This window comes from Oncorhynchus gorbuscha, linkage group LG13 (genome assembly GCF_021184085.1).
Source record: "Oncorhynchus gorbuscha isolate QuinsamMale2020 ecotype Even-year linkage group LG13, OgorEven_v1.0, whole genome shotgun sequence".
Classification (NCBI taxonomy): Eukaryota; Metazoa; Chordata; class Actinopteri; order Salmoniformes; family Salmonidae; genus Oncorhynchus; species Oncorhynchus gorbuscha.
In genome coordinates this window covers 100,167,054-100,239,142 of record NC_060185.1, presented here as the reverse complement: position 1 = coordinate 100,239,142, position 72,089 = coordinate 100,167,054, and the positions used below count along the sequence as shown (strand labels likewise).

The window sequence follows — 72,089 nt, the reverse complement described above, 5'->3', positions numbered from 1 at the left end:
CCTAACATAATCATATATTGTGCTTTCGTCGTAAAGCCTTTTTGAAATCGGACACTGGGTTAGGACTAACAAGTTTATCTTTAAAATGCAATTTCACTGGCTGTTGTCATATCGATCCCGTTAATAACCTCTAGGGTATGTGGGGCGTTAGCGTCCCACCTGGCCAACATCCAGTGAGATTGCAGAGCGCCAAATTCAAATACAGAAATACTCATTACAAAATTTCAGAAAACAAAACATATTTTACATAGGTTTAAAGATTAACTTCTTGTGACTCCAACCACAGTGTCAGATTTACGCAAAAGCATACCGTACGATTATTTGAGAACACAGCCCAGCATACAAATCATTACAAACAGTAACCAGCCAAGTAGAAGAGTTACACAAGTCAGAAATAGAGATCAAATTAATCACTTACCTTTGATGATCTTCATATGGTGGCACTCAGAAGACATTCATTTACTCAATAAATGTTCCTTTTGTTCAATTAAGCCCCTCTTTATATCCAAAAACCTATGTTTTGTTTGCACGTTTTCTTCTGTAACCCACAGGCTCAAATGCAGTCAAAACAGGCAGATAAAATCCAAATTGTATCCGTAGAAGTTCATAAAAACATGTCAAACTATGTTTATATTCAATCCTCAGGTTGTTTTAGCCTAAATGATCTATAATATTTCAACCTGATAATAGCGTTGTCAATATAAAACAGTCACGCGCATGAAAAAGCTCTGACACGTAAGGGTCCACTCATCCAGACTGGTCTTACTCCCTCATTTATCAGAATACAAACCTGAAACAATTTCTAAAGACTGTTGACATCTAGTGGAAGGCATTGGAACTGCAATTTGAGTCCTAAATCAATGGATACTGTAATGGCATTGAATAGAAAACTACAAAACCAAAAAAAACCTACTTCCGGAATGGATTTTTCAGGTTTTCACCTGCCAAATCAGTTCTGTTATTCAGACACAATTGTAACAGTTTAGGAAAATTGAGTGTTTTCTATCCAAATCGACCAGTTATATGAATATCATATCTTCTGGGCCTGAGTAGCAGGCAGTTTAATTTGGGCATGCTTCTCATGCAAAATTCCAAATGATGCCCCCTACCCTAGTGAAGTTAACGGGCTCCCAGCCAAAAGATTTAAGAAGCACTAAAACCCGTGCTGGCCCCAGGTCTAGTGGTAGACCTTACCATCTGAGGCGCCATCGTCCTGTCCACTCTCGTCCGAGGTGTCTGACTCATTCCCTCCAACTTGCTTGGCTGCAACAGAAGGCTTCCTCTTGGTGTGAGAAGAGGAGGGTCTCTCAGTCTCTGTTGAGCTCCCAGCCTGAGGAATAAACAGTCATGACAGTCTATTAAAAAACATCCAAGAGGAAGAAGCATGAGAATAGCCCCGGAGTGATCGTAGTGTCCTGTTGTCTGCCACAGGAGCTACAGTCTGGCTGTTCACCAAATGGCACCCAATTCCCCATCTAGTGCACTACTGTTGTTGGTAAAACAATGTTTGTGCTCACAAACTCTACTGTAACATTTGAAAAAGTAAGCAGGGGACATAAAGACCATCTGAAGTTGACCTACCTCCTCCTCCTCCTCCATCTGGTCTGTAATCGGAAGCTGACCTACTTCCTCCTCCATCACTTGGTCTGTAGATTCAGCTGAGGCCTTACTCATTTTACCTGCCAACAACAAGCAATTATTAGGTCTGAAATTATACATATTAGCTCCCAGTCAAATCACCAACCTGAGGACAATTCAATTTCATTAATGGCAGTAGTTGTGATCACCAGGCCTTAGGAACACCCTTTCTGGTCAAAACCTTGGGGGCTTCTCAGACTATCCCCTGGTTGGTAGCAGTGTGGTATAGTGAGGAGCCTAACCTGTCTTTCTCCGTGAGAGGTCCACTCGGAGCTTCATGGCTCCTCTGCTCTTGTCCTCCTTGTTGTCAGTCTCAGCAGGAGGCCGCACAACCAACGTCCCTGAAGGAGAGGACAGGAAATTAGGGTGTCAGCATGCTTTAGTTCGGCTGGAGAACAGTAATCTGGTCTTGGGGAACCTAACGAGGGAGCTTCATACCCCCAGAAAAAAACCTTCCTTGGAAAAACAGGAAAATCTGCAAAGGTACTGTTTGTCCATTTTGTGATGCCGTAGCCAGTATACACTTCCTCAAAATAGTCCGAATGAATCGAAGACCACAAGAAATCTGTAACTGACGTTTTTGCCAAAGAGATCTTGACCACACACTTTTCCATCCGAGATATGGTGCAGTATTTTGTACCCTTCCCCAGATCTGTACCTGGACAAAATCCTGTCTCAGAGCTCCACGGACAATTCCTTTGACCTCATGGCTTGGTTTTTGCTCCGTCAACTGCGGGATCTTATATAGACAGGTGTGTGCCTTTCCAAATCAAATTAATTTACTACAGGTGGACTCCAATCAAGTTGTAGAAACATCTCAAGGATGATCAATGGAAACAGGATGCACCTGAGCTCAATTTAGAGTCTCATAGCAGAGAGTCTGAATACAGAGATATGAGATGTTTTTTATTTAAGACATTTGAAAACAGATCTAAAAACCTGTTTTTGCTTTGACATCATGGAGTAGTGGGTGTAGATTATGGGGTAGTGTGTGTAGATTATGGGGTAGTGTTTGTAGATTGATGAGGGGGTGAGACAACTTCATCCATTTTTTTTAAAAGGGTGTAAGGTAACAAAATGTGGAAAAAGTCAAGGGGTCTGAATACTTTCCGAATGCACTGTACAGAGAGGGTTAAGACATTTGATATGAGATATGATATGTTTTAGATAAGATGTTTTATATGATAAGATGTTTTTTATTTAAGACATTTGAAAACAGATCTAAATAAATGTTTTTGCTTTGTCATTGCGGGGTAGTGTGATGTCATTGCGGGGTAGTGTGATGTCATTGCGGGGTAGTGTGATGTCATTGCGGGGTAGTGTGATGTCATTGCGGGGTAGTGTGATGTCATTGCGGGGTAGTGTGATGTCATTGCGGGGTAGTGTGATGTCATTGCGGGGGGGTAGTGTGATGTCATTGCGGGGTAGTGTGATGTCATTGCGGGGTAGTGTGATGTCATTGCGGGGTAGTGTGATGTCATTGCGGGGTAGTGTGATGTCATTGCGGGGTAGTGTGATGTCATTGCGGGGTAGTGTGATGTCATTGCGGGGTAGTGTGATGTCATTGCGGGGTAGTGTGATGTCATTCGGGGTAGTGTGATGTCATTGCGGGGTAGTGTGATGTCATTGCGGGGGTAGTGTGATGTCATTGCGGGGTAGTGTGATGTCATTGCGGGGTAGTGTGATGTCATTGCGGGGTAGTGTGTGTAGATTGATGAGGGGGGGGCTATTTAATCCATTTTAGAATAAGGCTGTAACGTAACAAAATGTGGAAAAAGTCACGGGGTCTGAATACTTTCTGAATGCACCGTACAGAGACAAAGGGTGAAGTAGAAAGTGTGCAGGGTTACCCCCTAGTGGTAAAAGCAGGTACTGCAACAGAGAACGGTGGAAGGTTACCCCCTAGTGGTAAATGCAGATAATGACAGGGTCAGATTAGATAAATAGTTATGAGTGAGGTAGATTTGTTTTCATAAGAAAAAAACAATAATATTCAACCTTTATTTGACATGTTCTGTATGCACAAACTCTACTGAACTGTTTTGGCTTGGCAGTATATGGAAGATTTTACAGTGTCCCAAGTGACACCATATGTAGTGCACTACTTTAGACCAGAGCCCAATTGAACCCTACTCCCTATATAGTGCACTACTTTAAACCAGAGCCCTATATAGTGCACTACTTTAGACCAGAGCCCAGAACCCCCAACAACTGCTTCATCACCACCACATAAACCTTGATTATCAACTCAGAACAGACCAACAAACACATAATTATCCACAAAGTGTGGAAATGCACCTTTTGGCTCCACAATTGTATTAACTTATGGCTGGGGGCAGTATTGAGTAGCTTAGATGAATAAGGTGCCCAGAGTAAACTGCCTGCTACTCATGCCCAGTTGCTAATATATGCATATATTAGTAGATTTGGATAGAAAACACCCTGAAGATTCTAAAACTGTTTGACTGATGTCTGAGTATTACAGAACTCTATGGCAGGCAAAAACCTGAGAAAAAAAATCCAACCAGGAAGTGGGAAATCTGAGGTTTGTAGTTTTTCAACTCATTGCCATTCCAATATACAGTGAAAATAGAGTCATACTGCACTTCCTAAGGCTTCCACTAGATGTCAACAGTCTTTAGAACCTTGTTTGATGCTTCTACTGTGTAGGAGGGGGGAATTGAGCCAGGTATCTGGCAGAGTGCCACGAGCTCGTGACACGTGGTCATGTGAGAGTTAGTTTGCGTTCCATTGCTTTTCTACAGACAAAGGAATTCTCCGGTTGGAACATTATTGAAGATTTATGATAAAAACATCCTAAAGATTGATTCTATACTTCGTTTGACATGCTTCTACGAACTGTAATATGACTGTCTGAACTTTCGCATGGACTTGCCCACGGGGTCGTGAGTTTGGATTGTGTGCTAAACGCGCAAACAAAAAGGAGGTATTTGGACATAAATGATGGACTTCATTGAACAAATCAAACATTTATTGTGGAACTGGGATTCCTGGGAGTGCATTGTGATGAAGATCATCAAAGGTAAGGGAATATTTATAATGTTATGTCTGACTTCTGTTGACTGCACAATATGGCGGATATCTTTATGGCTTGTTTGGGCTCTGAGCGCTGTACTCAGATTATTGCATGGTTTGCTTGCACTGTAAAGTTTTTTTGAAATCGGACACAGCGGTTGCATTAAGGGGAGGTGTATCTAAAGTTTCATGTATAATACTTTTATATCTTATCAATGTTTATTATGAGTATTTCTGTAAATTGATGTGGCTCTCGAAAAATCACCAGATGTTTTGGAGGCTAAACATAATGCGCCAATGTAAACAGATTTTTGGATATAAATATCAACTTCATCGTACAAAACATACATGTATTGTGTAACATGAAGTCCTATGAGTGCCATCTGATGAAGACTAATGTTTAGTGATTAATTTGATCTCTATTTCTGCTTTTTGTGACTCCTCTCTTTGGCTGGAAAATGGCAGTCTTTTTCTGTGAATAGGTGCTGACCTAACATAATCATATGTTGTGCTTTCGTCGTAAAGCCTTTTTGAAATCGGACACTGGGGTGGGACTAACAAGTTTATCTTTAAAATGCAATTTCACTGGCTGTTGTCATATCGATCCTGTTAACCTCTAGGGTATGTTTGGGCGTTAGCGTCCCACCTGGCCAACATCCAGTGAGATTGCAGAGCGCCAAATTCAAATACAGAAATACTCATTACAAAAATTCAGAAAACAAAACATATTTTACATAGGTTTAAAGATCAACTTCTTGTGACTCCAACCACGGTGTCAGATTTACGGCAAAAGGCATACCGTACGATTATTTGAGAACATCGCCCAGCATACAAATCATTACAAACAGTAACCAGCCAAGTAGAAGAGTTACACAAGTCAGAAATAGAGATCAGATTAATCACTTACCTTTGATGATCTTCATATGGTGGCACTCACAAGACATTCATTTACTCAATAAATGATCCTTTTGTTCGATAAAGTCTCTCTTTATATCTATATATTGTTTGCACGTTTTCTTCAGTAATCCACAGGCTCAAACAAAGTCAAAACAGGCAGACAAAAAATCCAAATTGTAGCCGTTAAGTTCATAAAACATGTGAAACGATGTTTATATTCAATCCTCAGTTTATTTTTAGCCCAAATAATCAATAATATTTAAACCTGACAATAACGTCGTCAATATAAAAGGTAAAGAAGAAAGGCCCTCTCTCGGTCGCGCGCATGAAAAAGCTCTGTGACATGGTAGGGTCCACTCATCCAGACGGGTCTTACTCACTCATTTATCAGAATACAAACCTGAAACAATTTCTAAAGACTGTTGACATCTAGTGGAAGGCATTGGAACTGCAATTTGAGTCCTAAATCAATGGATACTGTAATGGCATTGAATAGAAAACTACAAAACAAAAACTACTTCCTGGATGGATTTTTCTCAGGTTTTCACCTGCCAAATCAGTTCTGTTATTCACAGACACAATTGTAACAGTTTAGGAAAATTGAGTGTTTTCTATCCAAATCGACCAGTTATATGAATATCATATCTTCTGGGCCTGAGTAGCAGGCCGTTTAATTTGGGCATGCTTTTCACCCAAAATTCCAAATGATGCCCCCTAACCTAGAGAAGTTAACGGGATCCCAGGAAAAGATTTAAGAAGCACTAAAACCCATGCTGGCCCCAGGTCTAGTGGTAGACCTTACCATCTGAGGCGCCATCATCCTGTCCACTCTCGTCCGAGGTGTCTGACTCATTCCCTCCAACTTGCTTGGCTGCAACAGAAGGCTTCCTCTTGGTGTGAGAAGAGGAGGGTCTCTCAGTCTCTGTTGAGCTCCCAGCCTGAGGAATAAACAGTCATGACAGTCTATTAAAAAACATCCAAGAGGAAGAAGCATGAGAATAGCCCCGGAGTGATCGTAGTGTCCTGTTGTCTGCCACAGGAGCTACAGTCTGGCTGTTCACCAAATGGCACCCAATTCCCCATCTAGTGCACTACTGTTTTTGGTAAAACAATGTTTGTGCTCACAAACTCTACTGTAACATTTGAAAAAGTAAGCAGGGGACATAAAGACCATCTGATGTTGACATACCTCCTCCTCCTCCATCTGGTCTGTAATCGGGAGCTGACCTACCTCCTCCTCCTCCTCCTCCTCCTGGTCTGTAATCGGAAGCTGACCTAATTCCTCCTCCATCACTTGGTCTGTAGATTCAGCTGAGGCCTTACTCATTTTACCTGCCAACAACAAGCAAATATTAGGTCTGAAATTATACATATTAGCTCCCAGTCAAATCACCAACCGGAGGACAATTCAATTTCATTAATGGCAGTAGTTGTGATCACCAGGCCTTAGGAACACCCTTTCTGGTCAAAACCTTGGGGGCTTCTCAGACTATCCCCTGGTTGGTAGCAGTGTGGTATAGTGAGGAGGACAATCCAGACACGTTTTTCCCAGCTCACGCTGGATTACTATGGCTGTCAATGGGAATATAAAAGGAATTACCTCCCAGATAGCAGTTCCTAGGGCTTCCACTAGATGTCAACAGTCATTAGAAAGAGTTTCAGACTTGTTTCTGAAAAATGAGCTAGAATTTGTAGCTTTAGCAAGTGATTTCGGCTGTAGTTTTTGTTGCGCGTTCTGGTGAGTGTGCGTACTTTGTTATTTCTCTCTGGTATTCTCAGTCTTAAATGTTATCGTTTATTTACATAATAGGGTACCTGAGGATTGATTAGGAACGTTTGATATATTTGGAAGGAGTTTATTGGTAATTTACGGGATTCATTTGTATGCATATTGAACGAGTAAAAACAGTGGATTAATGAGTCAAGCACGCTAATGAACAGAGTATAGCATTGTTGTAGGTGATGCGTGCGCCTGCAGTTTTGGTAGCAGTGTGGTATATAGTGAGGAGACTCACCTGTCTTTCTCCGTGAGAGGTCCACTCGGAGCTTCATGGCTCCTCTGCTCTTGTCCTCCTTGTTGTCAGTCCCAGCAGGAGGCCGCACAACCAACGTCCCTGAAGGAGAGGACAGGAAATTAGGGTGTCAGCATGCTTTAGTTAGGCTGGAGAACAGTAATCTGGTCTTGGGGAACCTAACGGGGGAGCTTCATACCCCCAGAAAAAAACCTTCCTTGGAAAAACAGGAAAATCTGCAAAGGTACTGTTTGTCCATCTTGTGATGCCGTAGCCAGTATACACTTCCTCAAAATAGTCAGAATGAATCTAAGACAACAAGAAATCTGTAACTGGCGTTTTTGCCAAAGAGATCTTGACCACACACTTTTCCATCTGAGACTTTACTGAAGAATTCCTACGGTTGACAGATCAATGGGCATAGACTTAGACCTTACTAAATGTCCTCATAATATACATTCAGAAAGTATTCAGACCCCTTGACTTTTTCCACATTTTGTTACATTACAGCCTTATTCGAACCTTATGCAAACATATTAAAGATTAAAACCTGAAATTTCACATTTACATAAGTACTCAGACCCTTTACGCAGTACTTTGTTGAAGCACCTTTGGCAGTGATTACAGCCTCCAGTCTTCTTGGGTATGACGCTAAAAGCTTGGCACACCTGTATTTGGGGAGTTTCTCCCATTCTTCTCTGCAGATCCTCTCAAGCTCTGTCAGGTTGGATGGGGAGTGTTGCTGCAGAGCTATTTTCAGGTCTCTCCAGAGATGTTCGATCGGGTTCAAGTCCGGGCTCTGGCTGGGCTACTCAAGGACTTGTACCAAAGCCACTCCTGCGTTTTTGGCAAACTCCAAGTGGGCTGTCATGTGCCTTTTACTGAGGAGTGGCTTCTGTCTGGCCACTCAACCATAAAGGCCTGATTGGTGGAGTGCTGCAGAGATGGTTGTCCTTCTGGAAGGTTCTCCCGTCTCCACAGAGGCACTCTGGAACTCTGAGCTCTATGGACAATTTATTTGACCTCATGGCTTGGTTTTTGCTCTGACATGCACTGTCAAATGTGTGACCTTATATAGACAGGTGTGTGCCTTTCCAAATCAAATTAATTTACTACAGGTGGACTCCAATCAAGTTGTAGAAACATCTCAAGGATGATCAATGGAAACAGGATGCACCTGAGCTCAATTTAGAGTCTCATGGCAGAAAGTCTGAATACAGAGATATGAGATGTTTTAGATAAGATGTTTTATATGATATATAAGATATGAGATGTTTTTTATTTAAGACATTTGAAAACAGATCTAAATAAACGTTTTTGCTTTGTCATCGCGGGGTAGTGCGATGTCATCGCGGGGTAGTGCGATGTCATCGCGGGGTAGTGCGATGTCATCGCGGGGTAGTGCGATGTCATCGCGGGGTAGTGCGATGTCATCGCGGGGTAGTGCGATGTCATCGCGGGGTAGTGCGATGTCATCGCGGGGTAGTGCGCTGTCATCGCGGGGTAGTGCGATGTCATCGCGGGGTAGTGCGCTGTCATCGCGGGGTAGTGCGATGTCATCGCGGGGTAGTGCGATGACATCGCGGGGGTAGTGCTATGACATCGCGGGGTAGTGCTATGACATCGCGGGGTAGTGCGATGACATCGCGGGGGTAGTGCGAGGTCATTGCGGGGGTAGTGTGATGTCATTGTGTAGATTGAGGGGGAAAACAATTTAATCCATTTTAGAATAAGGCTGTAATGTAAAAATTTGGAAAAAGGGAAGGGCTCTGAATGACGGTCAGATGAGATAAATGGTGGAAGTAGACATGATGCTCCTCCCACAACCAGAGAAACACCCCCTTTTCTATTGGAAGACAGAAATTAAAGTCTAACAAACAGAAACAACAGGTGGCTGGGTGGTACAGACCTATATAATGTACTACTTTAGACCAGATCCCTATGGAACCCTATTCCCTATATAGTACACTACTTTAGACCAGATCCCTATATAGTGCACTACTTTAGACCAGATCCCTATGGAACCCTATTCCCTATATAGTGCACTACTTTAGACCAGAGCCCTATTCCCTATATAGTGCACTACTTTAGACCAGAGCCCTATAGAACCCTATTCCCTATCTAGTACACTACTTTAGACCAGGGCCCTATTCCCTATACAGTGCACTACTTTAGACCACGGCCCTATAGCACCCTATTCCCTATATAGTGCACTACTTTAGACCAGAGCCCTATTCCCTATATAGTGCACTACTTTAGACCAGAGCCCTATTACCTATATAGTGCACTACTTTAGACCAGGGCCCTATAGAACCCTATTCCCTATATAGTACACTACTTTAGACCAGGACCCTATAGAACCCTATTCATTGTGTAGATTGAGGGGAAAACCCTATTTATCTAGTCCACTTTAGAATAAGGCCCTATTGTAAAAATTTGCACTAAAGAAGGACCCTCTGAACCCTATTCAGATGAGATAAACTTTGGAAGGGCATTATGAACCCTATTCCCTATATAACTACAGAGAAACACACCCTATATAGTACACTACTTTGGAAGACAGCAATTCCCTATATAAGTGCACTACTTTAGACCAAGCCCAGAAACAACAGGTACTTTAGACCAGGGCCCTACAGCACCCTATTCCCTAATGTGCACTACTTTAGACCAGGGCCCTATGGAGCACCCTATTCCCTATATAGTACACTACTTTAGAGGGCCCAGCACCCTATTCCCTATATAGTACACTACTTTAGACCAGATCCCTATGGCACCCTATTCCCTATATAGTGCACTACTTTAGACCAGGGCCCTATAGCCCTATTCCCTATATAGTACACTACTTTAGACCAGGGCCCTAGCACCCTATTACCTATATAGTGCACTACTTTAGACCAGGGCCCTATAGAACCCTATTCCCTATATAGTACACTACTTTAGACCAGGGCCCTATAGAACCCTATTCCCTATATAGTACACTACTTTAGACCAGGGCCCTATAGAACCCTATTCCCTATCTAGTACACTACTTTAGACCAGGGCCCTATTCCCTATATAGTGCACTACTTTAGACCAGGGCCCTATAGCACCCTATTCCCTATATAGTACACTACTTTAGACCAGGGCCCTATAGCACCCTATTCCCTATATAGTACACTACTTTAGACCAGGGCCCTATAGCACCCTATTCCCTATATAGTACACTACTTTAGACCAGGGCCCTATAGCACCCTATTCCCTATATAGTACACTACTTTAGACCAGGGCCCTATAGCACCCTATTCCCTATATAGTACACTACTTAAACATCAACTCAGAACAGACCAACAAAAACATAATTATCCACAAAGTGTGGAAATGCACCTTTTGGCTCCACAATGATATTAAGAAGCACTAAAACCTGTGCTGGCCCCAGGTCTAGTGGTAGACCTTACCATCTGAGGCGCCATCGTCCTGTCCACTCTCGTCCGAGGTGTCTGACTCATTCCCTCCAACTTGCTTGGCTGCAACAGAAGGCTTCCTCTTGGTGTGAGAAGAGGAGGGTCTCTCAGTCTCTGTTGAGCTCCCAGCCTGAGGAATAAACAGTCATGACAGTCTATTAAAAAACATCCAAGAGGAAGAAGCATGAGAATAGCCCCGGAGTGATCGTAGTGTCCTGTTGTCTGCCACAGGAGCTACAGTCTGGCTGTTCACCAAATGGCACCCAATTCCCCATCTAGTGCACTACTGTTTTTGATAAAACAATGTTTGTGCTCACAAACTCTACTGTAACATTTGAAAAAGTAAGCAGGGGACATAAAGACCATCTGATGTTGACCTACCTCCTCGTCCTCCTCCTCCATCTGGTCTGTAATCGGAAGCTGACCTACCTCCTCCTCCTCCTCCTCCTCCTGGTCTGTAATCGGAAACTGACCTACTTCCTCCTCCATCACTTGGTCTGTAGATTCAGCTGAGGCCTTACTCATTTTACCTGCCAACAACAAGCAAATATTAGGTCTGAAATTATACATATTAGCTCCCAGTCAAATCACCGTTTCGGCATCACTGTGCCTTCTTCAGGGTGATAACCTGGTTCAACTATTCATGACATGTCGACAAACAGTCCAATTAGCGCAACCAATGACAATAGTGAGGGGTGTGTCATAATGATTAAGTTACTTAGAATGAATTGAAAAATAAGTTTATGGCATATTAAATATATCAGACTATTGTCGTCATATGGAAACACCATTGAGTAATTGTACATAATATTAGCGTCAACATAGTTTCATTACATCCTTTGGTTAAAACCATAAGAAGCATCATCAACAGGTTGCAAGATTGGATCCCCTGAGCTGACAAACATATTTGCTGTACGCTGATAAACTGTAGAACGAATATCCATTGATATGTATTTATTTACTTGTTCATAATAAGGGCCTGAGATCAAAGTCAATATTCAGACCACTGGGGGTCAATGTTTTCTTTAGACAGGATATCCAGTAAGAATCCCTTTGTAGTTTGCAGGATCTCGATGTCACCTCCTCTACTTGGTGGAGCAACATGCTCCATGGCGGTGTGTTTGAGGGAGGTGATAGGATGGTCAGCTTCAACGAAGTGAGCTGCTATTGGATAGTCAATGTTCTGACACCTGATTGAGCTGCGGTGTTCAGCTATGCGTTGTTTCAGTTGTCTTTTCATTTGTCCTACGTTGGCTTTTCCACACGAACAGGTGATGAGACAGATTGCTACCTTGGTCTTCGTGATAACTTTTTTTTTTTATGTATTTGTAATAATGACAATTACAACAATACTGAATGAACAATTATTTTAACTTCATATAATACATCAATAAAATCAATTTAGCCTCAAATAAATAATGAAACATGTTCAATTTGGTTTAAATAATGCAAAAACAGTGTTGGAGAAGAAAGTAAATGTGCTGCATTCGCATAACAGGCAGTCTCTTTGTGGAGACTAGTTAGTTAACTGTAAGGTTGCAAGATTGGATCCCCCTGAGCTGACACGGTGAAAATGTGTCACTCTGCCCCTGAACTAGCCCTCACCCTCAAATCCAACAGGTCCCAGACGTGCTCAATGGGATATCACTGGCCATGGCAGAACACAAAAGAGCACTTTTTGCCAGTCCGGTCTTGTCCAGCGACGGTGAGTTTGTGCCCATAGGCGATGTTGTTGCCGGTGATGTCTGGTGAGGACCTGCCTTACAACAGGCCTACAAGCCCTTAGTCCAGCCTCTCTCGGCATATTGAGGACAGTCTGAGCACTGATGGAGGGATTGTGCATTCCTGGTGTAACTCGGGCAGTTGCTGTTGCCATCCTATACCTGTCCCACAGGTGTGATGTTCGGATGTACCGGTCCTGTGCAGGTGTTGTTACACGTGGTCTGCCACTGTGAGGACGATCAACTGTCCGTCCTGTCTCCCTGTAGCGCTGTCTTACAGTCTCACAGTACGGACATTGCAATTTATTGCCCTGGCCACACCTGCAGTCCTAATGCCTCCTTGCAGCATGCCTAATGCACGTTCACTCAGATGAGCAGGGACCCTGGGCATCTTTCTTTTGGTGTTTTTCAGAGTCAGTAGAAAGGCCTCTTCAGTGTCCTAAGTTTTCATAACTGTGACCTTAATTGCCTACCGTCTGTAAGCTGTTAGTGTCTTAACAACCGTTCCACATGTGCACGGTCATTAATTGTTTATGGTTCATTGAACAAGCATGCCCCCCCCATCTACACAGAATAACCCCATAATGACAAAGCAAAAACAGGTTCAGACGTTAAAAAAACTGAAATACCTTTACTTAATTATTCAGTCCCTTTGCTATGAGACTTGAAATTGAGATCAGGTGCATCCTGTTTCCATTGATAATCCTTGAGATGTTTCTACAACTTGGAGTCCACCTGTGATAAATTCCATTGATTGGACATGATTTGGAAAAGGCACACACCTGTCTAAAACCAAGCCAAAAGTTCAAAGGAATTATCCCTCAAGCTCAGAGACAGGATTGCGTCGAGGTACAAATCTGGGGAAGGGTACCAAAACATTTCTGTAGCATTGAAGGTTCCAAGAACAAAGTGGCCTCTGTCATTAAATGGAATCACCAAGACTCTTCCTAGAGCTGGACACCCGGCCAAACTTATCAATCGGAGGAGATGTGCCTTGGTCAGGGAGGCGACCAAGAACGCAAATGTAACTGACAGAGCTCCAGAGATTCTCTGTGGAGATGGGAGAATCTTCCCGAAGGACAACCATCTCTGCAGCACCACCACCAATCAGGCCTTTATGGTAGAACCAACTCCTCAGACAAAGGCACATGACAGCCCTCTTCCGAGTTTGCCAAAAAGGCACCTAAAAGACTCTCAGACCATGAGAAATATGACGCTGATGAAACCAAGATTGAACCCTTTGGCCTGAATGCCAAGTGTCACTTCTGGAGGAAACCTGGCACCATCACCACGGTGTAGCATGGGTGGCAGCATCATGTCGTGGGAATGTTTTTCAGCAGCAGGGACTGGGAGACTAGTCAGGACAGAGGAAATGATGAACAGAACAAAGTAAAGAGAGATCCTTGATGAAAACCTGCTCCAGAGCACTCGGGACCTCAGACTGGGGCGAAGGTTCACCTTCCAATAGGACAATGACCCTAAACACACAGCCAAGACAACGCAGGAGTGGCTTTGGGACAAGTCTCTGAATGTCCTTGAGTTGCCCAGTCAGAGCCCGGGCTTGAACCTGATCTCTGGAGACCTGAAAATAGCTGTGCAGCGACGCTCCCCATCCATCCTGACAAGAGCTTGAGAGGAACTACAGAGAAGAATGGGAGAAACTCCGCAAATACAGATGAGCCAAGCTTATAGCATCATACCCAGGAAGACTTGATGCTGTAATCGCTGACAAAGGTGCTTCAACAAAGTACTGAGTAAAGGGTCTGAATAATTATGTAAATGTATTTTTTTAATACATTTGCTAACATTTCTAAAAACCTGTTTCCTTTATCATTATGGGGTATTGTGTTGTCATTATGGGTTATTGTGATGTCATTATAGGGTATTGTGATGTCATTATAGGGTATTGTGATGTCATTATAGGGTATTGTGATGTCATTATAGGGTATTGTGTGTAGATTGATGAAGAAAAAAAACAATTGAATCCATTTTAGAATAAGGCTGTAATGTAACAATGTGGAAACAGTGGAGGGGTCTGAATGCTTTCTGAAAGCGCTGCATGTACAAATAACTAGGAATAAAGTGACAGACACAGTAAAAGCAGCGCCTGTGATGAGTAAAAAATGAGTACAAAAAGGGTCAATGCAGATCGTCTGGGTTAGCCATTTGTTTAACTATTTTAGCAGTCTTATGGCTTTTGGGGGTTGAAGCTGTTCAGGTTCCAGACTTGGTGCATCGGTAACGGTTTGCCGTGCGGTAGCAGAGAGGACAGTCTATTACAAGGGTGGCTGGAGTCTGGCCCTTTTTTAGGGCCTTCCTCTGACACTGCCTGGTATACAGGTCTTAGATGGCAGGGAGCACAGCCCCAGTGAAGTACTGGGCTTTAAGCACGACACTCTGTAGCGTCTTCCCAAACAGTTTCCATACCAAGCAGTGATGCGGCCAGTGAAGATGGTACAGCTGTATAACTTTGAGGATCTGAGGGCCCATGCCAAATCTTTTCAGCCTCCCGCGTAGGGAAGAGGTTAATTACATTTATACCAAACATTACGGTCCGTTTTTTTACTATTCATATAATAAATAACCTAATAAACGTTAGCTTGCTAGATCGCCACTTAACTTTGTAAAGATGCATTTAGAACAGCTCGTTTGTAAAGAGTAGAAAGACCAGAGCGCTAGTTAGCATTTAGCTAACTCGGATAATTGATTGCCATTTAGCGTCGTTATAGTCGTGAAGCTGCTGCTCATCTCTCTAATGTCTCCTGTCTGCGCTTCCAGGGAGGATATCTGCCATGTACAGAGCACATGAAGGCCAACTGGGAGAGAAACGGGTCTACAAAAACCCGGGCCTCATCCCATCAAAGGCTACCTAACTAGAAAACGGGTTAGTACAACATACAAAGATGGCTAAATTAGCCAAGTCAACCAGACAAAGTTATGAGATCAAACAAAAACAGACATCACTGCAACATGTCATGATTTCCGACAATATGTTCCCCGGGCGACCCTGCAATCCCAGTGCAGGCATGGTCCAGTGCATTGAGGCATGCACCGAAATGCATGCATCCTTTTTTTATCTCCCCCTCCCCCCCTCCTAGAATGAAATGTAACATCTCACATCAGTTAGCATGCTAGTTAGCAAGTAAACTGCGACTGGCTGATGTATTTCAAGACACAACACAGGTGGAATTGTACGCGCACAATTGTTTTGTGATGCAACATTTACCATTTCGAAATATAAAAGAAAAAATACCTCACTAATAGTGGATAGTTAGATATATAGATAGATAGCTTAAAGAGTTTTTCATACTGTAAGCTAACTGCGTTGGAGAAAACGTACCGGCTCCGCTGCGTAACACCGTTACAGAGCTAACTAGCCTAGCACAGTGTCTCAACATTACAAACGGCCTTTTTAGGGGGAAAAACCCGAATATTACGCATACCTTCTGTACTCTGTAGTCATTTCTTGAACGACTGAGACACGTGTAGTTCTTGGCACGTCGTCCCGGAGATAAAAACACTGTTAATTTTAGAGAGAAGAAAAATATATATCGACTATTTGATGCAACCCTGTTCACTGGAGACAAAGCAAAGTCGCCATCATACCGGATGGCTGGAAACGCGCTAAAATGGCGCATCTAGCGCAAATCGTATCTGCTATCCTATTGGTTGATGAGTCAGGACATTCTGGCTTTCCGATTGGCCAAAACCTTTTGAGCGTTCCCATAGGCTTAGAATATAGTGCGTACAGAAATCTCTTAATATCTACTGGCGATTTTTTTTGTGTGTGTGTGTCCCACCTCTTTGATCTGGTTTTATTTGTTATTCATTCATGAATAATACACACAAGAGGCAGGCACCACACTGTACACATTCTACAATGGAAATGCCACATGCATACAGGTACACACGATTTTTCTCTGATATTCTGAGCCTCCCATAGATACAGGCTGCATTCTGGTCTCAGTCTTGAATTCTACACTATATTGTACTAGATTCTAAACTATATGTACTAGATTCTAAACTATATGTACTAGATTCTAAACTATATGTACTAGATTCTAAACTCTATTGTACTAGATTCTAAACTCTATGTACTAGATTCTAAACTATATGTACTAGATTCTAAACTATATGTACTAGATTCTAAACTCTATTGTACTAGATTCTAAACTCTATTGTACTAGATCTAAACTCTATTGTACTAGATTCTAAACTCCATTGCTTTCTAAACTATATTGTGCTAGATTCTAAACTATTGTACTAGATTCTAAACTCTATTGCTTTCTAAACTATATTGTACTAGATTCTAAACTATTGTATTAGATTCTAAACTCTATTGCTTTCTAAACTATATTGTGCTAGATTCTAAACTCTATTGTGCTAGATTCTAAACTCCATTGCTTTCTAAACTATATTGTGCTAGATTCTAAACTCTATTGTACTAGATTCTAAACTCCATTGCTTTCTAAACTATATTGTGCTAGATTCTAAACTCTATTGCTTTCTACACTATATTGTACTAGATTCTAAACTCCATTGCTTTCTAAACTCTATTGTACTAGATTCTAAACTCCATTGCTTTCTACACTATATTGTACTAGATTCTAAACTCTATTGTACTAGATTCTAAACTCTATGTACTAGATTCTAAACTATATGTACTAGATTCTAAACTATATGTACTAGATTCTAAACTCTATTGTACTAGATTCTAAACTCTATTGTACTAGATTCTAAACTCTATTGTACTAGATTCTAAACTCCATTGCTTTCTAAACTATATTGTGCTAGATTCTAAACTATTGTACTAGATTCTAAACTCTATTGCTGTCTAAACTATATTGTACTAGATTCTAAACTATTGTACTAGATTCTAAACTCCATTGCTTTCTAAACTATATTGTGCTAGATTCTAAACTCCATTGCTTTCTAAACTCTATTGTACTAGATTCTAAACTCCATTGCTTTCTACACTATATTGTACTAGATTCTAAACTCTATTGTACTAGATTCTAAACTCCATTGCTTTCTACACTATATTGTACTAGATTCTAAACTCCATTGCTTTCTACACTATATTGTACTAGATTCTAAACTCTATTGTACTAGATTCTAAACTCCATTGCTTTCTACACTATATTGTACTAGATTCTAAACTCTATTGTACTAGATTCTAAACTCCATTGCTTTCTACACTATATTGTACTAGATTCTAAACTCTATTGTACTAGATTCTAAACTCCATTGCTTTCTAAACTATATTGTGCTAGATTCTAAACTCCATTGCTTTCTAAACTATATTGTGCTAGATTCTAAACTCCATTGCTTTCTAAACTATATTGTGCTAGATTCTAAACTCCATTGCTTTCTAAACTATATTGTGCTAGATTCTAAACTCTATTGCTTTCTAAAGTTGACTCTAGTCTATTGTGCTGCCAAACTTATTCCACACTCAGAGCCTGGCCTGTCCCCTCCGGTAGGCCTACATATTCCGCACTCAGAGCCTATCCCGACAGGTAGGCCAACGTCTTTGTCACGCCCTGGCCATAGAGAAGCTTTTATTCTCTATTTTGGTTAGGCCAGGGTGTGACTAGGGTGGGCATTCTATGTCCTGGCCATAGAGAGGCTTTTATTCTCTATTTTGGTTAGGCCAGGGTGTGACTAGGGTGGGCATTCTATGTCCTGGCCATAGAGAGGCTTTTATTCTCTATTTTGGTTAGGCCAGGGTGTGACTAGGGTGGGCATTCTATGTCCTGGCCATAGAGAGGATTTTATTCTCTGTTTTGGTTAGGCCAGGGTGTGACTAGGGTGTGACTAGGGTGGGCATTCTATGTCCTGGCCATAGAGAGGCTTTTATTCTCTATTTTGGTTAGGCCAGGGTATGACTAGGGTGGGCATTCTATGTCCTGGCCATAGAGATGCTTTTATTCTCTGTTTTGGTTAGGCCAGGGTGTGACTAGGGTGTGACTAGGGTGGGCATTCTATGTCCTGGCCATAGAGAGGCTTTTATTCTCTGTTTTGGTTAGGCCAGGGTATGACTAGGGTGGGCATTCTATGTTCATTTTCTATGTTTTGTATATCTTTGTTGTTTTGCCGGGTGTGGTTCTCAATCAGAGGCAGCGTAGCCTAGTGGTTAGAGCGTCGGACTAGTAACTGGAAGGTTGCAAGTTCAAACCCCTGAGCTGACAAGGTACAAATCTGTTGTTCTGCCCCTGAACAGGCAGTTAACCCACTGTTCCTAGACCAGTTAACCCACTGTTCCTAGACCAGTTAACCCACTGTTCCTAGACCAGTTAATCCACTGTTCCCAGGCCGTCGTTGAAAATAAGAATATGTTCTTGACTGACTTGCCTGGTTAAATAAAGGTAAAAATAAAATCAGAGGCAGCTGTCTATTGTTGTCTCTGATTAAGAACCATTGATTTCTGTTTAGTGTTTTTCACCTTTCAGGACTGTTTTGGTTATTACCGGTGTTATTTTCATCTTTAGTGTTCAGTGTCAGTAAACAAACATGACCACGTACCACACTGTGCTTTGGTCCTCACCTTCTTAATGCAACGATGACAGTTAGTCTTCCCCACTCTGAGCCTGGCCTGTCCCCTCAGGTAGGCCTACGTCTTCCACACTCTGAGCCTGGCCTGTCCCCTCAGGTAGGCCTACGTCTTCCCCACTCTGAGCCTGGCCTGTCCCCTCAGGTAGGCCTACGTCTTCCCCACTCTGAGCCTGGCCTGTCCCCTCAGGTAGGCCTACGTCTTCCCCACTCCGAGCCTGTCCCGTCAGGTAGGCCTACGTCTTCCCCACTCAGAGCCTGTCCCGTCAGGTCTTCCACACTCAGCCTTGCCTGTCCCCTCAGGTAGGCCTACGTCTTCCCCACTCCGAGCCTGTCCCCTCGGGTAGGCCTACGTCATCCCCACTCAGAGCCTGTCCCCTCGGGTAGGCCTACAAAAAGTATGTTATAAACCAGGACACACTATTCTGAGGGATGCCTGGAAGAGCCTGAAAACCCTCTCTGGACTCAGTCACCACTAGCCTGCCTCATCCCAGGACCCTGCTACCAGCCAGCTACCATCCGGTACTCAACCCTGCACCTCAGACTCAGGATGCTTTACCCTATGTATATAATCCAATTGTATTAGTCACATGTGTTGAATACAACAGGTGTAGTAGACCTCACAGTGAAATGCTGAATACAACAGGTGTAGTAGACCTTACAGTGAAATGCTGAATACAACAGGTGTAGTAGACCTTACAGTGAAATGCTGAATACAATAGGTGTAGTAGACCTTACAGTGAAATGCTGAATACAACAGGTGTAGTAGACCTTACAGTGAAATGCTGAATACAACAGGTGTAGTAGACCTTACAGTGAAATGCTGAATACAATAGGTGTAGTAGACCTTACAGTGAAATGCTGAATACAACAGGTGTAGTAGACCTCACAGTGAAATGCTGAATACAACAGGTGTAGTAGACCTCACAGTGAAATGCTGAATACAACAGGTGTAGTAGACCGTACAGTGAAATGCTGAATACAACAGGTGTAGTAGACCTTACAGTGAAATGCTGAATACAACAGGTGTAGTAGACCTCACAGTGAAATGCTGAATACAACAGGTGTAGTAGACCTTACAGTGAAATGCTGAATACAACAGGTGTAGTAGACCTTACAGTGAAATGCTGAATACAACAGGTGTAGTAGACCTCACAGTGAAATGCTGAATACAACAGGTGTAGTAGACCTTACAGTGAAATGCTGAATACAACAGGTGTAGTAGACCTCACAGTGAAATGCTGAATACAACAGGTGTAGTAGACCTCACAGTGAAATGCTGAATACAACAGGTGTAGTAGACCTCACAGTGAAATGCTGAATACAACAGGTGTAGTAGACCTCGCAGTGAAATGCTGAATACAACAGGTGTAGTAGACCTCACAGTGAAATGCTGAATACAACAGGTGTAGTAGACCTCACAGTGAAATGCTGAATACAACAGGTGTAGTAGACCTCGCAGTGAAATGCTGAATACAACAGGTGTAGTAGACCTCACAGTGAAATGCTTACTCAAGAGCCCCTAACCAACAATGCAGGTTAAAAAAAATATGCATAACAATCAGAAATAAAAGTAACAAGTAATTAAAGAGCAGCAGTAAAATAACAATAGCGAGACTATATACAGGGGGTACCGGTACAGAGTCAATGTGCGGGGGCACCTGTTGAGGTAATATGTACATGTAGGTAGAGTTATTAAAGTGACTGTGCACAGATGATAACAACAGAGAGTAGCAGCGGTGTAAAAGAGAGGGAGATGGAGCTGCAATGCAAATAGTCTAGGCGCTCCGGTACCGCTTGCCGTGCGGTAGCAGAGAGAACAGTCTATGACTGGCGTGGCTGGAGTCCGACAATTTTAAGGGTTTTTCATGACACCGCCTGGTATAGAGGTCCTGGATGGCAGGAAGATTGGCCCCAATGATGTACTGGGCTGTACACACCACCGCCTGGTATAGAGGTCCTGGATGGCAGGAAGATTGGCCCCAGTGATGTACTGGCGCATTTGCAATACCCTCTGTAGTGCCTTGCGGTCGGAGGCCGAGCAGACGCCATACCAGGCAGTGATGCAACCGGTCAGGATACTCTCGATGGGGCTTATACTTATACTTATTTTCCACCATAATTTGCAAATAAATTCATTAAAAACCCTACAATGTGATTTTCTGGATTTTTTCCCCTAATTTTGTCTGTCATAGTTGAAGTGTACCTATGATGAAAATGACAGGCCTCTCTCATCGTTTTAAGTGGGAGAACTTGCACAATTGGTGGCTGACTAAATACTTTTTTGCCCCACTGTATATATTTTTAAACCTGCATATTTAGCTAAAAGAAATCCAGGTTAGCAGGCAATATTAACCAGGTGAAATTGTGTCACTTCTGTTGCGTTCATTGCACGCAGAGTCAGGGTATATGCAACAGTTTGGGCCGCCTAATTTGCCAGAATTTTATGTAATTATGACATAACATTGAAGGTTGTGCAATGTAACAGCAATATTTAGACTGATGGATGCCACCCCTTAGATAAAATACGGAACGGTTCCGTATTTCACTGAAAGAATAAACGTCTTGTTTTCGAGATGATAGTTTCAGGATTCGACCAAATTAATGACCTAAGGCTCGTATTTCTGTGTGTTATTATGTTATAATTAAGTCTATGATTTGATAGAGCAGTCTGACTGAGCGATGGTAGGCACCAGCAGGCTCGTAAGCATTCATTCAAACAGCACTTTGCTTCAAAAATTGCGCTGTTTATGACTTCAAGCCTATCAACTCCCGAGATTAGGCTGGTGTAACCGATGTGAAATGGCTGGCTAGTTAGCGGGGTGCACGCTAATAGCGTTTCAAACGTTACTCACTCTGAGACTTGGAGTGGTTGTTCCCCTTGCTCTGCATGGGTTACGCTGCTTCGATGGTGGCTGTTGTCGTTATGTTGCTGGTTCAAGCCCAGATAGGAGCGAGGAGAGGGACGGAAGCTATACTGTTACACTGGCAATACTAAAGTGCCTATAAGAACATACCATAGTCAAAGGTTAATGAAATACAAATGGTATAGAGAGAAATAGTCCTATAATAACTACAACCTAAAACATCTTACCTGGGAATATTGATGTTCATGTTAAAAGGAACCACCAGCTTTTATATGTTCTCATGTTATGAGCAAGGAACTTAAACGTTAGCTTTCTTACATGGCACATATTGCACTTTTACTTTCTTCTCCAACTTTTTTTTGCATTATTTAAACCAAATTGAACATGACGAATAAACTTTGATTTGATTATGAAAGTGGAATCACAGCCGGGCTCTGACATTATCAACGGACGATCCAGTGAGATCACAGCCGGGCTCTGACATTATCAACGGCCGATCCAGTGAGATCACAGCCGGGCTCTGACATTATCAACGGCCGATCCAGTGCGATCACAGCCGGGCTCTGACATTATCAACGGCGATCCAGTGAGATCACAGCCGGGCTCTGACATTATCAACGGCGATCATGGAGCAATTAGGTGCCTTGCTCACGGGCACGTCGGACGACATTTCACCTTGTTGGCTTGGGGATTCAAACTAGTGACTTTTCTATTACTGGCCCAACGCTCTAACCGCTAGGCTATATGGCTTGGATCAGGTTGATCCTACCTGGCCTACTAAAAATTAATAGTTGGTCACCCATGTTGAGTACGGTCAGGACTATGCAGGGTTATAATATTTATAGCATATAGAAGAGGGAGGTGAAGTATTTTGGGGTGATCAGATAGATAATTCTGCTCCCTGCATGAAAATAGTGCATAATCAATACACATCACATTAGTTGCAGGAGAGACCATTGTCCAGCAGATGTCGCTAAAGTCCTGTAGATACCAGAGCCATACCTGTTTCTTTAACTTTAGCGTTTGCCTTTATAGGATCAGTTCACACTCTCCACAACGCCAAACATTAACCATTGGTAGTAGGAAAAATGGCAAACTGATCACAGATCAGCCTCAGTCTCGGGGCTGGTGGCAGCATCCGGCAAACAACATGTGGGCGGAGTCAGAAAGGGGAACCACAACGTGAACCAATCAGATACTCCGAAGGCGTGGTCCTCAGTACTCCGACCTTTTGTGTCACTACGAGAGACGCGTGCAGTTTGCACTGACCGGAGATTGTAGTATCGTTGTTACTATGTTGGCATGAGGATCAAGTCTCGTGAGTAGCGGTGGAACCAACGTGCTGATTATGCCTAGATAAAGCAACGCAACTCCCTGACACTTTGTGTGATAATGGCATGCGATGATTCGATTGACGATTTTCCGGACAAAGTGTTGTTGACCGGATCACCGTCTTCATGCACGTGCATCAATACGTGCAAAACCCACAACAGAAGAAGTAGCAGCGTGAGCAACATCAGTGTGGTTTTCCTCGGCTTCTTTATTTTGTCTCTGTCTCTGCACGTTATCACGCTGCTGTGCTACCTGGATCTCCGGTCCGAAGTGAAGCGGGAGATTTCTCAGCGGAGAGGAGTGGACGAAAAGTTGACCCTCGGTGGAACGGATGTGACCGACCCGTTGATCCCCTCCGGTGCCCGGGCACAGGGTCACGAGGTAATCAAAACATAAGAGTGGTACAGAATCCATAGCAACCACACATGCACTCTTTCTCTCCCCAAACATGTGATATATCAGAACTGCTTATATTTACAATACTTAGTCATGAGCCTATTTCGTTTCCATTTTAGCATTTGAATCATTTTGGCCTAGCTCTGGATCAGACCAGGCATCTGAAGTCTACAGATCTGAAACGTAGTTTGGTTAAGTACGCAGCGATGCACTTGTGTTGTTTATTAACCTGTTCTCCGGTCACTGAGGTGTGTGAATGAGCCGGAATGCAGAGGGGAGGAGAGGTAGAACAGGAGAGGAGAGGAGGGGGATGGAGAGGGGAGGAGAGGTAGAACAGAGGGGAGGAGAGGTAGAACAGGAGAGGAGAGGAGGGGGATGGAGAGGGGAGGAGAGGTAGAACAGGAGAAGAGGGGGATGCAGAGGGGAGGAGAGGTAGAACAGGAGAGGAGGGGGATGGAGAGGAGAGAGGAGCAGGGGGATGCAGAGGGGAGGAGAGGTAGAACAGGAGAGGAGGGGGATGGAGAGGAGAGAGGAGCAGGGGGATGCAGAGGGGAGGAGAGGTAGAACAGAGGGGAGGAGGTAGGTAGAACAGGAGAGGAGAGGTAGAACAGGAGAGGAGAGGTAGAACAGGAGAGGAGAGGTAGAACAGGAGAGGAGAGGTAGAACAGGAGAGGAGAGGTAGAACAGGAGAGGAGAGGTAGAACAGGAGAGGAGAGGTAGAACAGGAGAGGAGAGGTAGAACAGGAGAGGGGAGGAGAGGTAGAACAGGAGAGGGAGGAGAGGTAGAACAGGAGAGGGGAGGAGAGGTAGAACAGGAGAGGGGAGGGGAGGAGAGGTAGAACAGGAGAGGAGAGGGGAGGAGAGGTAGAACAGGAGAGGAGAGGGGAGGAGAGTTAGAACAGGAGAGGAGAGGTAGAACAGGAGAGGAGAGGAGAGGTAGAACAGGAGAGGTAGAACAGGAGAGGAGAGGAGAGTTAGAACAGGAGAGGAGAGGGGAGGAGAGGCAGAGTTGGGTGGAAAGATGATGTGGTCATCGTGTAGCCAGCAGGTGCAGAGCCTCCGGCTGAATGTGTAGTCCTGCATTTATTGTCACATCTGATCTGTGTTAATTTTGTTCTGATGTTGCTCACCATTCCACAATACAACCCCTCCCCCCAGATCAGCACTCATAGACACGTTGAGGTCCAGGCTCGTGATCTGTGTTCATCCTGTTCCTACAGAGGGTGATGAATGCTGTGATCAGTCAGTCAGAGACTGTGGCTGTATGTTGCCCTGAGTGGAACAGGCTATGGGGCTTTCCCCCCATGAGGGCCCTGAGTGGAACAGGCTATGGGGCTTTCCCCCCATGAGGGCCCCGAGTGGAACAGGCTATGGGGCTTTCCCCCCATGAGGGCCCTGAGTGGAACAGGCTATGGGGCTTTCCCCCAATGAGGGCCCCGAGTGGAACAGGCTATGGGGCTTTCCCCCCATGAGCGCCCCGAGTGGAACAGGCTATGGGGCTTTACCTCCTGATGGCCCTGAGTGGAACAGGCTATGGGGCTTTCCCCCCATGAGCGCCCCGAGTGGAACAGGCTATGGGGCTTTACCTCCTGATGGCCCTGAGTGGAACAGGCTATGGGGCTTTCCCCCCATGAGGGCCCTGAGTGGAACAGGCCTTTTATGTCACCCAGCTGGTGATGCTGTCTCTGTGAGGACAGCGAGGTGCAGGCCATGATGAGACAGAGCACTGCAGCTGTACATATTCACGAGGCTGTACTGTTCCTCCAGATGTCTGTACGAAACACGACTGATTACTGAGGCCACAGTTTACATAGTGGTAGAAACAGGAGCATGTGTTGGAGGGATGGAGCGCAGCACACCACCAGTGTGTGTGTGTGTGTGCGTGTGTGTGTGTGCCATACCGCAGTACTTGTTAGCTTTCAGACACTTGCTCCAGCTTTGAAGATATATTTTCTCCCCTCCTGCTCAGATGAAAGGTTGTCCCTCTAGCACATACATTCCAAAACATTGTAATGCTGCATGCCTTAGGAGTTTACCACAGCATGCCTTAGGAGTTTACCACAGCATGCCTTAGGAGTTTACCACAGCATGCCTTAGGAGTTTACCACAGCATGCCTTAGGAGTTTACCACAGCATGCCTTAGGAGTTTACCACAGCATGCCTTAGTTAATGTAGGGCCAGTCAGGTAGCATGCCTTAGTTAATGTAGGGCCAGTCAGGTAGCATGCCTTAGGAGTTTACCACAACATGCCTTAGGAGTTTACCACAGCATGCCTTAGTTAATGAAGGCCAGTCAGGTAGCATGCCTTAGTTAATGTAGGGCCAGTCAGGTAGCATGCCTTAGTTAATGAAGGCCAGTCAGGTAGCATGTCTTAGTTAATGAAGGCCAGTCAGGTAGCATGCCTTAGTTAATGTAGGGCCAGTCAGGTAGCATGCCTTAGTTAATGTAGGGCCAGTCAGGTAGCATGCCTTAGTTAATGTAGGGCCAGTCAGGTAGCATGCCTTAGTTAATGTAGGGCCAGTCAGGTAGCATGTCTTAGTTAATGAAGGCCAGTCAGGTAGCATGCCTTAGTTAATGTAGGGCCAGCTGGGTAGCATGCCTTAGTTAATGTAGGGCCAGTCAGGTAGCATGCCTTAGTTAATGTAGGGCCAGCTGGGTAGCATGTCTTAGTTAATGTAGGGCCAGTCAGGTAGCATGCCTTAGTTAATGTAGGGCCAGCTGGGTAGCATGTCTTAGTTAATGAAGGCCAGTCAGGTAGCATGCCTTAGTTAATGAAGGCCAGTCAGGTAGCATGCCTTAGTTAATGTAGGGCCAGTCAGGTAGCATGCCTTAGTTAATGTAGGGCCAGCTGGGTAGCATGTCTTAGTTAATGAAGGCCAGTCAGGTAGCATGCCTTAGTTAATGAAGGCCAGTCAGGTAGCATGCCTTAGTTAATGTAGGGCCAGCTGGGTAGCATGTCTTAGTTAATGTAGGGCCAGTCGGGTAGCATGCCTTAGTTAATGTAGGACCAGTCAGGTAGCATGCCTTAGTTAATGTAGGGCCAGTCAGGTAGCATGTCTTAGTTAATGAAGGCCAGTCAGGTAGCATGCCTTAGTTAATGAAGGCCAGTCAGGTAGCATGCCTTAGTTAATGAAGGCCAGTCAGGTAGCATGCCTTAGTTAATGAAGGCCAGTCAGGTAGCATGCCTTAGTTAATGAAGGCCAGTCAGGTAGCATGCCTTAGTTAATGTAGGGCCAGTCAGGTAGCATGCCTTAGTTAATGTAGGGCCAGTCAGGTAGCATGCCTTAGTTAATGTAGGGCCAGTCAGGTAGCATGCCTTAGTTAATGTAGGGCCAGTCAGGTAGCATGCCTTAGTTAATGTAGGGCCAGTCAGGTAGCATGCCTTAGTTAATGTAGGGCCAGCTGGGTAGCATGTCTTAGTTAATGTAGGGCCAGTCAGGTAGCATGCCTTAGTTAATGTAGGGCCAGTCAGGTAGCATGTCTTAGTTAATGTAGGGCCAGTCAGGTAGCATGTCTTAGTTAATGAAGGCCAGTCAGGTAGCATGCCTTAGTTAATGTAGGGCCAGCTGGGTAGCATGCCTTAGGAGTTTACCACAGCATGCCTTAGTTAATGAAGGCCAGTCAGGTAGCATGTCTTAGTTAATGAAGGCCAGTCAGGTAGCATGCCTTAGTTAATGTAGGGCCAGTCAGGTAGCATGCCTTAGTTAATGTAGGGCCAGTCAGGTAGCATGTCTTAGTTAATGAAGGCCAGTCAGGTAGCATGCCTTAGTTAATGAAGGCCAGTCAGGTAGCATGTCTTAGTTAATGTAGGGCCAGTCAGGTAGCATGCCTTAGTTAATGTAGGGCCAGCTGGGTAGCATGTCTTAGTTAATGTAGGGCCAGTCAGGTAGCATGCCTTAGTTAATGTAGGGCCAGCTGGGTAGCATGTCTTAGTTAATGTAGGGCCAGTCAGGTAGCATGCCTTAGTTAATGTAGGGCCAGCTGGGTAGCATGTCTTAGTTAATGTAGGGCCAGTCAGGTAGCATGCCTTAGTTAATGTAGGGCCAGCTGGGTAGCATGTCTTAGTTAATGTAGGGCCAGTCAGGTAGCATGCCTTAGTTAATGTAGGGCCAGCTGGGTAGCATGTCTTAGTTAATGTAGGGCCAGTCAGGTAGCATGCCTTAGTTAATGTAGGGCCAGCTGGGTAGCATGTCTTAGTTAATGTAGGGCCAGTCAGGTAGCATGCCTTAGTTAATGTAGGGCCAGCTGGGTAGCATGTCTTAGTTAATGTAGGGCCAGTCAGGTAGCATGTCTTAGTTAATGTAGGGCCAGCTGGGTAGCATGCCTTAGTTAATGTAGGGCCAGTCAGGTAGCATGCCTTAGTTAATGTAGGGCCAGTCGGGTAGCATGTTTTAGTTAATGTAGGGCCAGCTGGGTAGCATGTTTTAGTTAATGTAGGGCCAGTCAGGTAGCATGTCTTAGTTAATGAAGGCCAGTCAGGTAGCATGCCTTAGTTCATGTAGGGCCAGCTGGGTAGCATGCCTTAGGAGTTTACCACAGCATGCCTTAGTTAATGAAGGCCAGTCAGGTAGCATGTCTTAGTTAATGAAGGCCAGTCAGGTAGCATGCCTTAGTTAATGTAGGGCCAGTCAGGTAGCATGCCTTAGTTAATGTAGGGCCAGTCAGGTAGCATGTCTTAGTTAATGAAGGCCAGTCAGGTAGCATGCCTTAGTTAATGAAGGCCAGTCAGGTAGCATGCCTTAGTTAATGAAGGCCAGTCAGGTAGCATGTCTTAGTTAATGTAGGGCCAGTCAGGTAGCATGCCTTAGTTAATGTAGGGCCAGCTGGGTAGCATGTCTTAGTTAATGTAGGGCCAGTCAGGTAGCATGCCTTAGTTAATGTAGGGCCAGCTGGGTAGCATGTCTTAGTTAATGTAGGGCCAGTCAGGTAGCATGCCTTAGTTAATGTAGGGCCAGCTGGGTAGCATGTCTTAGTTAATGTAGGGCCAGTCAGGTAGCATGCCTTAGTTAATGTAGGGCCAGCTGGGTAGCATGTCTTAGTTAATGTAGGGCCAGTCAGGTAGCATGCCTTAGTTAATGTAGGACCAGCTGGGTAGCATGTCTTAGTTAATGTAGGGCCAGTCAGGTAGCATGCCTTAGTTAATGTAGGGCCAGCTGGGTAGCATGTCTTAGTTAATGTAGGGCCAGTCAGGTAGCATGCCTTAGTTAATGTAGGGCCAGCTGGGTAGCATGTCTTAGTTAATGTAGGGCCAGTCAGGTAGCATGTCTTAGTTAATGTAGGGCCAGCTGGGTAGCATGCCTTAGTTAATGTAGGGCCAGTCAGGTAGCATGCCTTAGTTAATGTAGGGCCAGTCGGGTAGCATGTTTTAGTTAATGTAGGGCCAGCTGGGTAGCATGTTTTAGTTAATGTAGGGCCAGTCAGGTAGCATGCCTTAGTTAATGTAGGGCCAGTCGGGTAGCATGTTTTAGTTAATGTAGGGCCAGCTGGGTAGCATGTTTTAGTTAATGTAGGGCCAGTCAGGTAGCATGCCTTAGTTAATGTAGGGCCAGTCAGGTAGCATGCCTTAGTTAATGTAGGGCCAGCTGGGTAGTATGTCTTAGTTAATGTAGGGCCAGTCGGGTAGCATGTCTTAGAAAGTAAGATACAGTACTGTACTGTGTAATACAGGGCAGTACAATACTGACTGTACTCACTAAGTACTCTACTTCCTGTATATAGCCATGTTATTTTCTACTTCCTGTATATAGCTGTGTTATTTTCTACTTCCTGTATATAGCCGTGTTATTTTCTACTTCCTGTATATAGCCGTGTTATTTTCTACTTCCTGTATACAGCCGTGTTATTTTCTACTTCCTGTATACAGCCGTGTTATTTTCTACTTCCTGTATATAGCCGTGTTATTTTCTACTTCCTGTATATAGCCGTGTTATTTTCTACTTCCTGTATACAGCCGTGTTATTTTCTACTTCCTGTCTATAGCCGTGTTATTTTCTACTTCCTGAATATAGCCGTGTTATTTTCTACTTCCTGTCTATAGCCGTGTTATTTTCTACTTCCTGTATACAGCCGTGTTATTTTCTACTTCCTGTATACAGCCGTGTTATTTTCTACTTCCTGTCTATAGCCGTGTTATTTTCTACTTCCTGTCTACAGCCGTGTTATTTTCTACTTCCTGTATACAGCCGTGTTATTTTCTACTTCCTGTATACAGCCGTGTTATTTTTTTACTGATTTATTTTTATTTGTGTATTTATTCCTATTGTCATTTTTTCAATGTTTTATTTTTTATCTTTTCTTTAACTTTTGCGTTTTGGGGAAAGGACTCATAAGTAAATCATTTCACTGTTTTACACCCGTTGTCTACGAAGTGTGTGGCAAATACATTTTGATTTGATGACTTGATGTCATGGTAACATGACAACATGTTACTGAGTAAGGAAGTCTTCAAAAGACAGTCTACTTTGAACAGGGGTAGGCTTAAATATTGTTATCCTGAGCAGTGTTCTGATTCTGTTTTAACAGGAGAGGTTGCTCCACAGACAGCCGGGTGGCCACCCCACCAGACCCCCCACAGCCACAGGGGACAGCAGCAGTATTCACAGACAGCCGGATGGCCACACCACCAGACCCCCCACAGCCCCAGTGGACAGCAGCAGTATTCACAGACAGCCGGATGGCCACACCACCAGACCCCCCACAGCCCCAGGGGACAGCAGCAGTATTCACAGAGCCAAACGGAGCCCAAGGAAACAATCTGACTCAGGTATGGGCTTTAGCTCAACCAACTACACAGTGTTCATGTTTGAACTGTGTATTCCATCCTACACACAGACACGACAGACAGGGTCAGCTACAGAGCCTGTCCCCTGAAGCTAGCTAGACAGGGTCAGCTACAGAGCCTGTCCCCGAAGCTAGCTAGACAGGGTCAGCTACAGAGCCTGTCCCCCGAAGCTAGCTAGACAGGGTCAGCTACAGAGCCTGTCCCCTGAAGCTAGCTAGACAGGGTCAGCTACAGAGCCTGTCTCCTGAAGCTAACTTGACAGGCAGTCAGCTACAGAGCCTGTCCCCTGAAGCTAGCTAGACAGGGTCAGCTACAGAGCCTGTCTCATGAAGCTAGCTAGACAGGCAGGGTCAGCTACAGAGCCTGTCCCCTGAAGCTAGCTAGACAGGCAGGGTCAGCTACAGAGCCTGTCTCCTGAAGCTAACTTGACAGGCAGTCAGCTACAGAGCCTGTCTCCTGAAGCTAGCTAGACAGGCAGTCAGCTACAGAGCCTGTCCCCTGAAGCTAGCTAGACAGGCAGGGTCAGCAAAAGAGCCTGTCTCCTGAAGCTAGCTCGACAGGGTCAGCTACAGAGCCTGTCCCCTGAAGCTAGCTAGACAGGCAGTCAGCTACAGAGCCTGTCCCCTGAAGCTAGCTAGACAGGCAGTCAGCTACAGAGCCTGTCTCCTGAAGCTAGCTAGACAGGCAGTCAGCTACAGAGCCTGTCTCCTGAAGCTAGCTAGACAGGCAGGGTCAGCTACAGAACAACTCATCGTCTCTCTGTTTGAAGGTCAGTCGTCTCTCTGTTTGAAGGTCAGTCGTCTCTCTGTTTGAAGGTCAGTCGTCTCTCTGTTTGAAGGTCAGTCGTCTCTCTGTTTGAAGGTCAGTCGTCTCTCTGTTTGAAGGTCAGTCGTCTCTCTGTTTGAAGGTCAGTCGTCTCTCTGTTTGAAGGTCAACCGTCTCTCTGTTTGAAGGTCAGCCGTCTCTCTGTTCTGTAGCTGGAGATAATCCTCCTGCCAGCCTGATCATTGCGTTGCATGCCCTTCCCTCCTCGTCAATTTTCTGATTGTTGAATTAGGAAATTAGGGTCTGGCCCCGTTTTTGTGAATGGTCCAAGATAAACATGGACCTCACAGTAGTCAGCAGGGGGACATTACTCTCAGCCACAGCACCTGCCTTTAGTTAGATGTCTTCTTGGTTATTTATCTGTGTGGCCCAAAGGACACCCTTTTCCCTATGGGCCCTGGTCTAAAGTAGTGCACTATATAGGGAATAGGGCTCTGGTCTAAAGTAGTGTACTATATAGGGAATAGGGCTCTGGTCTAAAGTTGTGCACTATATAGGGAATAGGGTTCTGGTCTAAAGTAGGGAATAGGGCCCTGGTCTAAAGTAGGGAATAGGGCCCTGGTCTAAAGTAGTGTACTATATAGGGAATAGGGCCCTGGTCTAAAGTAGGGAATAGGGCCCTGGTCTAAAGTAGGGAATAGGGCCCTGGTCTAAAGTAGGGAATAGGGCCCTGGTCTAAAGTAGGGAATAGGGCCCTGGTCTAAAGTAGGGAATAGGGCCCTGGTCTAAAGTAGTGTACTATATAGGGAATAGGGCCCTGGTCTAAAGTATGGAATAGGGCCCTGGTCTAAAGTAGTGTACTATATAGGGAATATGGCCCTGGTCTAAAGTAGGGAATAGGGCCCTGGTCTAAAGTAGGGAATAGGGCCCTGGTCTAAAGTAGTGTACTATATAGGGAATAGGGCTCTGGTCTAAAGTGACTGTCCCACTGGATGTCATAAGGTGAATGCACCAATTTGTAAGTCGCTCTGGATAAGAGCGTCTGCTAAATGACTTAAATGTAAATGTCTTAAATGTAAAGTAGGGAATAGGGCCCTGGTCTAAAGTAGTGTACTATATAGGGAATAGGGCCCTGGTCTAAAGTAGGGAATAGGGCCCTGGTCTAAAGTAGGGAATAGGGCCCTGGTCTAAAGTAGGGCATAGGGCCCTGGTCTAAAGTAGGGAATAGGGCCCTGGTCTAAAGTAGTAGGTATTCAGGATCAGAGAATCTACATAATGTCCCCCTCTGATAATTTTTTTATTTTTTATTTTTTTATTTTATCTTTATTTAACCAGGCAAGTCAGTTAAGGACAAATTCTTATTTTCAATGACGGCCTGGGAACAGTGGGTTAACTGCCTGTTCAGGGGCAGAACGACAGATTTGTACCTTGTCAGCTCGGGGGTTTGAACCAACGCTCTAACCACTAGGCTACCCTGCCGCCCCGATCATTAGGTGATTACAGGACATTCCTTTAGACTGGTGATTACAGGACATTCCTTTAGACTGGTGATTACAGGACATTCCTTTAGACTGGTGATTACAGGACATTCCTTTAGACTGGTGATTACAGGACATTCCTTTAGACTGATTACAGGGAGCTGACTGATTACTTGGGGGAAGCCCAGTTACAGGGAGCTGACTGATTACTTGGGGGAAGTCCAGTTACAGGGAGCTGACTGATTACTTGGGGGAAGCCCAGTTACAGGGAGCTGACTGATTACTTGGGGGAAGCCCAGTTACAGGGAGCTGACTGATTACTTGGGGGAAGCCCAGTTATTGGGTTTAAATTAGCAGAAAAAGCTCACCTTTTGGACATTCATCATCAATCTGTAAAACTGAGAGACACTAACCTCTAACCTCTAACCACTAACCTCTAACCTCTAACCTCTAACCTCTAACCACTAACCTCTAACCACTAACCTCTAACCACTAACCACTAACCACTAACCTCTAACCTCTAACCACTAACCACTAACCACTAACCTCTAACCACTAACCACTAACCACTAACCTCTAACCACTAACCACTAACCTCTAACCACTAACCTCTAACCACTAACCTCTAACCTCTAACCACTAACTAACCTAACCACTAACTAACCACTAACCTCTAACCACTAACCACTAACCTCTAACCACTAACCACTAACCTCTAACCACTAACCACTAACCTCTAACCATTAACCACTAACCGCTAACCTCTATCCTCTAACCACTAACCTCTAACCACTAACCTCTTTCCTCTAACCACTAACCACTAACCACTAACCTCTAACCACTAACCTCTAACCACTAACCACTAACCCTAACCACTAACCACTAACCTCTAACCATTAACCACTAACCTCTCTCCTCTAACCACTAACCTCTAACCACTAACCACTAACCACTACCAGACCCCTGCTCTCCTTGCCCTCAACACACACTCAAATCCTTTTGTAGTCTCAGCCTCTGAGTGTGTGTGTGTGTGTGTGTGTGTGTGTGTGTGTGTGTGTGTGTGTGTGTGTGTGTGTGTGTGTGTGTGTGTGTGTGTGTGTGTGTGTGTGTGTACACACACGTGTTACTCCCGGAGACCGTCATCTTCAAAGACCCAAGGCTTGTTTTTATTTGCATAGCTCACATTCTAAACATCGAGAACAAAAGCTGTGACACTGAAGATGGAGGTTCTAAATCAGTGAAATGAATGAAACATCAATACGTCAACCCCCCCTTCCCCTGGTACGTCCTCTGAGACAGCCCCCCCCTCCCCCTGGTACGTCCTCTGAGACAGCCCCCCCCCCCCCCCCCCCCCCCCGGTACGTCCTCTGAGACAGCCCCCCCCCTTGGCACGTCCTCTGAGACAGCCCCCTGGCACGTCCTCTGAGACAGCCCCCCTGGCACGTCCTCTGAGACAGCCCCCTGGTACGTCCTCTGAGACAGCCCCCCTGGTACGTCCTCTGAGACAGCCCCCTGGTACGTCCTCTGAGACAGCCCCCTGGTACGTCCTCTGAGACAGCCCCCTGGTACGTCCTCTGAGACAGCCCCCTGGTACGTCCTCTGAGACAGCCCCCTGGTACGTCCTCTGAGACAGCCCCCTGGTACGTCCTCTGAGACAGCCCCCTGGTACGTCCTCTGAGACAGCCACCCCTGGTACGTCCTCTGAGACAGCCCCCCCCCGGCACGTCCTCTGAGACAGCCCCCCGGCACGTCCTCTGAGACAGCCCCCCCCCGGCACGTCCTCTGAGAGTGCCCCCCCTGGCACGTCCTCTGAGACAGCCCCCTGGCACGTCCTCTGAGACAGCCCCCCTGGTACGTCCTCTGAGACAGCCCCCCTGGCGCATCCTCTGAGACAGCCCCCCCCTTGTACGTCTGAGACAGCCCCCCAAACACACACACACACACACCCACCAACACTCAAACACACACACACACTCACCCACCAACACTCAAACACACACACACACCACACTCACCCACAACACACACACACACCCACAACACACACACACACACACACACACACCACACACACACACACACACACACACTCACCCACCAACACTCAAACACACACACACTCACTCACCAACACTCAAACACACACACACACACACACACACACACACACACACACACACACACACACACACACACACACACACACACACACACACACACACAAACACTCAAACACTCAAACACTCAAACACTCAAACACACACACACCCACCCACCAACACTCAAACACACACACACACACACACACACACACACACACACACACACACACACACACACACACACACACACACACACACACACACACACACACACACACACACACTCAAACGCGCACACACACAACACTCAAACACGCACACACACACCAACACTCAAACACACACACACACACACGCGCACGCGCACACGCACACACACGCACACACCCACCAACACTCAAACACAAGTACGGCTGGTGATGCCCTTCTACCATGTGTGAATTAATACACACACTTTCATCTAGCTACATTCCCCATCTGAGGCTAATTCTATGGACAGTGTTTTGGCAGGAAGATCTCTAATGATCCACTGCAGCCCTACACACACACACACACACACACGCAAACACACACACATACCGCAGACACACACACACCGCAAACACACACACACATACCGCAGACACACACACACACACCGCAGACACACACACACACACACACAGCCTGATCTGGTCTAAGAACGCTTCAGGCTGGAGGTGAAACCACACTTAGAAATTACTGGAATACACACACACACACACACTGCAAATACACACACACTGCAGATACACACACACCGCAGATACAAACACACCACAGATAGACACACACACACACCGCAGATACACACACACCACAGATAGACACACACACACACCACAGAGCGCAATACACACCACAGAGCACAATACACACACACCACAGATAGACACACACACACACCACAGACACACACACACCGCAAAGCGCAATACACACCACAGGGCTCAATGCACACACACACCGCAGACACACACACCCTGCAGACACACACACACACCACAGACACACACACACACCGCAGAAACACACACACCACAGACACACACACACACCACAGACACACACACACACACCACAGATAGACACACACACACATACCACAGATAGACACACACACCACAGACACACACACACCACAGACACACACACACCGCAGATAGACACACACACACACACACCACAGATAGACACACACACACCACAGACACACACACACCGCAGAAACACAGATAGACACACACACACACACACCACAGATAGACACACACACACACCACAGATACACACACACCACAGACACACACACACACCGCAGATACACACACCACCACAGATACACACACACACACACACACACACACACACACACACACACACACACACACACACACACACACACACACACACACACACACACACACACACACACACACACACACCACAGCTACACACACCACCACAGATACACACACACACCACAGATAGACACACACACACACCACAGACACACACACACCGCAGATACACACACACCACACATAGACACACACACACACCACAGATACACACACACACACACATCACAGATACACACACACCACAGACACACACACACACCACAGATACACACACACACCACAGACACACACACACACCGTAGATACACACACACACACAAACCACAGATACACACACACACCACACATAGACACACACACACACCACACATAGACACACACACACACCACAGATACACACACACACACACACCACACATAGACACACACACCACAGATACACACACACACACCACATAGACACACACACACACACCACACATAGACACACACACCACACACACACACACCACAGATACACACACACACATACCACACATAGACACACATAGACACACACACCACACATAGACACACACACACACACACCACAGATAAACACACACACACCACACATAGACACACACACACCACACATAGACACACACACACCACAGATAAACACACACACACACCACAGATAAACACACACACACACCACAGAGACACACACCACCACAGACACACACACACCGCAGACACACACACACACACCACACATAGACACACACACACCACAGATACACACACACACACACCACACATAGACACACACACACACACCACAGATAAACACACACACCACACATAGACACACACACCACACATAGACAGACACACACACCACACATAGACAGACACACACACCACAGGAAAACACACACACACACCACAAATAGACACACACACCACAGATACACACACACACCACACATAGACACACACACACACACACCACAGATAAACACACACACACACCACACATAGACACACACACACACACACACACACACCACAGATAGACACACACACACACACACACACACACCACCACAGATACACACACACACCACAGATAGACACACACACACACCACAGACACACACACACTGCAGATACACACACACCACACATAGACACACACATTCACCACAGATAGACACACACACACATCACAGATACACACACACCACAGGTTGTTGTATTCACCGCAGATGACACACACACCACAGATTCAGGGAGGTAGACCACAGACACACACAGGGAGGTACACATAGTACACACACTGTACACAGGGAGGTAGACACACACACCACAGATAGACACACACACACACACACACACCACAGCTACACACACCACCACAGATACAGGGACACACACCACAGATAGACACACACACACACCACAGACACACACACAGTGTTACAGATACAGGTTGTAGTGTTACTGTACCACACATAGACACACACACACACCACAGATAGACACACACACACACAGGAGGTCACAGATACAGGGAGGTACAGACACACACACACAGGTAGACACACAGTATTCCGCAGATACACACACACACCACAGATACAGGGACACCACAGGTTGTTGTACACAGGGAGATAGACACACATTCACAAACCACAGATACACACATTCAGGGACCACACATAGACACACACACACACCACACATAGACACACACACACACCACAGATTGTTGTACACAGGGACACCACACATAGACACACACACCACAGATACACACACAGGTACCAGGTTAGACAGGGACAGGTTGTAGTGTTACTGTATTCACATAGAGGTTGTTGTACACACACACACACCACAGGTTGTTGTACACAGGGAGGTACACATAGACACACACACTGTATTCAGGGAGGTACCACAGATACACACACACACATTCACACATAGACACACATAGACTGTATTCACCACACATAGACACACACACACACACACACCACAGATAAACACACACACACACACCACACATAGACACACACACACCACACATAGACACATCAAATCAAATCAAATCAAATTTATTTATATATTCAGGGACATCAGCTGATATCTCAAAGTGCTGTACAGAAACCCAGTTGTAAAACCCCAAACAGCAAACAATGCAGGTGTAAAAGCACTGTGGCTAGGAAAAACTCCCTAGAAAGGCCAAAACCAGGAAGAAACCTAGAGAGTTGTATTCAGGGGTGGCCAGTCCTGTTCTGGCTGTGCAGGGGTAGAGATTATAACAGAACATGACCAAGATGTTCAAATGTTACTAAATGACCAGCATGGTCAAATAATAATAAGGCAGAACAGTTGAAACTGGAGCAGCAGCACAGTCAGATGGACTGGGGACAGCAAGGTTGCCATCATGTCAGGTAGTCCTGGGGCACGGTCCTAGGGCTCAGGTTACTGAGAGAGAGAAAGAAAGAGAGAATTAGAGAGAGCATATGTGTATGACACATACACAGGTAGACACCACAGATAAACACACACACACACCACAGATAAACACACACACACACCACAGAGACACACACCACCACAGACACTGTACACAGGCAGATACACACACACACACACCACACATAGACACACACACACCACAGTTACACACACAGGGAGGTACACATAGTGTTACACACACACCACAGATAAACACACACACCACACATAGACACACACACCACACATAGACAGGACACCACAGGAAAACACACACACTGTACACATAGACACACACACCACAGTATACAGGGACACACACCACACATAGTATTCAGGGACACACACCACAGATAAACACAGGGAGGTACACATAGTTTGTATTCAGGGACCACAGGTTGTTGTACCACAGATAGAGGTTGTTGTATTCAGGGACACCACACATAGTTGTATTCACACAGGTACACATAGACACACACACACACACACCACAGATAAACACACACACACACACCACACATAGACACACACACACCACAGATACACACACCACAGATAAACACACACACCACATAGACATAGACACACACACATACACACACTGACATACCGCGACACATACCCCATGTTCTGCTTATTAATGTTGAGGTTGTAGTGTTACTGTATTGAGGGAGGTAGAGGTTGTAGTGTTACTGTATTGAGGGAGGTAGAGGTTGTAGTATTACTGTATTGAGGGAGGTAGAGGTTGTAGTGTTACTGTATTCAGGGAGGTAGAGGTTGTAGTGTTACTGTATTCAGGGAGGTAGAGGTTGTTGTATTCAGGGAGGTAGAGGTTGTAGTGTTACTGTATTGAGGGAGGTAGAGGTTGTAGTGTTACTGTATTGAGGGAAGTAGAGGTTGTAGTGTTACTGTATTCAAGGAGGTAGAGGTTGTAGTGTTACTGTATTCAGGGAGGTATAGGTTGTAGTGTTACTGTATTCAGGGAGGTAGAGGTTGTAGTGTTACTGTATTCAGGGAGGTAGAGGTTGTAGTGTTACTGTATTCAGGGAGGTAGAGGTTGTTGTATTCAGGGAGGTAGAGGTTGTAGTGTTACTGTATTCAGGGAGGTAGAGGTTGTTATATTGAGGGAGGTAGAGGTTGTAGTGTTACTGTATTCAGGGAGGTAGAGGTTGTTGTATTCAGGGAGGTAGAGGTTGTTGTATTCAGGGAGGTAGAGGTTGTTGTATTCAGGGAGGTAGAGGTTGTTGTATTCAGGGAAGTAGAGGTTGTAGTGTTACTGTATTCAGGGAGGTAGAGGTTGTAGTGTTACTGTATTCAGGGAAGTAGAGGTTGTAGTGTTACTGTATTCAGGGAGGTAGAGGTTGTAGTGTTACTGTATTCAGGGAAGTAGAGGTTGTAGTGTTACTGTATTCAGAGAAGTAGAGGTTGTAGTGTTACTGTATTCAGGGAAGTAGAGGTTGTAGTGTTACTGTATTCAGGGAAGTAGAGGTTGTAGTGTTACTGTATTCAGGGAGGTAGAGGTTGTAGTGTTACTGTATTGAGGGAGGTAGAGGTTGTAGTGTTACTGTATTCAGGGAGGTAGAGGTTGTAGTGTTACTGTATTCAGGGAGGTAGAGGTTGTAGTGTTACTGTATTCAGGGAGGTAGAGGTTGTAGTGTTACTGTATTCAGGGAGGTAGAGGTTGTTGTATTAGTGTTGTTGTATTCAGGGAGGTAGAGGTTGTTGTATTCAGGGAGGTGTTGTTGTATTCAGGGAGGTAGAGGTTGTATTCAGGGAGTGTTACTGTATTCAGGGAGGTAGAGGTTGTAGTGTTACTGTATTCAGGGATGTAGAGGTTGTAGTGTTACTGTATTCAGGGAGGTAGAGGTTGTTGTATTCAGGGAGGTAGAGGTTGTAGTGTTACTGTATTCAGGGAGGTAGAGGTTGTTGTATTGTTGTTGTAGATATCTGATACCTGGTGTTCAGTCCACCTTCAAGACTAGATTAAACACTTGTTTCTGTTTGTCTTTCAGAATCAACTGGGAAACGGAAAGAAACAGAAAGAAGAAAGAAAGGTGATTTCCTGTAATGTTTCCTCCTCTGAGCCTCCTGTAATGTTTCCTCCTCTGAGTCTCCTGTAATGTTTAAACCTTGAGTTCCTGTTTGTCTTTCAGAATCCTCTGAGTCTCCTGTAATGTTTCCTCCTATGAGGTTATTTCCTGTAATGTTTCCTCCTCTGAGTCTCTTGTAATGTTTCCTCCTCTGAGTCTCTTGTAATGTTTCCTCCTCTGAGTCTCTTGTAATGTTTCCTCCTCTGAGTCTCTTGTAATGTTTCCTCCTCTGAGTCTCTTGTAATGTTTCCTCCTCTGAGTCTCCTGAAATATTTCCTCCTCTGAGTCTCTTGTAATGTTTCCTCCTCTGGGTCTCTTGTAATGTTTCCTCCTCTGAGTCTCTTGTAATGTTTCCTCCTCTGAGTCTCCTGTAATGTTTCCTCCTCTGAGCCTCCAGAAATATTTCCTCCTATGAGCCTCCTGTAATGTTTCCTCCTCTGTGTCTCCTGTAATGTTTCCTCCTATGAGCCTCCTGTAAAGCAGGGTTCATGGTGCCCAGATAAAGTTCATGGACTTAATGAGACTCAGACTACCTGTTTTGTTGAAACTCTGCCTTAGTTGAGCTGTAGACATTACATTATAGACTTTAGGCACCAGATATCCTTTCGTATAACAATAGAAATGATACTCATTATGTATTTCTGTGTGTCCATGTGCCCCAGGAAGGAAGAGGTCTCCTCCTGGAGCTCAGGGCTCCCCCGGTCCACCTGGTTCCCCAGGCCCCCAGGGGCCTCCAGGTATTCCTGGTATCCCTGGTATTCCTGGTAGCAACGCGGTGGGCCTCGCTGGACCTCCTGGTACCCCAGGGCCCCAGGGGCCCCCCGGGCTGACGGGACCGGCAGGTAAGGGTGAGATAATAGATCTAGACAGCATATTGGTCACTCATATTATGACTGTGTCCCAAATGGCACCCTATTCCCTATAGCAGCCCTACTCCAGTCCTCCAGTACTACCAGCAGTACAGTTTGTTGTAGCCCTCGACAAACACACCTTATTCCCTATAGCAGCCCTACTCCAGTCCTCCAGTACTACCAGCAGTACAGGTTGTTGTAGCCCTCGACAAACACACCTTATTCTACTTGCTAACTAATCATCAGGCCTTCAATGAGGTGAGTTTATCCAGGGCTACAATACAAAAAAGTGTACTGTTGTTGAAGAGGAAAAGGAAATACAACCCTGACCCAAAGAAGCATCAGCATTGTTCTGACCGGACTTCCTGTGGAGGGTCGGAACCCAGAGAAGCATCGGCATTGTTCTGACCGGACTTCCTGTGGAGGGTCGGAACCCAGAGAAGCATCAGCATTGTTCTGACCGGACTTCCTGTGGCGTGTCGGAACCCAGAGAAGCATCGGCATTGTTCTGACCGGACTTCCTGTGGAGGGTCGGAACCCAGAGAAGCATCGGCATTGTTCTGACCGGACTTCCTGTGGAGGGTCGGAACCCAGAGAAGCAGCGGCATTGTTCTGACCGGACTTCCTGTGGAGGGTCAGAAACTAAATCACAGTCAGCATGATTTTAATAGCGGCTGAGAGCATTCACAGCCGACCGCTCAGACTGGTGAGGGCATACCAGCCAACGTTTTTTAGCATTTCTTTAGGCTATGCAATTGTGTGAGAAAACAGAGTGATGGCCTCTATTAAAAAAAGGAGGATCCTATCAGCTTTCTATAGACTAGACCTACTATATTTATTTCTCAACTTTCCTAATATTCAGCACATTGCTACTCTTTACAACAGGAGTATAGCCTACCTGACTGGCATGAGAATGAACCATGGGAAAAGCGTCCTCCATTCGCTATTTAACCCTCCTGTTGTGTTCCGTTCGAAAAGGACAGATTTACTGAAGTTTTCTCTCTGAGAAATGTAGTTAATTTAAATTGTCATAAGTCCATGACTTTGTCCACACAGGGCATATGAACACAAAAAATACATTTAGATCATTTTCATAAAATTGTAGGTGTTTTATTTAACTTTTGTACTCCTGTGGTGTTCCTAGTCATGTGAAAAAATGGGTGAGACTACAATTAGTGTATAAAATTGAGTTCAGGCACATTCCCATTCATCAGATGGACACAGTTCTTCTCCCAAACCCACACATGCATGTGTGTTTGAGCACACACACACACCTCACTCCCCTTCTTGGCTTCCATGGTAACCCCGACAGGAACCTTTCCCCAATAGAATCTTTCCCCCACGGGAACCAAACCTGTTGAGATTCTCACAAACAATCACAACATTGTTTCAATAATATATAGATCTTTTCTCCAGTTCTGGTATATACTGTATGTGAGGCTCTTGGTCACAATTCATTCTGTGGCAACACAATGACCAAACGATAAACTGTATGTGAGGCTCTTGGTCACAATTCATTCTGTGGCAACACAATGACCAAACGATAAACTGTATGTGAGGCTCTTGGTCACAATTCATTCTGTGGCAACACAATGACCAAACGATAAACTGTACGTGAGGCTCTTGGTCACAATTCATTCTGTGGCAACACAATGACCAAACGATAAACTGTATGTGAGGCTCTTGGTCACAATTCATTCTGGGGCAACACAATGACCAAACGATAAACTGTATGTGAGGCTCTTGGTCACAATTCATTCTGGGGCAACACAATGACCAAACGATAAACTGTATGTGAGGCTCTTGGTCACAATTCATTCTGTGGCAACACAATGACCAAACGATAAACTGTACGTGAGGCTCTTGGTCACAATTCATTCTGTGGCAACACAATGACCAAACGATAAACTGCATGTGAGGCTCTTGGTCACAATTCATTCTGTGGCAACACAATGACCAAACGATAAACTGTATGTGAGGCTCTTGATCACAATTCATTCTGTGGCAACACAATGACCAAACGATAAACTGCACGTGAGGCTCTTGGTCATAATTCATTTGTGGTCAACACAATGACCAAACGATAAACTGTATGTGAGGCTAATCTTGGTCACAATGTCATTCTGGGCAACTAAAGTTGATCAAAACGATAAACTGTTGTGTGGTCTCATTTGAATCAGAGACTGATCATTCTGCCTGGCAACAAAATGACCAAAGCAGATAAACTTTTCATGCAGGCTCTTTTCAAATAATCATTTCTCATGGCAACTTACAATGATTAAAAACGATATACTGTATGCCCAGGCTCTTGGTCACAATTCATTAATGACTGGCTAAAACAACATATTTACAAACGATAAACTGTATTTGAGGCTCTTGGTCACGATTCATTCTGTGCATTCACAATGACAAAGATAAACTGTACGTGAGGCATCTAAAACTTCATTCTGTGGCAACACAATGACCAAACGATAAACTGTATTGTGAGGCTCTTGGTCACAATTCATTCTGTGGCAACACAATGACCAAACGATAAACTGTATGTGAGGCTTTGATCACAATTCATTCTGTGGCAACACAATGACCAAACGATAAACTGTATGTGAGGCTCTTGGTCACAATTCATTCTGCAACACAATGACCGTGGGGGCAACACAATGAGGCCAAACGATAAACTGTATGTGAGGCTCTTGGTCAGAGCCTTCATTCTGTGGCAACACAATGACCAAACGATAAACTGTATGTGAGGCTCTTGGTCACGGATTCATTCTGTGGCAACACAATGACCAAACGATAAACTGTATGTGAGGCTCTTGGTCAAAATTCATTCTGTGGCAACACAATGACCAAGGGGTTTAAACAGGTATGTGAGGCTCTTGGTCACAATTCATTCTGTGGCAACACAATGACCAAACGATAAACTGTATGTGAGGCTCTTGGTCACAATTCATTCTGTGGCAACACAATGACCAAACGATAAACTGTACGTGAGGCTCTTGGTCACAAGGTTCATTCTGTGGCAACACAATGACCAAACGATAAACTGTATGTGAGGCTCTTGATCACATTCATTCTGTGGCAACACAATGACCAAACGATAAACTGTATGTGAGGCTCTTGATCACAATTCATTCTGTGGCAACACAATGACCGAGAATAGGAGAGGGCCAAGAACAGAGCCCTCTGGGGGACACCAAACGATAAACTGTATGTGAGGCTCTTGGTCACAATTCATTCTGTGGCAACACAATGACCAAACGATAAACTGTACGTGAGGCTCTTGGTCACGATTCATTCTGTGGCAACACAATGACCAAACGATAAACTGTATGTGAGGCTCTTGGTCACAATTCATTCTGGGGCAACACAATGACCAAACGATAAACTGTATGTGAGGCTCTTGGTCACAATTCATTCTGGGGCAACACAATGACCAAACGATAAACTGTATGTGAGGCTCTTGGTCACAATTCATTCTGTGGCAACACAATGACCAAACGATAAACTGTATGTGAGGCTCTTGGTCACAATTCATTCTGTGGCAACACAATGACCAAACGATAAACTGTATGTGAGGCTCTTGGTCAAAATTCATTCTGTGGCAACACAATGACCAAACGATAAACTGTATGTGAGGCTCTTGGTCACAATTCATTCTGTGGCAACACAATGACCAAACGATAAACTGTATGTGAGGCTTTGGTCACAATTCATTCTGTGGCAACACAATGACCAAACGATAAACTGTATGTGAGGCTCTTGGTCACAATTCATTCTGTGGCAACACAATGACCAAACGATAAACTGTATGTGAGGCTCTTGATCATATCTTTGATCATGACACTGGTGAGGAGGAGAAAGTTCTTGTTATTTGTCTGTGATACATCGCACAATATGTTTTATCTGAGTATTTGTTATAGTCAAAATAATCCATACATTTAGCTTTTTTTTTTTTTACTCAATGAGGCCTACAGGCCATCAATAGCAAATAGAAGTTCAAAACGTTTAATGTTCACAAGAACTTAAGTTTATAAAAAGATCTAACACAACATTAGGTGATAATATGTGTATTATTATGGATTTATAATCAGCTATAAAGGGGGGCGGCCATTTTGGACCGGGAACACAGAATTAATTCACATGAAACGAACACAACAGGAGGGTTAAGAGCATCGATGACATGTATTTTCCCCCTGTCCCTGTTTTGATACAGGTGCATGATGATGGTCTAAATCAAAACTAATGTCACATATATTATTTAGTATATGTAAAGACAAGATTAAATCAAGAATAGTCTGATGGGTGACAATATTAGCCACTTGATAGGCTTATGAGATATTATTATGATATATTATCTGTTGTGAATGATATATTATCTGTTGTGAATGATGTATTATCTCTTGTGAATGATATATTATCTCTTGTGAATGATATATATATATTATCTCTTGTGAATGATATATATATATTATCTCTTGTGAATGATGTATTATCTCTTGTGAATGATATATTATCTCTTGTGAATGATATATATATTATCTCTTGTGAATGATATATATTATCTCTTGTGATATATATATTATCTCTTGTGAATGATATATATTATCTCTTGTGATATATATATTATCTCTTGTGAATGATATATATTATCTCTTGTGATATATATATTATCTCTTGTGAATGATATATATTATCTCTTGTGAATGATATATATTATCTCTTGTGAATGATATATATTATCTCTTGTGATATATATATTATCTCTTGTGAATGATATATATTATCTCTTGTGATATATATATTATCTCTTGTGAATGATATATATTATCTCTTGTGAATGATATATTATCTCTTGTGAATGATATATATATTATCTCTTGTGAATGATATATATATATTATCTCTTGTGAATGATATATATTATCTCTTGTGAATGATATATATTATCTCTTGTGAATGATATATATATTATCTCTTGTGAATGATATATATTATCTCTTGTGATATATATATTATCTCTTGTGAATGATATATATTATCTCTTGTGATATATATATTATCTCTTGTGAATGATATATATTATCTCTTGTGAATGATATATATTATCTCTTGTGAATGATATATATTATCTCTTGTGATATATATATTATCTCTTGTGAATGATATATATTATCTCTTGTGATATATATATTATACAACTGGGACCGGGTAGTTGAGTTCTATACAGAAGCAGTAGGAGTAGCAGTGTTGTCTGTTGATCCATGTAGCAGAGTCTTGTGAATGATATATATTATCTCTTGTGAATGATATATTATCTCTTGTGAATGATATATATATTATCTCTTGTGAATGATATATATATATTATCTCTTGTGAATGATATATATTATCTCTTGTGATATATATATTATCTCTTGTGAATGATATATATATTATCTCTTGTGAATGATATATATATATTATCTCTTGTGAATGATATATTATCTCTTGTGATATATATATTATCTCTTGTGAATGATATATTATCTCTTGTGATATATATATTATCTCTTGTGAATGATATATATTATCTCTTGTGATATATATATTATCTCTTGTGAATGATATATTATCTGTTGTATGTTTTAATAAGGTTAGTATCACACCTCTTGTAGCCTAGCCCATAGGCCTATATGTTATAAGGTTAGTATAACACCTCATGAAGCCTAGCCCATAGGCCTATATGTTTTAATAAGGTTAGTATCACACCTCATGTAGCCTAGCCCATAGGCCTGTATGTTTTAATAAGGTTAGTATCACACCTCATGTAGTCTAGCCCATAGGCCTGTATGTTTTAATAAGGTTTGTATCACAACTAAAGTGGCCAAATAACTTTTTTAAATTCAGCACATTAATCTGCTTTACAAGGGGTGCAGAGCCTAACTGGCATTTATAAGCAGCGTTAGTTTCAAGTTTGGGGAAGTTAATTTTCACCATAATAATGCACCATTGTAAAAGCATTACATAATCACATTTGTGGTCACTTTTGAGAATTGTGTTTTCTGCTAATGGAACATTTGTGTGTATAGCCTACTACCATGTGCACATTGCTGTGCAGTAGGCTAATAGTTGATCAACATTTTAAGCTAAACGTGCTTGTCAAAGTGCTTGTCTCATTGTGAATGAGAGACTGATGAAGTGTGTGCAGCCTGGGCAAAAAAAAACAAAGCAGAGCTCATGTCTTTTCATGCAACTCTTTTCAAATAATCATTAAAGTCTCATCATGCAGCCTTACAATGTATTAAAAATCGAAACATATAGCCCAACGTTTGTAGAACAACTAAAGTTACATTAATGACTCTAAAATCAAGCATATGAAAACCTGTTTCTTTGTTAACAGCTCAACACAGAATAGCCTCGTGCTCACTCCATCAAAACGTTTGGAGAAAATATCTTTTCTATTTTATTCAGCTTTGTTCAATTGTATTCTTCATACTGTAAAATAATCCCACGGAATTCGAAGCAGATCTTGTCTGCTAAATGAACTAGTGAAGCCCACAGCCATTTGGCATAGCCAGATCAGGACCTAAAGGACAACTCGGTATGCTATTCTTCTAAAATATACTACATTTTCTTCATATCATGTTTCTTTAGACCTGTCTAAAATAAAGAATGGATTTATTGTGATGGTGTAGACTATATTACATGGATTTATTGTGATGGTGTAGGTAGACTATATCACATGGATTTATTGTGATGGTGTAGACTATATTACATGGATTTATTGTGATGGTGTAGGTAGACTATATTACATGGATTTATTGTGATGGTGTAGGCTATATTACATGGATTTATTGTGATGGTGTAGACTATATTACATGGATTTATTGTGATGGTGTAGGTAGACTATATTACATGGATTTATTGTGATGGTGTAGACTATATTACATGGATTTATTGTGATGGTGTAGACTATATTACATGGATTTATTGTGATGGTGTAGACTATATTACATGGATTTATTGTGATGGTGTAGGTAGACTATATTACATGGATTCATTGTGATGGTGTAGACTATATTACATGGATTTATTGTGATGGTGTAGACTATATTTTTGGATTTATTGTGATGGTGTAGACTATATTACATGGATTTATTGTGATGGTGTAGACTATATTACATGGATTTATTGTGATGGTGTAGACTATATTACATGGATTTATTGTGATGGTGTAGACTATATTACATGGATTTATTGTGATGGTGTAGGTAGACTATATTACATGGATTTATTGTGATGGTGTAGGTAGACTATATTACATGGATTTATTGTGATGGTGTAGGTAGACTATATTACATGGATTTATTGTGATGGTGTAGACTATATTACATGGATTTATTGTGATGGTGTAGACTATATTACATGGATTTATTGTGATGGTGTAGACTATATTACATGGATTTATTGTGATGGTGTAGATAGACTATATTACATGGATTTATTGTGATGGTGTAGACTATATTACATGGATTTATTAGACTTTTCTAAATAAAATAAAATAAAGTAGATGCTCCAATGGTCTGCGTCTTGTAGTCTGTGTGAAAGCCAGGAGATGCTGAATGTGTTTATGGTAATTAACTGTAAATTACCGCGAGACCGACCAGTTATTTGATTGGCCTTCCCCTGCTGACAACATGGCCGCCACAGCCCTAGTTTAGATCCCTCTGTTGTCCTGCCTGAAGGTTGTGTCAGGGGTCCCAAATGGAACCCTATGTAGTGCATTACTTTTGTTGGGCCCTGGTCAAATGTAAAGGGAGTAGGGTGCCATTTGGGAAAAAAGTTAAGGGTTAGGGACTGATCCAGGATCTGATTCTATCTGTTACAGGATTCGTCGATAAAACCAAAACAAGAGACTTCCAGGTAGGGGATCTCGTCTTTGATCAAACATTTTTACAACACATTATTACATGACTTACATTAACATTACATTTAAGTCATTTAGCAGACGCTCTTATCCAGAGCAACTTACAAATTGGTGCATTCACCTTATGACATCCAGTAGAACAGTAGTAACATCAGCCAGTAGAATAGTAGTAACATCAGCCAGTAGAACAGTAGTAACACCAGCCAGTACATTTACATTACATTTAAGTCATTTAGCAGACGCTCTTATCCAGAGCGACATACATTATTGTACCGAACAACGATGAAGGTTGGGAGTAATGCTGTGCTCCTAAAGACTGACTAGATGTGTGTGATGTGTGTTGCAGCCTGCTGTGGTTCATCTTCAAGGACAGGAAACCACCATTCAGGTTAAGGAAGGTAAGTGTCCATTGTAGATAATAACCTTTTGCGTGGTATTGTCTACGTTCAATACTGTAGGTGTACACTCCTGTTCAGAGGTGCTCTGGGTGTTTACTCTGGTTGTTTTGACTGCCTTTCCCCCACAATGATTCATTGATTGATTGTTTGATTGATTGATTGATGTCTTTGTCTAGACCTGTCTGAAGGTGTCTTGAGGAACTGGAAGATGGTGTCGATCCACCACCGTGTCTTCAAGATGCACTCTCGCTCCGGACAACTGGAGGTCCTACTGGACGGCATCTACTTCATATATAGTCAGGTAGAAGTGAGTAGTGACTACTACATTAATACTATTGATTTACATTACTAATACTATATACTACTACAGTCTACCTACTTGATATATAGTCAGGTAGAAGTGAGTAGTGACTACTACATTAATACTATTGATTTACATTACTAATACTATATACTACTACAGTCTACCTACTTGATATATAGTCAGGTAGAAGTGAGTAGTGACTACTACATTAATACTATTGATTTACATTACTAATACTATATACTACTTCAGTCTACCTACTTGATATATAGTCAGGTAGAAGTGAGTAGTGACTACTACATTAATACTATTGATTTACATTACTAATACTATATACTACTACAGTCTACCTACTTGATATATAGTCAGGTAGAAGTGAGTAGTGACTACTACATTAATACTATTGATTTACATTACTAATACTATATACTACTACAGTCTACCTACTTGATATATAGTCAGGTAGAAGTGAGTAGTGACTACTACAATAATACTATTGATTTACATTACTAATACTATATACTACTACAGTCTACCTACTTGATATATAGTCAGGTAGAAGTGAGTAGTGATTTACATTACTAATACTATATACTACTACTACATTAATACTATTGATTTACATTACTAATACTATATACTACTACAGTCTACCTACTTGATATATAGTCAGGTAGAAGTGAGTAGTGACTACTACAATAATACTATTGATTTACTACAGTTACTAATAGTCAGGTAGAAGTGAGTAGTATACTACATTAATACAGATTTCTACCTATATACTTGATATATAGTCAGGTAGAAGTGAGTAGTGACTACTACATTAATACTATTGATTTACATTACTAATACTATATACTACTACAGTCTACCTACTTGATATATAGTCAGGTAGAAGTGAGTAGTGACTACTACAATAATACTATTGATTTACATTACTAATACTATATACTACTACAGTCTCTACCTACTTGATATATAGTCAGGTAGAAGTGAGTAGTGACTACTACTACATTAATACTATTGATTTACTATATACTACTACAGTCTCTACCTACTTGATATATAGTCTAGTGACAGACTACTACATTAATACTATTGATTTACATTACTAATACCTACTTGATATATAGTCAGGTAGAAGTGAGTAGTGACTACTACAATAATACTACATTACTAAGTACTACTACATTCTCTACCTATTTTATATATAGTAATACTACAAATACTACAGTAATACTACAACTACTATAGTAATACTACAACTTCTATAGTAATACTACAACTCTACTAATACTACAATTTCATTTGTCACATGATTCGTAAACAACAGGTATAGACTAACAGTGAAATGCTTACTTATGGGTCCTTTCCCAACAATGCAGAGTTCAAGATAAATAGTGACACAAGGAATAACTAATAACGAGTAAATATCAAAACTCCAAGCAGGCTGTCATGTGCCTTTGTCTGAGGAGTGCCTTCAGTCTGGCCACTCTACCATAAAGGCCTGATTGGTGGAGTGCTGCAGAGATGGTTGTCCTTCTGGAAGGTTTTCCCATCTCCACAGAGGAACTCTGGAGCTCTGTCAGAGTTACCATTTGGTTTTTGGTCACCTCCCTGACCAAGGCCCTTCTACCCTGATTGCTCAGTTTGGCCGGGCGGCCAGCTCTAGGAAGAGTCTTGGTGGTTCCAAACTTCTTCCATTTAATAATGATGGAGGCCACTGTGTTCTTGGGGACCTTCAATGCTGCAGAAACATTTTGGTGACCTTCCCCAGATCTGTACCTTGACAAAATCCTGTCCCAGAGCTCCACGGACAATTCCTTTGAACTCATGGCTTGGTTTTTGCTCTGACATGTACTGTCAACTGTGGGACCTTATATAGACAGGTGTGTTCCTTTCCAAATCATGTCCAATCTATTGAATTTACCACAGCTGAACTCCAATCAAGTTGTAGAAACATCTCAAGGATGATCAATGGAAACCGGATGAACCTGAGCTCAGTTTAGAGTCTCATAGCAAAGGGCTTGAATACTTATGTAAATAAGGTCATTCTGTTTTTTATTTGTAGTAAATGTTTAAAAATGTTTATTTTTATTTTTACGTTTCACTTTGTCATTATGGGGTGTTGTGATGTCATTATGGGGTGTTGTGATGTCATTATGGGGTGTTGTGATGTCATTATGGGGTATTGTGATGTCATTATGGGGTATTGTGATGTCATTATGGGGTATTGTGTGTAGACTGATGAGGATTATTTTATTTTTTAAATCCATTTTAGAATAAGAATTTAACGTAACAAAAAGTTGTAGAAAGTCAAGGGGTCTGAGTACTTTCCAAATGCACTGTACAGAGGGAGTACCAGTACGATTCAATGTGCAGTGGTACAAGGCAATAGACTGTGTGTGTGTGTGTGTGTGTGTGTGTGTGTGTGTGTGTGTGTGTGTGTGTGTGTGTGTGTGTGTGTGTGTGTGTGTGTGTGTGTGTGTGTGTGTGTGTGTGTGTGTGTGTGTGTGTGTGTGTGTGTGTGTGTGTGTGTGTGTGTGTGTGTGTATGTGGTTGCATACACTGAGTTTACAAAATATTAAGAACACCTTTTCTTTCCATGACATAAACTGACCAGGTGAATCCAGGTGAAAGCTGTGATCCCTTATTGATGTCACTTGTTAAATCCACTTCAATCAGTGTAGATGAAGGGGAGGAGACATGGATTGTGTATGTGTGCCATTCAGAGGGTGAATGGGCAAGACCAAAGATTTAGGTGCCTTTTGAACAGGGTATGGTAGGAGGTGCCAGGCGCACCGGTTTGAGTGTCAAGAACTGCAACGCTGCTGGGTTTTTCACACTCAACAGTTTTCCATGTGTCCACCACCCCAAAGGACATCCAGCCAACATGACACAACTGTGGGGAGTCAACATGGTTCAGCATGCCTGTGGAACGCTTTCGATACCTTGTAGAGTCCATGCCCAGATGAATTGAGGCTGTTCTGAGGGCAAATGGGGGTGTAACTCAATATTAGGACTGTGTTCTTATTAAAGTTTTGTTTATGTAGTGTGTGTGATGATGATACCACATCTCAGGTGTACTATCCACTTACTCTGACCCTCTTCCTCCTCTACCTGACCCTCTCTCTTCTTCCTCCTCTACCTGACCCTCTTCCTCAACTCTGACCCTCTCTCCTCTTCCTCCTCTACCTGACCCTCTCTCTTCTTCCTCCTCTACCTGACCCTCTCTCCTCTTCCTCCTCTACCTGACCCCTCTCTTCCTCCTCATCTGACCCTCTCTCCTCTTCCTCCTCTACATGACCCTCTCTCCTCTTCCTCCTCTACCTGACCCTCTCTCCTCTTCCTCCTCTACCTGACCCTCTTCCTCAACTCTGACCCTCTCTCCTCTTCCTCCTCTACCTGACCCTCCTCTTCCTCCTCTACCTGACCCTCTCTCTTCTTCCTCCTCTACCTGACCCTCTTCCTCAACTCTGACCCTCTCTCCTCTTCCTCCTCTACCTGACCCTCTCTCTTCTTCCTCCTCTACCTGACCCTCTCTCCTCTTCCTCCTCTACCTGACCCTCTCTCTTCCTCCTCTATCTGACCCTCTCTCCTCTTCCTCCTCTACATGACCCTCTCTCCTCTTCCTCCTCTACCTGACCCTCTCTCCTCTTCCTCCTCTACCTGACCCTCTTCCTCAACTCTGACCCTCTCTCCTCTTCCTCCTCTACCTGACCCTCCTCTTCCTCCTCTACCTGACCCTCTCTCTTCCTCCTCTACCTGACCCTCTCTCCTCTTCCTCCTCTACCTGACCCTCTCTCCTCTTCCTCCTCTACCTGACCCTCTCGCCTCTTCCTCCTCTACCTGACCCTCTCGCCTCTTCCTCCTCTACCTGACCCTCTCTCCTCTTCCTCCTCTACCTGACTTTCTCGCCTCTTCCTCCTCTACCTGACCCTCTCGCCTCTTCCTCCTCTACCTGACCCTCTCTCCTCTTCCTCCTCTACCTGACCCTCTCTCCTCTTCCTCCTCTACCTGACCCTCTCTCCTCTTCCTCCTCTACCTGACCCTCTCTCCTCTTCCTCCTCTACCTGACACTCTCTCCTCTTCCTCCTCTACCTGACCCTCTCTCCTCTTCCTCCTCTACCTGACCCTCTCTCCTCTTCCTCCTCTACCTGACCCTCTCTCCTCTTCCTCCTCTCTGACCCTCTCTCCTCTCTGACCCTCTCTCCTCTTCCTCCTCTCTGACCCTCTCTCCTCTTCCGCCTCTCTGACCCTCTCTCCTCTTCCTCCTCCACCTGACCCTCTCTCCTCTTCCTCCTCTACCTGACCCTCTCTCCTCTTCCTCCTCTACCTGACCCTCTCTCCTCTTCCTCCTCTACCTGACCCTCTCTCCTCTTCCTCCTCTACCTGACCCTCTCTCCTCTTCCTCCTCTACCTGACCCTCGCCTCTTCCTCCTCTACCTGACCCTCTCGCCTCTTCCTCCTCTACCTGACCCTCTCTCCTCTTCCTCCTCTACCTGACCCTCTCTCCTCTTCCTCCTCTACCTGACCCTCTCTCCTCTTCCTCCTCTACCTGACCCTCTCTCCTCTTCCTCCTCTACCTGACCCTCTCTCCTCTTCCTCCTCTCTGACCCTCTCTCCTCTTCCTCCTCTACCTGACCCTCTCGCCTCTTCCTCCTCTACCTGACCCTCTCTCCTCTTCCTCCTCTACCTGACCCTCTCTCCTCTTCCTCCTCTACCTGACCCTCTCTCCTCTTCCTCCTCCACCTGACCCTCTCTCCTCTTCCTCCTCCACCTGACCCTCTCTCCTCTTCCTCCTCTACCTGACCCTCTCTCCTCTTCCTCCTCTACCTGACCCTCTCTCCTCTTCCTCCTCTACCTGACCCTCTCTCCTCTTCCTCCTCTCTGACCCTCTCTCCTCTTCCTCCTCAACCTGACCCTCTCTCCTCTTCCTCCTCTCTGACCCTCTCTCCTCCTCCTCCTCTACCTGACCCTCTCTCCTCTTCCTCCTCTACCTGACCTTCTCTCCTCTTCCTCCTCTACCTGACCCTCTCTCCTCCTCCTCCTCTACCTGACCCTCTCTCCTCCTCCTCCTCTACCTGACCCTCTCTCCTCTTCCTCCTCTACCTGACCCTCTCTCCTCTTCCTCCTCTCTGACCCTCTCTCCTCTTCCTCCTCTACCTGACCCTCTCTCCTCTTCCTCCTCTACCTGACCCTCTCTCCTCTTCCTCCTCTACCTGACCCTCTCTCCTCTTCCTCCTCTACCTGACCTTCTCTCCTCTTCCTCCTCTACCTCTACCTCTGGCAGATATATTCATCTTCTCTCTCTCCTCCTCCCTCTGTTCACCAGGTGTACTATCTGAACTTCACGGACATTGCCAGCTACGAGGTGATGGTAGACTCCACCCCCTTCCTGCGTTGTACCTGCAGCATGGAGACGGGGCAGAGGAAGTTCAACACATGCTACACGGCGGGGGTCAGCCTGCTGAGGGCGGGACAAAGGATCTCCATCAGGATGGTCTATGATGACACGCTGATCAGCATGACCAATCACACTACGTTCCTGGGGAGCGTCAGGCTGGGGGATTCCCCTTGACCAATCACACCACGTTCCTGGGGCTCCCTGACCAATCACACCTCCTTCCTGGGGCTCCCTGACCAATCACACCTCCTTCCTGGGGCTCCCTGACCAATCACACCTCCTTCCTGGGACTTCCTGACCAATCATACTACGTTCCTGGGGAGCGTCAGGCTGGGGGATTCCCCCTGACCAATCACACTACGTTCCTGGGGCTCCCTGACCAATCACACCTCCTTCCTGGGGCTCCCTGACCAATCACACCTCCTTCCTGGGACTTCCTGACCAATCATACTACGTTCCTGGGGAGCGTCAGGCTGGGGGATTCCCCCTGACCAATCACACTACGTTCCTGGGGAGCGTCAGGCTGGGGGATTCTCCCTGACCATGACCAATACGGCACAACTTCCTGGGGCTCCCTGACCAATCACACCTCCTTCCTGGGGCTCCCTGACCAATCACACCTGCTTCCTGGGACGTGTCTGTAACGACTGTCTTCGGGTGAAAGAGAGGCGGACCACGATGCAGAGTGATAATCCATATTTAATGGGATAAACACCGAACAAAACAACAAACCGACGAAACAGTCCCGTAGCGTGAACACTAAACACTGGAACAGGAACAATCACCCACAAAATACCCACACAATATGGCTGCCTAAATATGGTTCCCAATCAGAGACAACGATAGACAGCTGCCTCTAATTGAGAAACAATGTAGGCAACAATGGACGTACAAAAACACCTAGAGAGGACGACACCCCCATAAACATACAAAAACACCTAGAGAGGAACACACCCCCCATAAACATACAAAAACACCTAGAGAGGAACACACCCCCCATAAACATACAAAAACACCTAGAGAGGAACACACCCCCCATAAACATACAAAAACACCTAGAGAGGAACACACCCCCCATAAACATACAAAAACACCTAGAGAGGACGACACCCCCCATAAACATACAAAAACACCTAGAGAGGAACACACCCCCATAAACATACAAAAACACCTAGAGAGGAACACACCCCCATAAACATACAAAAACACCTAGAGAGGACGACACCCCCATAAACCAAAAACACCTAAACATACAAAAACACCTAGAGAGGAAAACACCCCCATAAACATACAAAAACACCTAGAGAGGACGACACCCCCATAAACATACCTAGAGGACAACACCCCCATAAAATACAAAAACACCTAGAGAGGACAACACCCCCATAAACATACAAAAACACCTAGAGAGGACAACACCCCCATAAACATACAAAAACACCTAGAGAGGAAAACACCCCCATAAACATACACACCTAGAGAGGAAAACCCATAAACATACAAAAACACCTAGAGAGGGACGACACCCCCCATAAACATACAAAAACACCTAGAGAGGACGACACCCCCCATAAACATACAAAAACACCTAGAGAGGACGACACCCCCCATAAACATACAAAAACACCTAGAGAGGACGACACCCCCCATAAACATACAAAAACACCTAGAGAGGACGACACCCCCATAAACATACAAAACACATGCATCACCCACGTCACACCCTGACCTGACCAAAATAATTTAAAAAACAAAGAATACTAAGGTCAGGATGTGACAGTGTCAGGCTGGGGGATTTCCCCCTGGCCAATACGGCACCACTTCCTGGCGCTCCATGACCAATCACACTACGTTCCTTTTGGAGCGTCCGGCTGGGGGGGGACCTCCCAATTGAAATGTCAATTGAATACAAAGTGAAGCTAGTTTTCAGTCTTTCCAGCTTCAGTTTGAAGTTATTGTGTTGGCTGTGTTGTTGGCTGTGTTGTTGGCTGTGTTGTTGCCTGTGTTGTTGCCTGTGTTGTTGCCTGTGTTGTTGCCTGTGTTGTTGCCTGTGTTGTTGGCTGTGTTGTTGCCTGTGTTGTTGCCTGTGTTGTTGCCTGTGTTGTTGGCTGTGTTGTTGCCTGTGTTGTTGCCTGTGTTGTTGCCTGTGTTGTTGGCTGTGTTGTTGCCTGTGTTGTTGGCTGTGTTGTTGCCTGTGTTGTTGCCTGTGTTGTTGCCTGTGTTGTTGGCTGTGTTGTTGCCTGTGTTGTTGGCTGTGCTTGTTGTTGCCTGTGTTGTTGGCTGTGTTGTTGGCTGTGTTGTTGCCTGTGTTGTTGCCTGTGTTGTTGCCTGTGTTGTTGCCTGTTTGTTGCCTGTGTTGTTGCCTGTGTTGTTGGCTGTGTTGTTGGCTGTGTTGTTGGCTGTGTTGTTGCCTGTGTTGTTGGCTGTGTTGTTGGCTGTGTTGTTGCCTGTGTTGTTGCCTGTGTTGTTGCCTGTGTTGTTGCCTGTGTTGTTGCCTGTGTTGTTGGCTAGCTCCTCTGAACAACAGTGTCCTGAAGCCTCACTATCTCATTGTTATGGATGTATACCAATAAAATGCCACTAGAAATCAGCTTTATGCAAATGCAGCTACTGTGTTGTTATTCTGTCTGTTTGACGTGACTGTAAGTTAGTCGTAGTTGGCTAGCTAGCTGGCATGGGATAAGAAGTCAGTATGGCAATGGAACATCTAGAACAAACGACTGTCCATAGATACAGAACATAAAGACTGAACGACTGGGACGGGTCCATAGATACAGAACGACTGGGTCTCGTCCATAGATACAGAACATAAAGACTGAACAACTGGGTCTCGTCCATAGATACAGAACATAAAGACTGAACAACTGGGTCTCGTCCATAGATACAGAACAAAAAGACTGAATGACTGGGTCGAGTCCATAGATACAGAACATAAAGACTGAACAACTGGGTCTCGTCCATAGATACAGAACATAAAGACTGAACAACTGGGTCTCGTCCATAGATACAGAACATAAAGACTGAACAACTGGGTCTCGTCCATAGATACAGAACAAAAAGACTGAATGACTGGGTCGAGTCCATAGATACAGAACATAAAGACTGAACGACTGGGTCGGGTCTATAGATACAGAACGACTGGGTCTCGTCCATAGATACAGAACAAAAAGACTGAACGACTGGGTCGGGTCCATAGATACAGAACAAAAAGACTGAACGACTGGGTCTCGTCCATAGATACAGAACAAAAAGACTGAACGACTGGGTCTCGTCCATAGATACAGAACAAAAAGACTGAACGACTGGGTCGTGTCCGTAGATACAGAACATAAAGATTCAACGACTGGGTCTCGTCTCTGACAACCAAACCGATAAAACGAACAACCAGCTGGCTTGGGTAGCAACCCTAGATTTGTGTCGGGACTATATCTTATGGAAGGATGAAATAGTGTGAATAAATTAATCTAACAACACCGTGTCAGTATGTCCTTAAACACCGGCTTCTCAGGCCTAACAACACCGTGTCAGTATGTCCTTAAACACCGGCTTCTCAGGCCTAACAACACAGTGTCAGTATGTCCTTAAACACCGGCTTCTCAGGCCTAACAACACCGTGTCAGTATGTCCTTAAACACCGGCTTCTCAGGCCTAACAACACCGTGTCAGTATATCCTTAAACACCGGCTTCTCAGGCCTAACAACACCGTGTCAGTATGTCCTTAAACACCGGCTTCTCAGGCCTAACAACACCGTGTCAGTATGTCCTTAAACACCGGCTTCTCAGGCCTAACAACACCGTGTCAGTATGTCCTTAAACACCGGCTTCTCAGGCCTAACAACACCGTGTCAGTATATCCTTAAACACCGGCTTCTCAGGCCTAACAACACCGTGTCAGTATGTCCTTAAACACCGGCTTCTCAGGCCTAACAACACCGTGTCAGTATGTCCTTAAACACCGGCTTCTCAGGCCTAACAACACCGTGTCAGTATGTCCTTAAACACCGGCTTCTCAGGCCTAACAACACCGTGTCAGTATGTCCTTAAACACCGGCTTCTCAGGCCTAACAACACCGTGTCAGTATGTCCTTAAACACCGGCTTCTCAGGCCTAACAACACCGTGTCAGTATGTCCTTAAACACCGGCTTCTCAGGCCTAACAACACCGTGTCAGTATGTCCTTAAACACCGGCTTCTCAGGCCTAACAACACCGTGTCAGTATGTCCTTAAACACCGGCTTCTCAGGCCTAACAACACCGTGTCAGTATGTCCTTAAACACCGGCTTCTCAGGCCTAACAACACCGTGTCAGTATGTCCTTAAACACCGGCTTCTCAGGCCTAACAACACCGTGTCAGTATGTCCTTAAACACCGGCTTCTCAGGCCTAACAACACCGTGTCAGTATGTCCTTAAACACCGGCTTCTCAGGCCTAACAACACCGTGTCAGTATGTCCTTAAACACCGGCTTCTCAGGCCTAACAACACCGTGTCAGTATGTCCTTAAACACCGGCTTCTCAGGCCTAACAACACCGTGTCAGTATGTCCTTAAACACCGGCTTCTCAGGCCTAACAACACCGTGTCAGTATGTCCTTAAACACCGGCTTCTCAGGCCTAACAACACCGTGTCAGTATGTCCTTAAACACCGGCTTCTCAGGCCTAACAACACCGTGTCAGTATGTCCTTAAACACCGGCTTCTCAGGCCTAACAACACCGTGTCAGTATGTCCTTAAACACCGGCTTCTCAGGCCTAACAACACCGTGTCAGTATGTCCTTAAACACCGGCTTCTCAGGCCTAACAACACCGTGTCAGTATGTCCTTAAACACCGGCTTCTCAGGCCTAACAACACCGTGTCAGTATGTCCTTAAACACCGGCTTCTCAGGCCTAACAACACCGTGTCAGTATGTCCTTAAACACCGGCTTCTCAGGCCTAACAACACCGTGTCAGTATGTCCTTAAACACCGGCTTCTCAGGCCTAACAACACCGTGTCAGTATGTCCTTAAACACCGGCTTCTCAGGCCTAACAACACCGTGTCAGTATGTCCTTAAACACCGGCTTCTCAGGCCTAACAACACCGTGTCAGTATGTCCTTAAACACCGGCTTCTCAGGCCTAACAACACCGTGTCAGTATGTCCTTAAACACCGGCTTCTCAGGCCTAACAACACCGTGTCAGTATGTCCTTAAACACCGGCTTCTCAGGCCTAACAACACCGTGTCAGTATGTCCTTAAACACCGGCTTCTCAGGCCTAACAACACCGTGTCAGTATGTCCTTAAACACCGGCTTCTCAGGCCTAACAACACCGTGTCAGTATGTCCTTAAACACCGGCTTCTCAGGCCTAACAACACCGTGTCAGTATGTCCTTAAACACCGGCTTCTCAGGCCTAACAACACCGTGTCAGTATGTCCTTAAACACCGGCTTCTCAGGCCTAACAACACCGTGTCAGTATGTCCTTAAACACCGGCTTCTCAGGCCTAACAACACCGTGTCAGTATGTCCTTAAACACCGGCTTCTCAGGCCTAACAACACCGTGTCAGTATGTCCTTAAACACCGGCTTCTCAGGCCTAACAACACCGTGTCAGTATGTCCTTAAACACCGGCTTCTCAGGCCTAACAACACCGTGTCAGTATGTCCTTAAACACCGGCTTCTCAGGCCTAACAACACCGTGTCAGTATGTCCTTAAACACCGGCTTCTCAGGCCTAACAACACCGTGTCAGTATGTCCTTAAACACCGGCTTCTCAGGCCTAACAACACCGTGTCAGTATGTCCTTAAACACCGGCTTCTCAGGCCTAACAACACCGTGTCAGTATGTCCTTAAACACCGGCTTCTCAGGCCTAACAACACCGTGTCAGTATGTCCTTAAACACCGGCTTCTCAGGCCTAACAACACCGTGTCAGTATGTCCTTAAACACCGGCTTCTCAGGCCTAACAACACCGTGTCAGTATGTCCTTAAACACCGGCTTCTCAGGCCTAACAACACCGTGTCAGTATGTCCTTAAACACCGGCTTCTCAGGCCTAACAACACCGTGTCAGTATGTCCTTAAACACCGGCTTCTCAGGCCTAACAACACCGTGTCAGTATGTCCTTAAACACCGGCTTCTCAGGCCTAACAACACCGTGTCAGTATGTCCTTAAACACCGGCTTCTCAGGCCTAACAACACCGTGTCAGTATGTCCTTAAACACCGGCTTCTCAGGCCTAACAACACCGTGTCAGTATGTCCTTAAACACCGGCTTCTCAGGCCTAACAACACCGTGTCAGTATGTCCTTAAACACCGGCTTCTCAGGCCTAACAACACCGTGTCAGTATGTCCTTAAACACCGGCTTCTCAGGCCTAACAACACCGTGTCAGTATGTCCTTAAACACCGGCTTCTCAGGCCTAACAACACCGTGTCAGTATGTCCTTAAACACCGGCTTCTCAGGCCTAACAACACCGTGTCAGTATGTCCTTAAACACCGGCTTCTCAGGCCTAACAACACCGTGTCAGTATGTCCTTAAACACCGGCTTCTCAGGCCTAACAACACCGTGTCAGTATGTCCTTAAACACCGGCTTCTCAGGCCTAACAACACCGTGTCAGTATGTCCTTAAACACCGGCTTCTCAGGCCTAACAACACCGTGTCAGTATGTCCTTAAACACCGGCTTCTCAGGCCTAACAACACCGTGTCAGTATGTCCTTAAACACCGGCTTCTCAGGCCTAACAACACCGTGTCAGTATGTCCTTAAACACCGGCTTCTCAGGCCTAACAACACCGTGTCAGTATGTCCTTAAACACCGGCTTCTCAGGCCTAACAACACCGTGTCAGTATGTCCTTAAACACCGGCTTCTCAGGCCTAACAACACCGTGTCAGTATGTCCTTAAACACCGGCTTCTCAGGCCTAACAACACCGTGTCAGTATGTCCTTAAACACCGGCTTCTCAGGCCTAACAACACCGTGTCAGTATGTCCTTAAACACCGGCTTCTCAGGCCTAACAACACCGTGTCAGTATGTCCTTAAACACCGGCTTCTCAGGCCTAACAACACCGTGTCAGTATGTCCTTAAACACCGGCTTCTCAGGCCTAACAACACCGTGTCAGTATGTCCTTAAACACCGGCTTCTCAGGCCTAACAACACCGTGTCAGTATGTCCTTAAACACCGGCTTCTCAGGCCTAACAACACCGTGTCAGTATGTCCTTAAACACCGGCTTCTCAGGCCTAACAACACCGTGTCAGTATGTCCTTAAACACCGGCTTCTCAGGCCTAACAACACCGTGTCAGTATGTCCTTAAACACCGGCTTCTCAGGCCTAACAACACCGTGTCAGTATGTCCTTAAACACCGGCTTCTCAGGCCTAACAACACCGTGTCAGTATGTCCTTAAACACCGGCTTCTCAGGCCTAACAACACCGTGTCAGTATGTCCTTAAACACCGGCTTCTCAGGCCTAACAACACCGTGTCAGTATGTCCTTAAACACCGGCTTCTCAGGCCTAACAACACCGTGTCAGTATGTCCTTAAACACCGGCTTCTCAGGCCTAACAACACCGTGTCAGTATGTCCTTAAACACCGGCTTCTCAGGCCTAACAACACCGTGTCAGTATGTCCTTAAACACCGGCTTCTCAGGCCTAACAACACCGTGTCAGTATGTCCTTAAACACCGGCTTCTCAGGCCTAACAACACCGTGTCAGTATGTCCTTAAACACCGGCTTCTCAGGCCTAACAACACCGTGTCAGTATGTCCTTAAACACCGGCTTCTCAGGCCGAACAACACCGTGTCAGTATGTCCTTAAACACCGGCCTCTCAGCATTATCACTTAACTATGCATCTTCGTCTCTGTTTCGGCAGAAAAAAATATTGTTGATTTTAATAAAAAAAATACAGTGGTTTGATTCATCCTGAAAGTTGTCATGTTTAAGTTCAATCTAAAAAACAAATTGAAAAGTAGTCCTGTAAATCTACCCTGATCCTCACTAATCATGGAACTGTAATAGGGGTTAAACAGTAGTCCTGTAAATCTACCCTGATCCTCACTAATCATGGAACTGTAATAGGGGTTAAACAGTAGTCCTGTAAATCTACCCTGATCCTCACTAATCATGGAACTGTAATAGGGGTTAAACAGTAGTCCTGTAAATCTACCCTGATCCTCACTAATCATGGAACTGTAATAGGGGTTAAACAGTAGTCCTGTAAATCTACCCTGATCCTCACTAATCATGGAACTGTAATAGGGGTTAAACAGTAGTCCTGTAAATCTACCCTGATCCTCACTAATCATGGAACTGTAATAGGGGTTAAACAGTAGTCCTGTAAATCTACCCTGATCCTCACTGATCATGGAACTGTAATAGGGGTTAAACAGTAGTCCTATAAATCTACCCTGATCCTCACTAATCATGGAACTGTAATAGGGGTTAAACAGTAGTCCTATAAATCTACCCTGATCCTCACTGATCATGGAACTGTAATAGGGGTTAAACAGTAGTCCTATAAATCTACCCTGATCCTCACTGATCATGGAACTGTAATAGGGGTTAAACAGTAGTCCTATAAATCTACCCTGATCCTCACTAATCATGGAACTGTAATAGGGGTTAAACAGTAGTCCTATAAATCTACCCTGATGCTCACTAATCATAGAACTGTAATAGGGGTTAAACAGTAGTCCTATAAATCTACCCTGATCCTCACTAATCATGGAACTGTAATAGGGGTTAAACAGTAGTGCTATAAATCTACCCTGATCCTCACTAATCATAGAACTGTAATAGGGGTTAAACAGTAGTCCTATAAATCTACCCTGATCCTCACTGATCATGGAACTGTAATAGGGGTTAAACAGTAGTCCTGATCCTCACTAATCATGGAACTGTAATAGGGGTTAAACAGTAGTCCTATAAATCTACCCTGATCCTCACTGATCATGGAACTGTAATAGGGGTTAAACAGTAGTCCTGATCCTCACTAATCGTGGAACTGTAATAGGGGTTAAACAGTAGTCCTATAAATCTACCCTGATCTACCTCCACCACAACTCCATTAATACAGGGTATCTGTAGACACACCTCCATTACATTACCACAGATCGTTGTCCCCTCTGCCGTGAAACACCTGGTTCAGATCGTTGTCCCCTCTCTGCCGTGAAACACCTGGTTCAGATCGTTGTCCCCTCTCTGCCGTGAAACACCTGGTTCAGATCGTTGTCCCCTCTCTGCCTTTAAACACCTGGTTCAGATCGTTGTCCCCTCTCTGCTGTGAAACACCTGGTTCAGATCGTTGTCCCCTCTCTGCCTTTAAACACCTGGTTCAGATCGTTGTCCCCTCTCTGCCTTTAAACACCTGGTTCAGATCGTTGTCCCCTCTGCTGTGAAACACCTGGTTCAGATCGTTGTCCCCTCTGCCGTGAAACACCTGGTTCAGATCGTTGTCCCCTCTCTGCCTTTAAACACCTGGTTCAGATCGTTGTCCCCTCTCTGCCGTGAAACACCTGGTTCAGATCGTTGTCCCCTCTCTGCCTTTAAACACCTGGTTCAGATCGTTGTCCCCTCTCTGCCTTTAAACACCTGGTTCAGATCGTTGTCCCCTCTCTGCCTTTAAACACCTGGTTCAGATCGTTGTCCCCTCTCTGCCGTGAAACACCTGGTTCAGATCGTTGTCCCCTCTCTGCCTTTAAACACCTGGTTCAGATCGTTGTCCCCTCTCTGCCTTTAAACACCTGGTTCAGATCGTTGTCCCCTCTCTGCCGTGAAACACCTGGTTCAGATCGTTGTCCCCTCTCTGCCGTGAAACACCTGGTTCAGATCGTTGTCCCCTCTCTGCTGTGAAACACCTGGTTCAGATCGTTGTCCCCTCTCTGCCTTTAAACACCTGGTTCAGATCGTTGTCCCCTCTCTGCCTTTAAACACCTGGTTCAGATCGTTGTCCCCTCTCTGCCTTTAAACACCTGGTTCAGATCGTTGTCCCCTCTCTGCCTTTAAACACCTGGTTCAGATCGTTGTCCCCTCTCTGCCTTTAAACACCTGGTTCAGATCGTTGTCCCCTCTCTGCCTTTAAACACCTGGTTCAGATCGTTGTCCCCTCTCTGCCTTTAAACACCTGGTTCAGATCGTTGTCCCCTCTCTGCCTTTAAACACCTGGTTCAGATCGTTGTCCCCTCTCTGCCTTTAAACACCTGGTTCAGATCGTTGTCCCCTCTCTGCCTTTAAACACCTGGTTCAGATCGTTGTCCCCTCTCTGCCTTTAAACACCTGGTTCAGATCGTTGTCCCCTCTCTGCCTTTAAACACCTGGTTCAGATCGTTGTCCCCTCTCTGCTGTGAAACACCTGGTTCAGATCGTTGTCCCCTCTCTGCTGTGAAACACCTGGTTCAGATCGTTGTCCCCTCTCTGCCTTTAAACACCTGGTTCAGATCGTTGTCCCCTCTCTGCCTTTAAACACCTGGTTCAGATCGTTGTCCCCTCTCTGCCTTTAAACACCTGGTTCAGATCGTTGTCCCCTCTCTGCCGTGAAACACCTGGTTCAGATCGTCATAGTACTGAAGACCTGTTGATTACTTTCACTTTTCCCAAAATAATCCTTTCCTGAGCCCCTGATGAGGACAGGAGGCCATTTTAGTTTAATAATGCTTTCCAGAGCCCCCTGATGAGGACAGGAGGCCATTTTAGTTTAATAATGCTTTCCAGAGCCCCATGATGAGGACAGAGGGCCATTTTAGACTGTAACGTGTCTCACTTCAAGCCCAGATGGACCGATTGGCCAGTTCTTGTTCTAGTCAGTCAAATGTTTTTATTCACTGTAGCCTTGGTTCTCTAATCTGAAAGATGAACACGTATTTATAAACAGGAAGGATACTGCGCTGACACACACTGTGTTTGAACACAGCTTCACCATGTCTCACATGCAGCAGAGTAACAGGCATGTCGTTCTGTTATCATGCTGATGTCGTTCCTAGTTACCGTATGACAGGGTACACATTTGAAGTAATTCAGTTCATATATTCATATGTCTCTGTACATACAAGTATGTATATACCGTGGGAAGTGTGATGGATGATGTTAAAACATGTGTATTTTGTCTGAATTCTCCCGGTCTGTGGTATTGAGGTTAGGAACTGATTTGATGTGTCACTCCGTTGGAGGAAACTCTGACGAGAACAAATGTTGTTCCAAGGAAGTCTCTATTCAGATGTGTCCTTTGCTAAATGTCAACTCTGCTATCTGAACTTCCTCTCGACAGGTTGTCCAGGCTGTCTGCCTAATGGAACCCTTTCCCTCTAAACAGGATGTACAGGCTGTCTGCCTAATGGAACCCTTTCCTCTAAACAGGATGTACAGGCTGTCTGCCTAATGGAACCCTTTCCCTCTAAACAGGATGTACAGGCTGTCTGCCTAATGGAACCCTTTCCCTCTAAACAGGATGTACAGGCTGTCTGCCTCATGGAACCATTTCCCTCTAAACAGGATGTACAGGCTGTCTGCCTAATGGAACCCTTTCCCTCTAAACAGGATGTACAGGCTGTCTGCCTAATGGAACCATTTCCCTCTAAACAGGATGTACAGGCTGTCTGCCTAATGGATCCCTTTCCTCTAAACAGGATGTACAGGCTGTCTGCCTCATGGAACCATTTCCCTCTAAACAGGATGTACAGGCTGTCTGCCTAATGGAACCCTTTCCCTCTAAACAGGATGTACAGGCTGTCTGCCTAATGGAACCATTTCCCTCTAAACAGGATGTACAGGCTGTCTGCCTAATGGATCCCTTTCCTCTAAACAGGATGTACAGGCTGTCTGCCTCATGGAACCATTTCCCTCTAAACAGGATGTACAGGCAGTCTGCCTAATGGAACCCTTTCCCTCTAAACAGGATGTACAGGCTGTCTGCCTCATGGAACCATTTCCCTCTAAACAGGATGTACAGGCTGTCTGCCTAATGGAACCCTTTCCCTCTAAACAGAATGTACAGGCTGTCTGCCTAATGGAACCCTTTCCCTCTAAACAGGATGTACAGGCTGTCTGCCTAATGGAACCCTTTCCCTCTAAACAGGATGTACAGGCTGTCTGCCTAATGGAACCCTTTCCCTCTAAACAGGATGTACAGGCTGTCTGCCTAATGGAACCCTTTCCCTCAAAATAATATGAGAGAGAATAGTCCTAATGATAAGTCCTCCTGTGTTTCCTTCTGAAACGTCAAGACTCGGAGATGTCTAGATCTCCAAGACAACTGGATCAAAACACTCCATCAGAACCCCTTGGGTGTCTTTCAACCTGGCCAGTAATGTACAGTCGATAAAATCGTGGATAGTTGCGCTCTAGTATGGAGCGCCGTTTGGGTCTTTGCGTGTCAAATAAGCTTGTTGACCAATCGGGATCTGCATATGGCTGCAAGTCTCATAATAATTTAACGCGTTCATCATTTTTTAAAACTTAGTTATTTAAACATTGATTACACTATCACTCGTATTTCATATGTCACAACGATTCATCGATATGTATGTTATGATGCTGGTAATGTCGTCTCACGCCGATCGTATAAAACAGCTGTCTAGCTCATGGATGCAATCAATGTTCTTCCCCAAAAACATAGCAAAACGACATCTGTTTCAGTAGCTATAGTTAGCTAACTAACTATATAGCTAGGTGTCGTCATGTATAAGACAATGTATAAGATCTTATTTGATTCATGGTGGTCGGACCGATCTATGTGAAGCTAGCCACAATAAGGATTGGCCACGATCGTGGACTTTGCGGTTAGCCTTCAAAATAAAGGTTTGTCATTGACAACGATGCAAATGAATACCAATAGTAGTATAATTATACCATAATGGAATAAATCATGCTAAACGAGGTTGGAATGTTATGTAAATTCAACAAAACACAATAATTTGTTAATTTGACAAAAATCTGTTTAAATTACACTGGATGTATTAGACTTTTTAGAATTGCATTGTGGGGCATCCGTATTTCAATGTACAGCCTTACCTATGGATAGTGGATCAATGACATGGGCCTTCACCATGCTGTGTGGCTCAAAGCCCTAAACAGAGAGAAAGTGAAGGTTCCAGGACCTTCACCATGCTGTGTGGCTCAAAGCCCTAAACAGAGAGAAAGTGAAGGTTCCAGGACCTTCACCGTGCTGTGTGGCTCCGTGTCAATGGTACTCTGTTGACTGGCTTTCTGCGTAACCATTCACTGTGCTGTTCATTAGAACTTGGCCTAAAGATACTAACACTGGACCTTGGGTAAATAATAATCATTGAGTTTGTGTCGACAGTATTGATGACATTAGTTGTATTTGTGAAGAAGGTTTGTTGCAACACAGGGTCATTCATTGTGTAATGACTTTGCATGTAAAACCCAGGTGTGGGTCAGCAGCTGTTATGTTGTTGGAGACTACCTGCAGCTATTAGACTTACTGTCAGACTACCTGCAGCTATTAGACTTACTGTCAGACTACCTGCAGCTATTAGACTTACTGTCAGACTACCTGCAGCTATTAGACTTACTGTCAGACTACCTGCAGCTATTAGACTTACTGTCAGACTTACTGTCAGACTACCTGCAGCTATTAGACTTACTGTCAGACTACCTGCAGCTATTAGACTTACTGTCAGACTACCTGCAGCTATTAGACTTACTGTCAGACTACCTGCAGCTATTAGACTTACTGTCAGACTACCTGCAGCTATTAGACTTACTGTCAGACTACCTGCAGCTATTAGACTTACTGTCAGACTACCTGCAGCTATTAGACTTACTGTCAGACTACCTGCAGCTATTAGACTTACTGTCAGACTACCTGCAGCTATTAGACTTACTGTCAGACTACCTGCAGCTATTAGACTTACTGTCAGACTACCTGCAGCTATTAGACTTACTGTCAGACTACCTGCAGCTATTAGACTTACTGTCAGACTACCTGCAGCTATTAGACTTACTGTCAGACTTACTGTCAGACTTACTGTCAGACTTACTGTCAGACTACCTGCAGCTATTAGACTTACTGTCAGACTACCTGCAGCTATTAGACTTACTGTCAGACTACCTGCAGCTATTAGACTTACTGTCAGACTACCTGCAGCTATTAGACTTACTGTCAGACTACCTGCAGCTATTAGACTTACTGTCAGACTACCTGCAGACTTATTAGACTACTTACTGTCAGACTACCTGCAGCTATTAGACTTACTGTCAGACTACCTGCAGCTATTAGACTTACTGTCAGACTACCTGCAGACTACCTAGACTTACTATTAGACTTACTGTCAGACTTACCTGCAGACTACTTAGACTTACTGTCAGACTACCTGCAGCTATTAGACTTACTGTCAGACTACCTGCAGCTATTAGACTTACTGTCAGACTACCTGCAGCTATGAGACTTACTGTCAGACTACCTGCAGCTATGAGACTTACTGTCAGACTACCTGCAGCTATTAGACTTACTGTCAGACTACCTGCAGCTATTAGACTTACTGTCAGACTACCTGCAGCTATTAGACTTACTGTCAGACTTACTGTCAGACTACCTGCAGCTATTAGACTTACTGTCAGACTACCTGCAGCTATTAGACTTAATGTCAGACTTACTGTCAGACTTACTGTCAGACTACCTGCAGCTATTAGACTTACTGTCAGACTACCTGCAGCTATTAGACTTACTGTCAGACTTACTGTCAGACTACCTGCAGCTATTAGACTTACTGTCAGACTACCTGCAGCTATTAGACTTACTGTCAGACTACCTGCAGCTATTAGACTTACTGTCAGACTACCTGCAGCTATTAGACTTACTGTCAGACTTACTGTCAGACTACCTGCAGCTATTAGACTTACTGTCAGACTACCTGCAGCTATTAGACTTACTGTCAGACTTACTGTCAGACTACCTGCAGCTATTAGACTTACTGTCAGACTACCTGCAGCTATTAGACTTACTGTCAGACTTACTGTCAGACTACCTGCAGCTATTAGACTTACTGTCAGACTACCTGCAGCTATTAGACTTACTGTCAGACTACCTGCAGCTATTAGACTTACTGTCAGACTACCTGCAGCTATTAGACTTACTGTCAGACTTACTGTCAGACTACCTGCAGCTATTAGACTTACTGTCAGACTACTGTTAGACTTACTTCAGACTTACTGTCAGACTACCTGCAGCTATTAGACTTACTGTCAGACTACCTGCAGCTATTAGACTTACTGTCAGACTTAGCTATTAGACTTACTGTCAGACTACCTGCAGCTATTAGACTTACTGTCAGAGCTACCTGCACTGTTAGACTTACTGTCAGACTACCTGCAGCTATTAGACTTACTGTCAGACTACCTGCAGCTATTAGACTTACTGTCAGACTACCTGCAGCTGCAGCTTACTGTAGACTTAGACTTACTGTCAGACTACCTGCAGCTATTAGACTTACTGTCAGACTACCTGCAGCTATTAGACTTACTGTTAGACAGACTACTTACTGCAGACTTACTATCAGACTTACTGTCAGACTTGCAGCTATTAGACTTACTGTCAGACTACCTGCAGCTATTAGACTTACTGTCTAGACTTACTGTCAGACTTACTGTTAGACTTACTGTCAGACTACCTGCAGCTATTAGACTTACTGTCAGACTACCTGCAGCTATTAGACTTACTGTCAGACTACCTGCAGCTATTAGACTTACTGTCAGACTACCTCAGCTATTAGACTTACTGTCAGACTACCTGTTAGACTTACTTCAGACTTACTGTCAGACTACTATCCTGCACTGTTAGACTTACTGTCAGACTACCTGCAGCTATTAGACTTACTGTCAGACTACCTGCAGACTTACTACTTGCAGCTATTACTTACTATCAGGCTTACTGTCAGACTACCTGCAGCTATTAGACTTACTGTCAGACTACCTGCAGCTATTAGACTTTATCTGTCAGACTACCTGCAGCTATTAGACTTACTGTCAGACTACTGCAGCTTGAGACTTACTGTCAGACTACCTGCAGCTATGAGACTTACTGTCAGACTACCTGCAGCTATTAGACTTACTGTCAGACTACCTGCAGCTATTAGACTTACTGTCAGACTACCTGCAGCTATTAGACTTACTGTCAGACTTACTGTCAGACTACCTGCAGCTATTAGACTTACTGTCAGACTACCTGCAGCTATTAGACTTACTGTCAGACTTACTGTCAGACTTACTGT

The 72,089-nt window shown here is 44.4% G+C and overlaps 2 protein-coding genes across 4 annotated transcripts in view; one reads left to right on the top strand and one right to left on the bottom strand.

Moving 5' to 3' along the window:
* LOC123992407 (transcriptional regulator ATRX-like) overlaps positions 1–16,354 on the bottom strand; it is a 109,519-nt gene extending 93,165 nt beyond the window's left edge. The window contains 9 exon segments of the mRNA XM_046293548.1: positions 1,195–1,330; positions 1,582–1,679; positions 1,881–1,979; positions 6,374–6,509; positions 6,803–6,903; positions 7,587–7,685; positions 11,018–11,153; positions 11,405–11,553; positions 16,188–16,354. Of these exon segments, the coding sequence (XP_046149504.1) occupies positions 1,195–1,330; positions 1,582–1,679; positions 1,881–1,979; positions 6,374–6,509; positions 6,803–6,903; positions 7,587–7,685; positions 11,018–11,153; positions 11,405–11,548 (949 nt within the window). The 5' untranslated portion in view covers positions 11,549–11,553; positions 16,188–16,354.
* Positions 16,355–23,399: 7,045 nt separating this feature from the next.
* LOC123994222 (ectodysplasin-A-like) lies at positions 23,400–56,904 on the top strand. Of its 3 annotated transcripts, none has more exons than XM_046296758.1 (8): positions 23,400–23,876; positions 30,414–30,654; positions 40,920–40,961; positions 41,660–41,839; positions 49,716–49,750; positions 50,101–50,152; positions 50,329–50,459; positions 55,792–56,904. In XM_046296758.1, exons 1-8 carry the CDS (start codon positions 23,556–23,558, stop codon positions 56,035–56,037), a joined length of 1,248 nt encoding a protein of 415 aa, XP_046152714.1. In that variant the 5' UTR covers positions 23,400–23,555; the 3' UTR covers positions 56,038–56,904. The 3 variants fall into 3 exon arrangements, with proteins under 3 accessions (XP_046152714.1, XP_046152715.1, XP_046152713.1); XM_046296759.1 differs by having other exon boundaries at positions 41,660–41,845; positions 50,329–50,453; XM_046296757.1 differs by having other exon boundaries at positions 41,660–41,845.
* Positions 56,905–72,089: the final 15,185 nt, after the last annotated feature.

Coding starts and splice junctions, on each gene's coding strand:
- LOC123994222 (XM_046296757.1), top strand. CDS start 23,556: ATGGCATGCGATGATTCGATTGACGATTTTCCGGACAAAGTGTTGTTG. Junction 41,846..49,715: donor GACGGGACCGGCAGGTAAGG/GTGAGATAATAG, acceptor TATCTGTTACAG/GATTCGTCGATAAAACCAAA. Junction 50,153..50,328: donor CACCATTCAGGTTAAGGAAG/GTAAGTGTCCAT, acceptor GTCTTTGTCTAG/ACCTGTCTGAAGGTGTCTTG.